The 69,748-nt window shown below is 38.4% G+C and overlaps 7 protein-coding genes, 1 long non-coding RNA gene and 1 pseudogene across 8 annotated transcripts; 7 read left to right on the top strand and 2 right to left on the bottom strand.

Moving 5' to 3' along the window:
* The first annotated feature begins 23,665 nt into the window (after positions 1 to 23,665).
* On the top strand, positions 23,666 to 26,200 carry LOC122048574 (zinc finger MYM-type protein 1-like). The gene is made up of 2 exons (XM_042610126.1): positions 23,666 to 25,369; positions 25,577 to 26,200. Exons 1-2 carry the CDS (start codon positions 23,666 to 23,668, stop codon positions 26,198 to 26,200), a joined length of 2,328 nt encoding a protein of 775 aa, XP_042466060.1.
* A 624-nt stretch (positions 26,201 to 26,824) lies between these two features.
* On the top strand, positions 26,825 to 28,404 carry LOC122046817 (monooxygenase 2-like). The gene is made up of 2 exons (XM_042607712.1): positions 26,825 to 27,076; positions 27,152 to 28,404. The coding sequence occupies exons 1-2, from the start codon at positions 26,856 to 26,858 to the stop codon at positions 28,128 to 28,130; spliced, it is 1,200 nt and encodes a 399-aa protein (XP_042463646.1). The 5' UTR covers positions 26,825 to 26,855; the 3' UTR covers positions 28,131 to 28,404.
* Positions 28,405 to 31,805: 3,401 nt separating this feature from the next.
* LOC122046816 (peroxidase 64-like) lies at positions 31,806 to 33,593 on the bottom strand. Its single transcript, XM_042607711.1, has 4 exons — positions 33,353 to 33,593; positions 33,086 to 33,274; positions 32,851 to 33,013; positions 31,806 to 32,272 (listed from the first exon to the last, which is right to left on the bottom strand). The coding sequence occupies exons 1-4, from the start codon at positions 33,548 to 33,550 to the stop codon at positions 31,875 to 31,877; spliced, it is 948 nt and encodes a 315-aa protein (XP_042463645.1). The 5' UTR covers positions 33,551 to 33,593; the 3' UTR covers positions 31,806 to 31,874.
* A 5,646-nt stretch (positions 33,594 to 39,239) lies between these two features.
* LOC122046815 lies at positions 39,240 to 43,275 on the bottom strand. The gene is made up of 3 exons (XR_006130388.1): positions 43,052 to 43,275; positions 42,379 to 42,943; positions 39,240 to 39,697 (listed from the first exon to the last, which is right to left on the bottom strand). It is a non-coding gene; the product is annotated as an uncharacterized LOC122046815 (long non-coding RNA).
* A 102-nt stretch (positions 43,276 to 43,377) lies between these two features.
* Positions 43,378 to 48,851, top strand: LOC122046814 (synaptotagmin-2-like). The gene is made up of 13 exons (XM_042607710.1): positions 43,378 to 43,699; positions 43,853 to 43,985; positions 45,049 to 45,147; positions 45,254 to 45,304; positions 45,402 to 45,525; positions 46,014 to 46,132; positions 46,274 to 46,375; positions 46,481 to 46,555; positions 47,113 to 47,189; positions 47,266 to 47,512; positions 47,601 to 47,939; positions 48,043 to 48,171; positions 48,528 to 48,851. Exons 2-13 carry the CDS (start codon positions 43,875 to 43,877, stop codon positions 48,654 to 48,656), a joined length of 1,602 nt encoding a protein of 533 aa, XP_042463644.1. The 5' UTR covers positions 43,378 to 43,699; positions 43,853 to 43,874; the 3' UTR covers positions 48,657 to 48,851.
* Positions 48,852 to 49,637: 786 nt separating this feature from the next.
* LOC122049427 (GATA transcription factor 16-like) lies at positions 49,638 to 50,676 on the top strand. The gene is made up of 3 exons (XM_042610810.1): positions 49,638 to 50,008; positions 50,134 to 50,241; positions 50,315 to 50,676. Exons 1-3 carry the CDS (start codon positions 49,973 to 49,975, stop codon positions 50,558 to 50,560), a joined length of 390 nt encoding a protein of 129 aa, XP_042466744.1. The 5' UTR covers positions 49,638 to 49,972; the 3' UTR covers positions 50,561 to 50,676.
* A 1,611-nt stretch (positions 50,677 to 52,287) lies between these two features.
* Positions 52,288 to 52,430, top strand: LOC122049775 (annotated as a pseudogene).
* Positions 52,431 to 54,642: 2,212 nt separating this feature from the next.
* LOC122046813 (60S ribosomal protein L19-3-like) lies at positions 54,643 to 58,024 on the top strand. The gene is made up of 5 exons (XM_042607709.1): positions 54,643 to 54,865; positions 56,833 to 56,955; positions 57,023 to 57,336; positions 57,661 to 57,707; positions 57,789 to 58,024. Exons 1-5 carry the CDS (start codon positions 54,754 to 54,756, stop codon positions 57,811 to 57,813), a joined length of 621 nt encoding a protein of 206 aa, XP_042463643.1. The 5' UTR covers positions 54,643 to 54,753; the 3' UTR covers positions 57,814 to 58,024.
* A 6,845-nt stretch (positions 58,025 to 64,869) lies between these two features.
* Positions 64,870 to 66,696, top strand: LOC122049426. The gene is made up of 7 exons (XM_042610809.1): positions 64,870 to 64,972; positions 65,080 to 65,133; positions 65,209 to 65,277; positions 65,377 to 65,436; positions 65,533 to 65,592; positions 65,698 to 65,925; positions 66,085 to 66,696. Exons 1-7 carry the CDS (start codon positions 64,937 to 64,939, stop codon positions 66,460 to 66,462), a joined length of 885 nt encoding a protein of 294 aa, XP_042466743.1. The 5' UTR covers positions 64,870 to 64,936; the 3' UTR covers positions 66,463 to 66,696.
* Positions 66,697 to 69,748: the final 3,052 nt, after the last annotated feature.

The raw sequence follows: 69,748 nt of genomic DNA, 5'->3' as shown, positions 1-69,748 counted from the left end.
TGTGAGGTCGGACCGTCACATTATGCTGTGCTAACTTACTCCCTGACCATCACTAAAGTCTAAGTGCGCGGAAAGCTGCACTAATTAAAACTTTGCTAATTGCTACCACAAATCTGGAACTAATACTCAAATCACTATTTTTATCATCAATCATATGCTAAGGGGTATATTCTAGGATGTACCTGTCATATCTTACATCCCTTATGGTCAAGGAACTGAACTACAAGGTTTCTTGGTTGAAACCCAGCTTCCCAATCGATTGGGATCAAACTCAATCGATTGAAAGCTATTGGATCGATCCACTGGTCGATTCAACTCGCTACTGTGCACGGGGTAAATTCTGGATCGATCGGCTGATCGATCCAGGCTTGCCAATCGATCCAGTGATCGATTCCAAAGCTCTCTGTTCGCGAGGGCTAATTTCCCGATTGATCGATCCATTAACTCTCTGTTCGCGACGGCACACTCCCGGATCGATTAGCTGATCGATCCAGAAGCTTACTGTTCGCGACAATAGCTCCGATCGATCGACTGATCGATTGAACTTAGTCCGATCGATCGGCTGGTCGATTCAGAAGCTTACTGTTCACGGAACAAGCTGCCCAATCGATTAGCTGATCGATTGAGGAGCCTCCAATCGATCGGCTGATCGATTGAGGTTTCTGATTTCATATTAGAAGTCTGATTTCAGCACTGTTTCGTGCTCAAATCACATATATCAACTCTATAAGCAAAAACAAAGCTACTAGACCTATCATTACCCATGGCTAGCTAACTAAGATCATGTCAATCAGTAATCTAAGCATAACTATCGCAATTCAAGACACTTAATTAACTAAAAGTGCAGAAAAGTAACACTACAAGAAATACTAAGTTCTTAAGTTGCTAGTTTCTCCAAAGATCTTTATTCCAAGTTCCTATCCACACACATCTTCATTGCATTGTCCTCCAGCCTCCGCTAATCCATCTTTCCTTTACCTTTATCTACAGTATAAGGAAAAGAAGTATCTGTAAGCCTGGGAGCTTAGTAAGAAACAATCTACCTCACAAAACATGCATACGATGCAATTTATGTTTTTAAAACATGCTATTTGAAATATATATTGAACGTGTTAGAGCATGGCATGGCATACTATCATACAGAACATAGAAATCAAAAGCTGATCATGGCAATATCTTCTAGTGTCAACAAGATAGAACTAAACTGATACAATAGCTAACTAAACTAATGCTAAGCTGATACAAATTCTGAACTGTAATCACATAACTAAACTGTGAAGCTTTAAAAAACTATTTATCATAAATAGATGAAAATACTAAACATGTTGTTGATGAGCCCGGCAACTGTACTTGCTATGCGCGCATCCCTAACTAGACCTGAGGTAGCTAGTCCCAAATCTAGTAGGGTTTACTAGGTTATCTAAACCTAGGGACGACTATGGGAGCCCAACCTAAGGACAACTGAAGTCCAGTACAGTGCCACTGATAAAAGTAAAATACTGTTTTATAACTGAATTATCTTATCTTGCTATTTCTAGGTTATCTAAACCTAGAGCTAGGTTATCTGAACCTAGAGCTAGGTTATCTGAACCTAGAGGCGACTGTGGGAGCCCACCCATTGGACCGTAGTCCCATATAAGTTGTAGCAAGGATAAGTATGCTATAAAATGCTCCTATTGCATTTATCTAAGCTATTAAAAATGCCTATGTTGCATTTAACTGAGCTAAACATTTTATCAAACATGTGGTGTGCACTAATTCACACCCTATGTGCTGAAAATCTGTATACAACTAAACTAAGGTATAAAATCGTGAAAAGAGCTACTTATACTGCAGGTGAGGAGTTTCTTACATCCTGCGCTAGATTTCCTTACGATCTGATCGCTCGGTTTTCCGGAAGGACGATCTTCTCGACGATCCTCCTACGTCTACGTGTTCTTCTCACGGAGGGGAGCATTCTCGTACCGGAGTTATCGCCGGAAGGTGCTCTTATAGCCCTCGGGACGGAACCCTAGCCCCTTTGGCTTGGTGCGCCGAGAGAAGAAGAGAAGGGAGAGGGGCAGCGTGTAAGGGTTTAAGGAGAGAAAGTTGCGTTAAAAATAATTCCCCACTTAATGATTTTCCTATTTATATTAAGTGGTTTATTCGGCCAACCAAACCTTAAATATAACTGTTTCCCTCTTCTTTCAGCACACCCCTGCTGGGGCCTCCTGGTTACTAGAGTTGTCTATAAGACATAGGGTCTCATAGGTCTCGGGTTCAATTCCCGCTTAGGCTATTTTACGTTTCTATTTAGTTTTGCTACTTCCGCTACTTTAAAAATTCCACAAAAATATCCTAAAATTCCAGAAAAATATTAGAATATTTCTAAAATTACTTTGAGAATTTTCGGGCGTTATAATCCCCCATACCTTATAAAAAGTTCGTCCTCAAACTTAGAATAACTCTGGGTACTTCTGTCTTATACTAGCTTCTGTCTCCCAAGTTGCCTCTTCTGCTGTGTGACTTTGCCAAATGACTTTTACTAATGGTACTTCCTTGTTCCGCAATTTCTTAACTGCTCGGTCTATTATCTGAATATGCCGACTGTCATAGCTGAGGTCTTCGCGGACTTGTACTGACTGGGGCTCAATCACCTGGGTGGCATCTGGGATATGCTTCTTCAGCATAGAGACATGAAATACGTTGTGGATAGCTGACATCTCCTGGGGTAGCTCTAGCTCATATGCTACCTTGCCAACTCTTCTGATGATAAGGTATGGTCCCACATACCTGGGGCTTAATTTGCCCTTCTTCCCAAAACGCATCACTCCCTTCATGGGAGCTACTCTGAGGAACACTGAATCCCCAACTGAAAACTCTAAGGGTCGACACCGCGTATTAGCATAGCTTTTCTGGCGGCTCTGAGCTGTCTCTATCCTCTGGCGGATCTGCTGTATAGCTGCTGTGGTATCTGCTACCAGATCTTTCTGAAGTTCCAGCTCTTTCTGTTCACCACTCTCATACCAGCAGATTGGAGATCTACACCTCCGCCCATAGAGAGCCTCGTAAGGTGCCATACCGATAGTGGCCTGATAGCTATTGTTGTATGCAAATTCTGCTAAACACAGATATTTGCACCAACTTCCTTTGAAATCTAGGACACATGCTCGGAGCATATCTTCGAGTACCTGATTCACTCGCTCTGTCTGACCATCTGTCTGAGGATGGAAGGCTGTGCTAAACTTTAACCTAGTGCCCAATGCTGACTGTACACACTCCCAGAAGTGTGATGTGAACCTACTGTCTCTGTCTGATATAATGGTCCGTGGGACTCCATGCAGTCTAACGATCTCCTTGAGGTACAACTGAGCTAGCTGCTCCATGGAGTAGGATATCCTGATAGCTAAGAAGTGGGCTGATTTAGTCAATCTGTCGACTATTACCCAAATCGCATAGAGACCATTCGTGGTTCTGGGTAGTCCCACTATGAAATCCATAGAAATATCCTCCCACTTCCACTCTGGAATCTGGATAGGCTGCAGAACTCCTCCTGGTCTCTAGTGTTCTGCCTTGACCCTCTGGCAGGTCAGACAGGTACTAACATATCTAGCGATGTCTCTTTTCATCCCAGGCCACCAAAAATGTCTCTTTAGGTCTTGGTACATCTTGGTTGAACTCTGATGCAATGCATAGGGAGTCCTGTGAGCCTCGTCTAAAATCTTTCTCTTTAATTCCTCCTGATCTGGAACGCATAGTCTGTCACCAAAATACAGTACCCCACTATTTGATACTCTGAACTCACTTCCTGAGTTTGCTAACCCTTGCTTGATTTTCTGAATTTCAGGGTCTTGATCCTGAGCTGTCTGGATGTCACCAAGTAAGGTAGAGGCTAATGTCATAGCAGAGAGTTGTCCAACTATAAGTTCAAGTCTGAAATCTGAAATCTCCTTTCGTAGGGGCAGTGACATGGCTGATAGGGATAATAAGGTAGCACTGGACTTCCTGCTAAGTACATCTGCCACCTTATTGGCTTTCCCTGGATGGTAGAGGATATCTATATCGTAGTCTTTGACCAGCTCGAGCCATCTGCGCTATCGCATATTCAGATCCTTCTGAGTAAAGAAGTACTTCAGACTCTGATGATCTGTATACACTCTGCACTGAGCTCCATACAAGTAATGTCTCCAAATTTTGAGGGCGAAAACAACTGCTGCAAGCTCAAGGTCATGAGTGGGGTAGTTCCTCTCATAGTCCTTGAGTTGTCTGGAGGCGTAGGCGATCACCTTGCCATTTTGCATCAGTACTGCTCTTAGTCCCAACTTAGAGGCATCACTATAAATATCAAAGCTGTTTGTGTTTTCTGGTAGAGCTAGAATGGGTGCACTGGTCAATCTTCTTTTTAGCTCGCTGAAGTTGTTCTCACAGTCCTCTGTCCACTGAAATTTTCTGTTCTTTCTGGTAAGAGCTGTCAGTGGGGAGGCTATCCTGGAGAAATCCTCTACGAATTTTTTGTAATAACCTGCTAGTCCCAAAAAAGCTTCTGATTTCACTGGCATTCTTAGGTCTTTTCCAGTTGCTCATAGCCTCTATTTTACTGGGGTCTACCATAATACCATCCTTGGAGATGATGTGACCCAGGAAGGCTACCTGATCGAGCCAAAATTCACATTTCGTAAACTTGGCGTATAGCTGGTTTTGCTGAAGGATCTGCAGTACTATTTTCAGGTGCTCTGCATGTTCTTCCTGAGTTTTAGAATAGATAAGAATGTCGTCGATGAACACGATAACAAACTTATCTAAGTATTCTCTGAATACTCTGTTCATGAGGTCCATGAAAGTAGCTGGAGCATTCGTCACGCCAAAGGGCATGACTACGAACTCATAATGTCAGTATCTGGTCCTGAAGGTTGTCTTGGGTATATCACCTTCTTTAACTTTCACCTGGTGATATCTCGATCTGAGATCTATTTTAGAGAACACTGCGGCTCCCTTTACCTGATCAAACAAGTCATCTATCCTGGGAAGAGGATACCTGTTCTTAATCGTGACTTGGTTCAGTGCTCTGTAATCTATGCACAGGCGCATGCTCCCGTCCTTCTTCTTCACGAACAATACAGGTGCTCCCCATGGTGAGTGACTAGAGCGTATAAAGCCCTTGTCGAGCAGCTCCTGTAGTTGCTCCTGAAGTTCCTTCAGTTCTGCTGGAGCCATGCGGTAGGGTGCTTTGGAGATGGGATTTGTACCGGGGATAAGTTCTATTTCAAATTCAATCTCCCTGTCTGGTGCTAGACCTGGTAACTCGTCAGGGAAGACTACTGGGTAGTCATATACAACTCGGACCTCCTCTAGCTTTCGGTCCTTATCCTGACTGGTACTGACTGCATACACTAGGAATCTCGTACATCTCGAATCCAGTAGTTTCTACGCCTTCAGAGTTGAGAGAAACTTCTTGGCTCTTCTCTTTGGTTCTCCGATGTACCCAACCTGCACTCCTGCTTCAGGTTGGAATACAACTCTCTATTTACGGCACTCTATGGAGGCGTCGTACTTCATCAGAAAGTCCATTCCCAAGATGACGTCGTAGTCGGCCATATCTAATACTATCAGATCACCAAAAAGCTCTCTGTATGCTATAATGACCGGTACTGCTCGGAGCTAGTGCGTGGATGCCATTATTTCTCCTGAAGGTAGTGTCGTCAAAAACTGACCACTGAATACCTCTGGAGATATTGCTAACTTTTCGGCGAATATCCTGGATATATAAGAATGGGTTGCCCCAGTATCGAATAAGACAGTTGCACTTTGCTGTAAAATACTAATCTGACCTGTAACAACTGTCGAGGTATTCGCTACGTCTTCTCTGGTGAGTGAGTAGATCCTTGCGTTCGTCATGGCTGAGGGGGCTTCTAGTCTGCCTTGACTGATGTGTGGACCATCTATAGCAGCCTGCATCTGATGTAACTGGGTTGGTTTGTCTCCGTACTGAATTAGCTGTAGTGGAGGAAGACTGGTCTTGTTCGGGCATTGCTTAGCCATATGCCCTTCTTGGCCACATTCAAAGCATCCTCGCATGCCCTTGCAACAAACTCCTGGGTGGAATTTTCCACAAGTAGCACACTTGGGATAACTAGGTTGTTTACTAGCTGGTCCGCCTTTTGGGTAACTCCCTGGTTTGCGTTTGTGGCTGGAGTTCCCTTTCCAGTTAGAGCTGTGGCCCTGGTGTTTCTGAGTACTTGAGCCTCCTTGGCCCTTAAACTCTGAAACGGCTTGCTTCTACTGTTTGATGCTGTTCTGATAATGCTCGGTGGTCAGAGCACTACTTACTAGTTCTTCAGTAGTTTGCGGCCTATGAACGTCGCTGGCCACATTCATTGCTATTTCCGGCCTTAACATTTTAAGCATCAACCGGACCCGTTCCCTCTCAGTGCTGACTAATTCGGGGCATAGACGAGCCAACCTGTTGAATTTCTTCACGGTCTCCTCAACTGAAAGGTTGCCCTCACGAAATTCAGTGAACTCGTTATAGTGGCGGTTTGTGACTCGCATGTGAAAGAACTCTTCAAAGAATTCTCTCTCGAAGTCGGCCCACGTCATCTGGTTCACTGGGCACTTCGCTTTAATTCTCTCCCACCACATACGTGCATCTCCTGTCAGGTAGAAGGAGGCGCACTTCACCTTTTCATACTCCGGCCAGTCCAGAAGCTCCAGCGTACTTTCCAGTGTTTTGAACCAGGCTTGGGCATCCCATGGTTCGCTAGTGCCTGAGAAATTCTCTGGCTTGATTTTCTGCCACTGGATCAGATAAGCTTCTCTCTTTGCCCCTGCTGCTGGGGCTACTGGTGCTGCAGGTTGGACTGGTGGAACCTCTATCACTACTGGGGTTGCTAGGTTAGGCTCTGGAGTGACAGTGGGAGTGTTCTGCTGATTGGCCCTTAGGGTGGCTATCTCCTGTTGTTGTTCAGCTAGTTGTTTCTGTAACTGGGCCACTACTGCTGCAAGGTCTAGGGGAGGCACTGAGCTGCCTGCCTCATGCTAGGACTCAGTAGCGGGTGTCTTTCTAGCTGGCCGTCCTCGTACCATTTTCTAGAGATATAGAGGACATACATAACTAATACGATCATGTTTATATAATTACTACTATCAGGTTAGATGCTATCATATATAATCATGCTACTGTTATCCATAAACATGAAAGCAAGAACATAATACAGTGAGAGGTATTCTTACTTGGAAGCTGCAGGTTCAATGCTGATGTGTGTGTGAAGGAAGTATGGAACTTGCTCTGATACCACTCTGTAACGACCCGCCTCCTACTAACTAGGCTGCGAGGCCGGACCGTCACATTATGCTGTGCTAACTTACGCCCTGACCATCACTAAAGTCTAGGTGCGGAAAGCTGCACTAATTAAAACTTTGCTAATTACTACCACAAATCTGGAACTAATACTCAAATCACTATTTTTATCATCAATCATATGCTAAGGGGTATATTCTAGGATGTACCTGTCATATCTTACATCCCTTATGGTCAAGGAACTGAACTACAAGATTTCTTGGTCGAAACTCAGCTTCCCAATCGATTGGGATCGAACTCAATCGATTAAAAGCTATTGAATCGTTCCACTGGTCGATTCAACTCGCTACTGTGCACGGGGTAAATTCTGGATCGATCGGCTGATCGATCCAGGCTTGCCAATCGATCTAGTGATCGATTCCAAAGCTCTCTGTTTGCGAGGGCTAATTCCCCGATCGATCGATCGATCGATCGATCCATTAACTCTCTGTTCGTGACGGCACACTCTCGGATCGATTGGCTGATCGATCCAGAAGCTTACTGTTCGTGACAATAGCTCTGATCGATCGACTGATCGATTGAACTTAGTCCGATCGATCGGCTGGTCGATTCAGAAGCTTGCTGTTCGCGGAACAAGCTGCCCAATCGATTAGCTGATCGATTGAGGAGCCTCCAATCGATCGGCTGATCGATTGAGGTTTCTGATTTCATATCAGAAGTCTGATTTCAGCACTGTTTCGTGCTCAAATCACATATATCAACTCTATAAGCAAAAACAAAGCTACTAGACCTATCATTACCCATGGCTAGCTAACTAAGATCATGTCAATCAGTAATCTAAGCATAACTATCGCAATTCAAGACACTTAATTAACTAAAAGTGCAGAAAAGTAACACTACAAGAAATACTAAGTTCTTAAGTTGCTAGTTTCTCCAAAGATCTTTATTCCAAGTTCCTATCCATACACATCTTCATTGCATTGTCCTCCAGCCTCCGCTAATCCATCTTTCCTTTACCTTTATCTGCAGTATAAGGAAAAGAAGTGTCTGTAAGCTTGGGAGCTTAGTAAGAAACTATCTACCTCACAAAACATGCATACGATGCAAATTTATGTTTTAAAAACATGTTATTTGAAATATATATTGAACGTGTTAGAGCATAGCATGGCATACTATCATACAGAACATAGAAATCAAAAGCTGATCATGGCAATATCTTCTAGTGTCAACAAGATAGAACTAAACTGATACAATAGCTAACTAAACTAATGCTAAGACGATACAAATTCTGAACTGTAATCACATAACTAAATTGTGAAGCTTTAAAAAAACTATTTATCATAAATAGATGAAAATACTAAACATGCTGCTGATGGGCTCGGCAACTGTACTTGCTATGCGCACATCCCTAACTAGACCTGAGGTAGCTAGTCCCAAATCTAGTAGGGTTTACTAGGTTATCTAAACCTAGGGACGACTATGGGAGCTCAACCCAAGGACAACTGAAGTTCAGTACAGTGTCACTGATAAAAGTAAAATACTGTTTTATAACTGAATTATCTTATCTTGCTATTTCTAGGTTATCTGAACCTAGAGTTAGGTTATCTGAACCTAGAGCTAGGTTATCTGAACCTAGAGGCGACTGTGGGAGCCCACCCATTGGACCGTAGTCCCATATAAGTTGTAGCAAGGCTAAGTATGCTATAAAATGCTCCTATTGCATTTATCTAAGCTATTAAAAATGTCTATGTTGCATTTAACTGAGCTAAACATTTTATCAAACATGTGGTGTGCACTAATTCACACCCTATGTGCTGAAAATCTGTATACAACTAAACTAAGGTATAGAATCATGAAAAGAGCTACTTATATTGCAGGTGAGGGGTTTCTTACATCCTACGCTAGATTTCCTTACGATCTGATCGCTAGGTTTTCTGGAAGGACGATCTTCTCGACGATCCTCCTACGTCTACGTGTTCTTCTCACGGAGGGGAGCGTCCTCGTACCAGAGTTGTCGCCGGAAGGTGCTCCTATAGCCCTCGGGACAGAACCCTAGCCCCTTTGTCTTGGTGCACCGAGAGAAGAAGAGAAGGGAGAGGGGCGGCGTGTAAGGGTTTGAGGAGAGAAAGTTGCGTTAAAAATAATTCCCCACTTAATGATTTTCCTATTTATATTAAGTGGTTTATTCGGCCAACCAAACCTTAAATATAACTGTTTCCCTCTTCTTTCAGCACACCCCTGCTGGGGCCTCCTGGTTACTAGAGTTGTCTATAAGACATAGGGTCTCATAGGTCTCGGGTTCAATTCCCGCTTAGGCTATTTTATGTTTCTATTTATTTTTGCTACTTCCGCTATTTTAAAAATTCCACAAAAATATTCTAAAATTCCAGAAAAATATTAGAATATTTCTAAAATTACTTTGAGAATTTTCGGGCGTTACAGTGCTAGACATTCGGTCAGCTCGTCGGCCTATATGGACTTCATGCCAACTATCCGGTCAGCCCGTCTACCTAGTTGGGCTTCGTGCTAGACATTCGGTCAACCCGTCGACCTGTCTGGACTTCGTGCCAACTATCTGGTCAGCCCGTTGACCTAGCTGGGTTTCTCCTGCACACTTGGTCAAAGTGTTAGATCATAATGAAACTAACTTAACCTACTTTATCATTCATCAAAACTTGAGTTAGACCGTTAGTGCTAACCGCACCAACACCTATGTAAATTTTCAAAATAGAAATGAATTTGGTCATGCGTTGAGGCACGACCATGCCTCTAAAAATCAAAAAAGTGCAAGTCGTCATCGTTGCCCTGCAATCACTACCGTTGCCCCACAGTCGTCACCTACTCCTGCTCACCACCTGCTAGTCTCAGAGGGTAATTTTGGAAAATAAATATTTATAACCCCAGAATCATGGAAAACCTAAGATTTTAACTAAGATTTTCTGATTCCGGGTTATATTCTCTGATTGCTGACGTGGCGGGAATATTGCATTACCGGGAATCATTGATTACTTAAACCAAACAAAGTTATCATTGATAGCCTACCAAAGTTATCAGTGATAACCCCTAACCAAACACACTCTTAATGTAGGACTAAACTCCTGCACTCATTGTGGCCCATTTTCCATTTATATTTACAATAAATTTTCTATATTCATTTGTGTATGTCATATTTTAAATTTATGCATCAAAGATGGATTAAAAAATTTTAAAAATTAAATTAAACTAATTAAAATTATTATTTATTATTTATGACCACATCCTAGTATAATGAAACAATTAAATATATTTTATAAAATTAATGGAATGATACTTAAAAAAGTTTATATGATGTGTCAACAAGTCAGAATTCAACATATAAATTATTATAAAATTTAATTTATTTCAATATAAAGAGTTATTAAGTACATTTTTATATAAAATACTAATAATACTAATGTATTTATTTTATCACCAATAGAATAAATGTAGTGGCATTTGTAGAATTTTAAAATTATTTGATAATGCCTTGCACTCTCAAGAACTATCTGATGCTTATTAGCTACTTCTCATTTAGTTATAATGAATTCTATAAGATAATCCCATGATTTACCTCTCTTCACATAATCTGAGTATAGACTGTAAGAAACGCATAGAATGAGCTTAATCATCTTTTACTATAATAATAAATTTTTATAACTAATGTGATGCAGAAATCTTACCATGATGACGTGGTGGCCCCCCCAAAAAAAAACGAGGTCCCTCCGCTAAGTTATCATGAAGCTTCAAAAAGAATATAAAATAGATTAATGATAAGAAATGAAGTAAAAGTAGATGATAGCCTCCCCTAGAGTCCTCGTCCATCTTACCTTATATAGGGAGAGAAGCCCAAGGGGCACACCTCATGAAGAGGACAAACCTCACTAAAGTGCACCATGGTAACCACTGTGTCCCTTTTCGCATTATGGTGTCTGTCAAATCTCTTCGCATGTCGGGAGATCGGACTAGTGGCAAGCTGGGAGGTAAGAGAACTTGGTAAGTCTGTAAGGCAGGAGGTTGGGAGGTTAAATTGCTTGACAAGTCAACAAGTCAGAAGATCGGGCTAGCTACTCATCAAATCGACAAGCTGAGAGGTTGGATTGCTCGACAAGTCAATAAACCAGGAGGTCAGAAGGTTGGACTGCTTGGCAGGTCAACTGGCCGAGAGGTCAGCATATCGAGAGGTTGACATATTGGTTGGTAACTATCGTGTCCCTTCACATGCTAGAGGTCGAACCAGCGACAAATCAAGAGGTTGAACTGCTCGACAGGTCGGCAAGTCAAGAGGTCAGTCTACTTGGTAGGTCGATAAGCTGGGAGATCAGGAGGACGGACTACTCCACAGGTCGAGAGGTCAAATTGCTCAGCAAGTCAGAAGTGTTGGTGCGGGAAGCATCCGACGATCGAACCTGAGTTTTGATAATGGCAAAGGATTCAAAGTTAAGGTTATTCGTTATCTAATATGGTTGAATGAGTTTACAGGAAAAGTCCTAAGGTATCTTAGGCAAAAGTCCTAGCTGCGGTTAGGCAGGTGGAAAACCCTAGGGGTGGTAACCCTAGGTCCTAGGGGGTGGTAACCCTAGGCGGAAAGACTTGGTAAGTCGAGGTCTTTGGGCAAAAGTCCTAGAGTCGGGGACTCTAGGTGAAAAGTCCTGGTGTCACGAACCAGGTAAAAGTTTGGGTGGGTCATGGAGTGGGCGTCCAGCGGAAAGACCTGAATACTCAGGCGCTGAGCAAAAGTCCAACCGATCTGGAGGACCGGACTAACAACAGGTATACTCTCCTGAGTGGAGTAGGTGAGGGCGCGTTCCCCGCTAAGGTAACAATAGGCATTGGTTCGACCTAGGGTTTTCGGTTGGAAATCCGAAGTTAGAACCGGACAGATCGGTGGTTGTCAAACATCTTTTTATATTCATTATTATGTGCTAACTTTGTGTTGCAAGATATTTTTGGGACTAACATATCTTGTAGGGACAAAGGAACAAACTTTGCCTCAGATGAACAATACCTGAGGCGCCCTCCATGGAGCTTGGAGGCGCCTCGGGTGCAAGGCAGAAGGAGTGCGCGCAGCGAAGTTGGAGGCGACCTCAAGGAGTGCTGAGGCGCCTCGGAGGGCATTGGAGGTGCCCTCAAGGGAGTTGGAGGTGCCTTCAAGAGGATAGGCTACGAAGGAGTCAAAGCTCATCCTCGCTGTGAATTTGCCGGTGATGGAGGTGCCCTCAAGGGTCTTGGAGGCTCCCTCAATGACCTTTATTAGGAGGTCTCGACCAGCAACTGTCAACAACAAGTTCTAAGCGATCATACAACTGTTTGCTGCTAACGAGACGTTCTGGCTGAGCCATAACACGACCCCGACGACCCAAAGCTATGAATTTCAAATTTCTGTTGTCGGTATAATTGTTTAGTGCTTTTAAATTGTAATACCTGATTGTACTATTTTCCAAAATTATAGTTGTTGCCCAAAGTAAACGTCCAATGAGCATGAGCCTTGGAGTAGGAGTCGCCCTAGGCTCCTAACCAAGTAAATCTTAGCGTGTTCTTTGTGTTTGTCTTTATTTCCATTCCGCTGCATTTACTCGATCATTTCGAATATGAAAAGTGAAAGCCACGAGCGCTATTCACCCCCCCCCCCTCTATCGTGTCTCGATCCAACAGGAAGGTCGGGATGTTAGACTGCTTAGCAGGCAGATAAGAAGTGAGGTCAGACTGCTTGGCAGGTTGGTAGGCCACAAGGTCGGATTTCTCAGTAGGTCGGTAGGTTGGTAGATGGAAGGTTAGACTACTTGGCAAGTATGGAGGTCGAGAGATCAGCATATCGAGAAGTAGGACCAGCTCAGGTTGGCAGGTTAGACCAACTAGGATTGACTCGGGAACTTAGGATGGGGTCACGTAGCTGTAGGATCATTACGCACGTGAGAGGAGGTGAATCATATGGTTTTAAAAACTTGTCTTTTTCTTTTCAAATCAAAGTAACTACACAGCAAAAAAGATGAAAAGAAAGAAAGAAAGAAGAAAACATGAACATAAGCGATTTTATTTGGTTCAGAGTCTTCCCCCAACTCCTACTCCAAGACTCAGGTCCCTCAGAATTATCGATGGGTAAATCCACTAAATCGTCTTCCAAAACCGCCGGAAGTGTGATCAAATATAAAGAACAAAATAGGAAAGTGTAACAATCCTACACTTTCCTTTTGCAAATATGTAGAGTAAGTATAAATTATAAACTAGTTACCAACACTTACAGTTGTAGAGTCTAAATGGGCTCGTGTGTCAGTATCGGTCTGCCAGCATCGGTCGGATGTCCGAGGATCAGTTGCGCAATGGTAGAGATAAGTCAAAGTAGAAGAAGAGTCGTTGAAGCTCGTAATTGAATTGTGTTGAAGTTGTTAGTTGAAGGCTGCTTTTATAGCCCCATTCGGGCACCTGGATCCCTCCCGGGTAGTGTGCTGACATGGCATGCTCTCATTGAAATTTTATCCGAGAAGTTTATCCATATCCGAGGGCTTGGACCACTTCCGAGCACCTAGACTGCTGAATTGGGTCAACTAACTAACACGTGACAACACGACTTCAAGATGACATTTAGCTGGTATGGGCACCTAGAGCAACTCTGGGCGCTTAGACCGTCAGGGTGCCTAGCCAGGCACCCACCCTAGGTGCTCCCTCGCCGGCATTGACCCTGGCTCCTGGAGTAACTCTAGGTGCCTAGACGTCTGGGTGCCTAAACAAGCTCCAAGTGCCCAGAGCCCTTTTTTAGCCTGTTTGCAGTTTTGGTTCCCTACAAAACACGTTAGTCCAAACAACAAATATTATCATATAAAACAAAATTAGCACATTAAAAATATGATCAATTTATGACTTAGGTCCTCTCTGTCCAAGATTAGGATTTAGTCAAGGTCTCAGTTTAGGAATCCAAAATGGACCTAAACTGGACATGCGCCTAAAGTCCCTAATTGGGACTCGTCCTAATTGAACACTCTCTTCCAATTACTTATCTTACTTATCATGTAGAATCTCTTGACTTTACTTCAGTCCACCAAGTCTCCCAACTAGTTGTCAAGTCTGTAGACTCATGGCTAGCTATCAGGTCCCGTGGATCCAACCTGACTTCTAACAAGATATCGAGTCACTCCTTAACCTATCTAGACTTCTACACCATCTATCAAGTCCTCTAGATCTAGCTGGATTTTAGCCTGGTATCAGACCTATCAAGTTCTGCACACTTTGTAGAAAGGTTGGATCATACAACACCTAATTTTAATCCATTTGTCATTCATCAAAACTTAGGTTTGACCATTGGTGTCAACTGCAACAATAGTAGGTGCATCCTGCAGACCTAGAACCAACTAGATACCAACCATATCATAAGTCCCCTCTCCAAGTCAAGTTGAGGAGAGGTATATTAACGATAGAATTCACACATATTATTAATGATTGCATATGATATATATAAATACCATTACAATTGAAAATAGAAAAATACATAAATTAGGAAAATAATAAGTATTTCCTAATAATAATTATTCTCTAATAACTAGGAAACAAATAACTATTTTCTAATAATAATTATTCCCTAATAACTAGGAAATAAATAACTATTTACTTATAATAATTATTTCCTAATACGCCCTCTTAAGATAGTGTCTCAGAAATGACATTAATCTTGCTGCAAATAGCAAACAACCGAGATCGAGAAAGTAACTTTGTAAGTGCATCAGCCAACTGATCCTCAATAGAAATATGAGTAACTCGTAGTTCGGAGGTCTGCACCAGATCATGAACAAAGTGATAGTCAATAGCCAGATGCTTCATCCAAGAGTGAAAAATAGGATTAGCTGAAAGATATGTGGCACCCAAATTATCAGTAAAAAATACAGCAGGCGTGATAACTGGAAAAAGCAGATCTGTCAAAAGTGACTTAATCCATTGGATCTCAGTTGTTGCAGAGGCAATGACACGATATTCAGCCTCAGTCGAAGAGCGTGCAACCATGCGTTGTTTGGTAGATTTCTAAGAAACCAGATTAGCACATAAAAAAATAATAAATGCACCCGTAGAACACCGATCATCTAGATCTCCTGCCCAGTCTGCATCAGAGAAACCATGAAGAGTAAAAGGTGTATCCGTAAGAAGACGAATGCTAAGATCCCTAGTATCATTGAGATATCAAAGTAGACACTTCACAACACCCCAATGCATCTCTGAAGGAGCATGCATAAACTGTGAAAGATTGTTGACCATAAAGGGAATATCAGGACGAGTCATACGGAGATGTTGTAAGCCTCCAATCACTTATAAAACTTAGTCATATCAAAAGATGAAAACCCATCATGCAAAGTAAGACGAGAGCCAGCAGCAATAGGAGTGGAGACCGGCTTTGAATCAAGCATGTTGTGTTTGGAGAGAAGATCAATGACACACTTTTGCTGAGACAAGAGAAGACCATTTGAGGTTGGGTGAACTTCAATACCGCAGAAGAGGGAAAGAGCCTCAAGATCCTTAATGGCAAATTTTGCATGAAGTTTACATACTATGACGTCAACAGAAGAAGCATCACTCCCTGTAATGATTAGATCATCAACATATATAAGGAAATAGATAACAGTATCATCCCGAGAATAAACAAATAAGGAGGTATCAGCTCGGGATGGGATAATGACAAGAGAGACCAAGAAAGAGCGAAGCTCCAAATGCCAAGCGTGAGGAGCCTGCTTCAGGCCATAAAGCACATTATGCAAATGACACACATGATCCGGAAACTCAGCACTGCACATACCCGAAGGTTGCACCATATAAACCTCCTCTGTAAGATGACCATTAAGAAACGTATTGTTTACATCAAGTTGGTGAAGACACCATCTCCGATTCACAGCCAAACTAAGAACAATGCATATTGTTACTAGATTAATAACAGGGTTGAATGTATCATGAAAGTCAATACCGGACGCTGATGAAAATCCTTGGCAACAAGGCGAGCCTTATACCGATCAATTGAGCCATCAGAATTACGCTTAATGTGAAACACCCACATATTACCCACAAGATTTTGATCTGGCGAAGGTGGGACAAGAGTCCAAGTCTGATTACGAAGAAGAGCATCATACTCTTCATGTATGGCCTATACCTAATTCGGATCTTTGAGCACCTGCATGACAGAGGAGGTTCACAAGGTTGTGGAAGACTAGTATGAAAAAGATACTTTGGATTGGGTTTGTAGATGGCATTTTTGGAGCGAGTTTGCATGGGATGTTGGTTTAGAGAAGTGAGAGAGGGAGAAAGAGTCAGTGGGCTAGAGGGTCGGTTGTCATCAGGCAGCGTGGACGACCCAACAACAAGAGGTGATGATGGCGGAGATGATGGCGGCGATGATGACAGCGGTGAAGAAGTCACTTGCGGACGGCTACGGTTAGTGGCAGGTTGCGACATCGGTGCTGGAGGGCCTACGAAAGAACTGGTGCAGCAGAGAGCTCAGAGTCAGTGTCTATTACTTTGGAATCCAAGGAGGAGGTGATGATAAATGGAAAAATATGCTCCACAAACTTAACATGACGAGATACAAAGACTCTTTTGAGAGCTACATCATAGCATAGGAAGACACTCTGGCTGAGAGAATAGCCAAGGAAGACACAAGAGGTTGACTTGGGATCAAGCTTGTAATGAGAGTAGGGGCGCAACCACGGAAATCATAGACGCTCGAAAACTCAAAGCTTAGAAAGATCAAGAACGGTGGTGAACAATTTTTCAAAAGAGGACATATGGGAGAGATCGACCTTGGGCATGCGGTTAATCAAATAGACTGCCACAGCAAAGGCATAAGGCCAGAAAGTGAGTGTAATAGATGCTTTGTGCAACAAAGTGAGACCAGTTTCGACTATATAGCGATGACGACGTTCAAAGTATCCATTGTGTTCAGGAGTGTGTGTAGGAGTGGTAAAATGACTAATTCCATGAGTAATAAAAAAGGAGTGAAGGGCTAAGAATTCACCTCCATTATCAGTTAATAGTATTTTGATAGTCATCGAGAACTGATTTTCAACAAGAGTTTTGAATGCAATAAAGGTAGAGTATACATCTGATTTATTGCGTAAAGGATAAAGCCATATATGCTTTGTAAAATGATCAACAAAGATAGCATAATATTTGAGTCCATCAAATGATGATATAGGAGATGTCCAAATATCAGAAAAGATATTATCCAAAGGAGCACGAGACGAAATACTAGATTTATGAAAGGGTGATTTATGACTCTTATTAATATTGCACGAAGTGCATGGAAAATTAGACAAAGTATTCGCAGGAAACGAAAGACCCAAGGATAAAAAAACGTTGCAAAACATCTAATGACGGATTACCTAAACGACTATGCATAAGGAAATAGATGACGAGACAGACATAGAAAAGGCGGAAGGCGATGATAGCGTAGACATAAATTTTGGCCAGTAATAGACACCATCTCTATGGACCCCGCTGACCAGTGTCGCACCCGTACGACGATCCAACACCTAAAAATAGTAATCAAAGAAAAGAAATATAACAAGATTAGTAGCACAAAGTGCTGCGATGGAAATCAAATTTTTTGACATAGATGGTACAAATAAAATATTGAAGAAAACTAAAGGAAAAGATGGAGTAGAGAAAGAGAAAGAACCAGTGTGTGTAATAGGTAGTCTAGAACCATCACCAATGACCACGCTATCATTCCCAAAGTAAGGCTTATGCAACGAGAGAGTAGCGAGATCAGTGGTGACATGATGAGAGGCGCCAGAGTCAACAACCCATTCTCGAGAATCAGATGAAGGTGTATAATGAACGGCAGTGTGCACAAACTGCGCACTATACATGGGACGCAGAGCACGCGGAGGAGCCGGCGGAAGTAGAGCAAGCATCGAGGCAGTCATATGATCGCATTGGCGAGTAGAGTGACCTTGGACACCACAAATCTGACAATGCCCAAGATAATGATTGGGACTGGACACAGCTGGATGTGCAGGAGGACGCATAGATAGCCCAGGAGTATACATGTGTGGTTGATGGGATATAGGTGGAACCTGCTAGCGACCACCACGATAGTTTGAATACCGATTATTAGAATTCCCTGTTAGAGCCACAAGAGCAGTCATTGGCATCAAAGATGGAGATGGTGTTGAGACTTTTAATTGGACTTCATTGCTGAGGAGCTACTCGAATAGCTCATCAAAGATAATAGGGACGTCACGAACTTGCAAAGCATGTGAGATATTGTAGTAATCTTGGCTAAGACCATTCAGGACATGAATAGAGAGCTTATCAAAGTCAACTTTGACATTCATAAGCTCAAGAGTGTTAATATCTCTTTTGATGTCCTGCATATAATCAGTGATAGACCTGTTACCCTGTTGAGGGCTGGCAAGATTTTGACAATGAGTCATAATCTTGCCACATGAGGGAATGGCGTAGGTTCTCTCCAACGTCTGCCATACATCTCTAGATGAAGTTGATAAAGAAATAAATTGCACAAGAGTAGGAGACATCAAACCTATAATAGCGTTGAGGAGAAGTTGATCCTGGCGGAGCCAGAGAATATGATCAGGATTTGCCTGAGGGAGCGTGGCATCTGTAGGCGTTATCTGCATAGGGGGGCAGGGACATGAGCCATCAATAAAAACCCAGTAAGTCATATCCAAATAGAAGAGATGTGAACTGCAAGCGCCAGGTAGAATAATTGGAGGTGGTGAGTTTCAACGGTGCCTGAGCATTGACGTTGAGAACCACAAGAGAGGCAGGAGAATCAGGAGTATTTGTGAGAGATAGATGGCGGGTAATGTCGTCGGCGGTAGCCATTGTAGAAGGCGGCTGGAGCCGACGGTTGATGTTGTCGACGACAGCCATTGTAGAAGGCAGCTGGTAGGTATTGTGGAGAAAAGAAAGAAAGAAAGAGAAGAAAAAAAGGATTGTTGTTAAGCTTAGAGCTCTGATACCATATTAACGATAGAATTCACACATATTATTAATCATAGTATATGGTATATCTAAATACCATTACAAGTGAAAATAAGAAAATACATAAATTAGGAAAATAATAAGTATTTCCTAATAATAATTATTCTCTAATAACTAGGAAAAAATAACTATTTTCTAATAATAATTTTTTCCTAATAACTAGGAAATAAATAACTATTTACTTATAATAATTATTTCTTAATAAGGTAGTCATGCGAGACTTGATTAAAGTGTTCAAGTAAGTAGGATGTCCAAGTGGGCTTGAGAAACTAGGTTGATATGGCGAAGAGTTGCAGGGAAAAGATACAAAACATATTTGAAACTTAAACGAATGCAAACGAACATGATGTGCCCAATGAGGGTTGAACGAGAACTTGATCCACAACTAAGTCCTAGTCGGGAGAGTAAGTAGTGATTTGGCTCTTAGAGAGAAGAGAAAGAATGTTGGTGGTCGACTCTGTCGAGGAAAATATTGGTCGACTCTGTCCTTGATAGAGGATATGTCGATGAACGCTTCTGCCCTTGATAGAAGGAAATAATGGTTGACTCTATCTTTGACAGAGGATATGTTGATGGGCGCCTCTATCCCTAACAAAGGAAAATGTCGATAGATGCCTTTATTCCCGATAGAGGGAATAATGGGCAACTCTGTCCTTGACAAAGGATAAGTCGATTGATACCTTTGCCCTTAACAGAAGGAAATGTCGATGGACGCCTCTATCCCTAACAAAGGGAAATATAGGTTGACTCTATCGCTGACAAAGGATAAGCTGACGAATGCCTCTGCCCCTAATAGAAGGAAATGTTGATGGATGCCTCTATCCCTGATAGAGGGAAATAATGATTGACTCTATTCATGACAGAGGATAAGTCAATGAACGGCTCTATCCCTAATAGAGGGAAGTGTTGATGGATGACTTTGTCCTTGATAGAGGAAAATAATGACTAGCTTTGTCCTGATAGAGGAAAATTTTGAAAGTACCTGAGAATTTCTAGAGGCATTTCAAAGAGACAATGGATGACTATTCGCAACAAAGAGGAAGTTTTGTTATCGCCGATGACCATGGCAAATATTGGCAAAATAAGTAATACCGAGGAACATATCGATAAAAAATATAGAAGGGATCTATAGATTTTTGAGACAATAGTAGGTTAAAGTTTATTTTTAAAAAAAACCTAACATGATAACAATTAGTAGATTTGCACGGATAATACTACATTTGAACGGCCTGAGAAATCATAGGAATAGTCGCTATTGGTTTTTTCTTCCGCCCTCACATCTTCGACCTCAATATCTTTCACTCATGTTCTCACAAACGACTCTAAAATGATGTGGTACTAACAATCTCACTGTGATGACATGATGACATAAATCTATCTCGCGACATTGTCAACTCTCCAAAGTATAACATGCATCAAAGGGCTCAATTGGAGTTTCCCCAATAAAATCTCTCCAATGTCTAAGTCATCATGAAGCATCAAAAATAATCTAAAGCAAAGAAATAATAAGAATTAAAGTAAAAGTAGATGATAGCCTCCCGCCCTCCTTCTGACCTTATATTGGAAGAGAAACCCAAGGGACGCATCTCATGGAGAGGGCACACCTAACTAAAGGGCACCATGGTAAATACCATGTCCCTTCATGCATTATGGTAATTATTATGTCCCTTCCCATGCTGGGAGGTCGGACTAGTGGCAAGTTGGGAGGTTGAACTATTGAGTAGATAGGTCGAACCAGTGGCAAGTCGGGAGGTTAAACTACTCAGTAGATCAAAGTCGAGAGGTCAAACTACTCAAAAGTTTGGTAAGCCAAGAGGTCGAGAGGTTTGACTGCTAGACAGGTCGAGAGGTCGGATTGCTCCTTAGATCAGCAGGTTGGGAGGTTGGACTGCTCAGGAGGTCACTGCTCGACAAGTTTACAAGCCGAGAGGTCGGGAGGTCGGGCTGCTCGGTAGGACGGGAGGTCAAGAGTTCAAGAGGTCAACATATTGAGAAATCGTACCAGCTCAAGTCGATAGGTCAAACTAGCTCCAACTGACTCAGCAACTCAGAGCATCCACAATGGGAGCTCCCAAGGTGAACTTGGCATACGGGAGGGAGCTCCCTCCCATCCTTTTCAGCAAAGAGCGGCCCCCTAAACAGGGAGTCACTCATTGCTCTTTTTTTATTAAAATGTTTTTAATTGAAATGGAGAGATGTGTGGTGTGGTGTGAGAGTTTTTAATTATTTATAAGGTAAAATATAATAAAAAAAAGTATGGGATTCATAAAAAAGTTGTTGGGAGATTTTTTTTTTTATATAGTGAAGAGATATGTAAATTTTTACTGATGTAACAGTCATGTGATATTGAGGGAGCATTTGGAGAGTTCCCACTACTATGGATACCTCGAGATGGAGCCATATAGGTGTATCTTGTTGAGTTGGAGCCAACTCGATATTGATTATATCAATAACATAACTTTAATTTTAAAATAATATATTATAGGTAAATTTTTAGCTTCTTGTGTCAGTAATGAAGGTAAAATAGGAAAAATATTTTTATTATAATTCTTATATTTATTTAGTTAATTTGTTTTAAATCTTAAATTTACATGAGATATTTTTATATGAAATGTTAATATGTATTATGATATTTTAATTTTATTTAAAATTTATTATTCTCCTAATTCAGTTAATATTATATAAAATATTTAAAATAATTTATATGATATTTATAAAGATTATAATTAAAAATATAGATTAGAAGTTAATGGCTTTGAAACATAAAATATTAATAATAGTAATAATTTGAAACTCATAAAAATATAATTTTTATTAAAATAATGAATGAAAAGTCGATGAGAATCCTCGAGCTCCAGAGCTTATCTTATGACTTTTTTATTTTAGTGAAATAGATAATAAGACAGATTGTGATATTCTACGATAAGGAGACTCAAAATTATCTCATCTTCTTCATTACAATTAAAGAAATTCGAATCCATCTAGTGTCAATCATTGCAGTAGAAAAGACATTCAGTTCCAAAATAATATATCGAATGAAAGATGAAATATTTTCAGGGCCGCTCCTTGCATGAGGCTATAGAGTCAATGGACTCAGGCCTCATATTTTTTAGGGTCCATTTTTTTAGAGTTTGTGTTAATGAAAATTAATAACTTAATAGGCCCATATTCTACAATCCACTTAACTTATTTACCTAATACCTATATGTTTTATTTTTAAAAAATCGTGTCTTTTCCTCTGCCGAAACCTTTGAGTTCTGCAAAAAAAGCTTGCCGAGTTGCCGAAACCTTTTCCTCTGCCGAACTTTTCTGCAACTGCAAAAAAAACTTGCCTAGTTGCCGAAACCTTTTCCTCTGCCAAAACCTTTGAGTTCTGCAAAAAGCCGAGTTGCCGAAACCCTTTAGTTCTGCAAAAAAGCTTGCCGAGTTGCAGAAACCCTTTAGTTCTGCAAAAAAAAGCTCGTAAATTCTCTCTTTGCCATTCGTACTTCCAATTTTGAGAATTTTCAACTGCTACACACGGTGAGTGCTCCTCCATCTCTCCACGTTAATTAATGTGCAAAAAATTATTTTGATGATTTATTTATTAGGTTGTCAAGTGTACAAAGTTTTTGCTTTGTGTGCCCCACTGCCCTAACATACTGCATACCAAAGATCTATATGGTTGAAATTTCAACAAGATTGGTTTTTAGAACGACGCAAATATATGCTAGCTGCTTAGATTTAAGTGATGACAATTTTCATGTTGGATTAGGTTATTAGGTATTTAGGTTGCCACTTGCCAGATTGGGTTTTTTTAATGTAGTTTAATTTTCCTTTTAACTTGAAGGATTGATTATTGGTCTTTGAAGTAAAATAGTAAATATTCATCTATTTCTTATTGATTTTTCATTAATTTGATGGTTGGTCGTTGGTTTGTATGGATCCTTGTCAGATGAAGACAATTCTTCTCTGTTCGTTTTTCCTTGAATTGCTTTTAATTTATTTAATTGCTACTTTGGAGTGTTTGAGCTTTTCATCATAAATTCAGAATTAGTGTAGAGAACTTCATTAAAATTGTAAAACCTACTGTCTACACTCTATAGGTTAGTATATATAATATATGAAATCTTTCTTTGTACCTCTTGCTTAAATTATGATGCTGAAATTAATTTGTAGATTTTAGAATTGAGAAATTTTATAGTGAATTAATATTCTGAAATTAATTTTTAGATTTAGGAATTGGATAACCACCAACTTAGTATTGTGTAGAATATATGAATTGTAATTTTGTGTTATAGGAAATTTGTGTATTTATATCAATATGAATATATATGTCTTAACTTAACTAAACTTGAGCATTTATCTGTAACTTGAAATTATATTTTCTTTGTTTGTTAAGAAAATTCATATACCATGCCTCCCAAGTACATGTCTGGATATCAAAAGAAGAAAAGAAAGCTGAGAATAGAATCATTAATTCAAAGTCAAGCTGGAGATATCAATAAGTACTTTACTCCCAATCTTGTAGAGAGTAAAAATGTGGCTGAAAATTTGTTGAATAACGAAGAGGATATGGGATTAAATGATGATGATAAAGTGCTTGAACCTGTCAATATGGATGAAATGGTTAACAATAATAATGAAGAGATTCTTGAATCTCTCATTGTAGATGAATCTGATTTTTTTGAGAAAGATGATGAGCAAGTTCAACATGAAACTTTAAGTCAAGAGACTTGTTTTGATGATCCAGGAAAGTGGGATAATATTGATAAAAAAATTAGAGACTTTTTAGTGGAGAGAGGTCCAAAAAGAGATGCTTGTACGTTGTTTCCAAAAGATAGTACCAACAGACATTTTAATGTATTGCATTATAAAAGAATTTTGTCAAACGGGGAGGAAAATGATAGAAGATGGCTATTATATTCAATTTCTTTGGACAAAATTTTTTGCTTTTGTTGTAAACTGTTCAAAAAGCAAAAGCATAAGATTGGTACTCAGTTAGCTAATGAAGGATACAACGACTGGCATAATTTGAGTCATTGTCTTACATCCCATGAAGCGAGTAAGGAACATATGGAGTGTATGACTGATTGGCTTGAATTAGAAAGAAGGTTGCAAAAGAATCAGACAATTGATGCAAGAGCACAAGTACAATTGAACAAAGAAAAAGAACACTGGAAACATGTGTTACATAGGATAATTGCTATTGTGCAAAGACTAGCAAAAAATAACTTGGCCTTTAGAGGAAGTTGTGAGAAGCTTTATGTTGAAAACAATGGTCTCTTTCTGCAAATGGTTGAAATGATTGCTGAGTTTGATCCAATAATGAATGAGCACCTTCGGCGTATTAAAGACCATGAAACTTATACTACATATCTTGGTAGCAGAATTCAAAATGAATTGATAGAAATGTTGGCAGGTGAGGTAAGAAAGAAATTACTTGCAAAAGTCAAAAAGGCAAAATACTTTTCAGTTATCTTAGATTGTACTCCAGATATTAGTCATAAGGAGCAAATGTCTCTTGTCATACGGTGTTTGGATGAGTCAGAAAATTCAATAAAAGTGAAAGAATATTGGATAGAATTTTTAGAGGTGGATGACACTTCTGGGCTTGGACTTTTTACACATCTTAAGGATGCTTTAATCCATCTTGAGCTTGATATTGATGATATACGAGGTCAAGGATATGACAACGGATCTAACATGAAAGGAAAACACAAAGGTGTACAAAGAAGGTTGCTTGAAATAAATCCCAGAGCCTTTTATACTCCTTGTGGTTGTCATAGCCTTAATTTGGCATTATGTGATATGGTGAACTGTTGTCCTCAAGCTATGTCATTTTTTGGAGTAATACAACGCATTTATACATTATTCTCCTCTTCTACGAAGAGATGGAGAAATTTTAAAGATCATGTAAAGGGTTTGACAGTTAAGCCATTGTCACAAACACGCTGGGAAAGTCATGTTGAGAGCGTGAAACCTATAAAAGAACAAACTGCCCAAATTAGAGATGCTTTACTTGACTTAACAAATGATACTGAAGATCCCAAAACAAAAAGTGAAGCAGAGTCCTTGGCATTATATGAACTTGAGAAGTTTGAATTCTTACTTGGTGTGGTAATTTGGTATAAGTTGTTATTCGCAATTAACACTGTGAGTAAATTTCTTCAATCCGAAAATATGTATTGATGCTGCTATCAAACTCTTGCAAGGAGTTATTATATTTCTTGAAGAGTATAGAGAATCTGGTTTTGATAAGGCAATGGTTGAAGCTAAAGAAATGGCAAGTGAAATGGGCATTGAAGCAGTATTTCGAAAAAAAAGCGAGTTGTTAGTAGAAAAAAACAATTTGAAGAAAGTAGTAGTACAGAAATAGCATTGTCAGCAGAGGAGTCCTTCAGAGTTAACTACTTTCTCTTTATAGTTGATCAAGCTCATTCATCTATTGAGTCTCGATTTGCACAATTTAAAAAATATCAAGAAATATTTGGTTTTCTATTCAATGTGGAGAGGTTACAATGTTCTGATGATGAAAGCTTGTTGAGGTCTTGCAAGAATCTTGAAAGTTCTCTTGCACATAATGGTTATTCTGACGTTAATGGAGATGATTTGTTTTCAGAGTTAACATTTTTAAAGTGCTCTTTACCAGAGGAATCGAAATCAGCTATTGATGTATTAGATTATTTGAAAAAGATGGATGGTTGTTTTCCAAATGCTCATGTTGCTTACAAAATCTTGCTGACAATACCAGTTACAGTAGCAAGTGCAGAAAGAAGTTTCTCAAAGTTGAAGCTTATCAAAACTTTTCTTCGATCGACCATGTCACAAGAAAGATTGAATGGGCTAGCTATGTTATCAATTGAAAAAGAAATTATTGAACAACTTGATTATACAGACTTGATTAATATTTTTGCCGCCAAAACTGTAAGGCGGGTTGTCTTTAATTGACAGTTTCAATATGTTTGTCATTATTACTTAGTTATGATTGAAATATTTAGACTATTGTACATGGTATTGTATTGTATTGTATTATATATTATCTTTAAATTTGTTGATTTAATTAAAAAAAATCACTATAAAATAGCATGATTAATATAGGGGCCTGTTTTCTAAGTTAGACTCAGACCAAAAAACTAGTAGGATCGACCCTGAATATTTTATCTACCAACTCTTTAGAGGTTCAAGTATTATTTGATAATTTGAACACCAACTGAAAAAGAATACAAATGATGAGGCAAAAGAATTTGATAGTGAAAGAATAAAGATTTCGGAAATGGAAGATGGAAGTGACTTTCTAAATTTATAAGGGTAAAAGATCATGAAATATAAATCGTAATTGAAGATAATAGTGAATCATAATCGTCTTTAAATATTAGAATAAGGGTTGATATTTTTAGAATGGTCAAACAGATAGTTTGGTCCACTTTAAACACTGATGGGATCTAGGAAGATTCATCTGGTTTCATAGTAGCTAATTTTGCCCGGCAAGATAAGATTTACTTGGTTCACAATTGCTATATAGAACCTCTAGCCGTCATTGCTGACCTCATCAATCTCACTCCCACTCTCTATAACACTTCTCCACTCAATCTCCGGCTAGACTATGGACGACACTGAGGAGATCGTCATCATCGGCGCTGGCCTCGCAGGCCTCGCCGCCGCCGTCGGGCTTCACCGGAAGGGGCTCCGCAGCCTCGTCCTCGAGTCCTCCGACACTCTGCGGGCCGCCGGCTTCGTCCTCAACGTATGGACAAACGCCTGGCGAGCTCTAGATTCCCTCGGCGTCGGTGACTCCCTCCGCCGCCGCCACCTCCGCCTGCAAACGTAACTCGTACCCCAACCAAACTACGATCTCCAATCTCAAAATTCCGACTTGACCTGTTAAATTAATCTTTGCAGAGCGGTTGTTTCCTCTGCTTCCTCTGCTTCGCTCGTCACGAAACTACCGGCCAAGGAACATGAATTGCGCTGCGTGAGGAGGAACCTCCTCGTGGAAGCTCTCGCCGGGGAGCTTCCCCACGGCACCATAAGGTACTCATCCAAGGTCGTCTCCATAGAAGATTCCGGCGAGTTGAAGCTCCTCCATTTGGCCAACGGATCCACGCTCAAGGCTAAGGTGGTCATCGGCTGCGACGGCATCAACTCGATCGTCTCCAAATGGCTGGGCCTAAAGCCACCGACTTTCTCCGGCCGGCACTCCGCCCGTGGCTTCACCGTCCTCCCCGACGGCCACGGAATGAAGCCGGAGTTCACGCAGTACAACGGAGAAGGATTCAGAGCAGGGGTGGTGCCCTACGACGAGAAGAGCGTCTACTGGTTCTTCACTTGGGCTTCCAACGGAGAGAAAGAGACGATCCACGACGCCATGATGGTGAAAGAGTTTGTGCTCGGAAAGGTGAAAACCTCTGAAATACCAGAACAAGTCGTCGAAATCATAGAAAAGAGCGAGCTGAGCAGTGTGGCATCCGCCCCATTAAGATACAGATCGCCATTAAACTTGCTGAGCGGAAACATCTGCAAGGGAAACACCTGCGTGGCAGGCGATGCGTTCCACCCCATGACTCCTGACCTCGGGCAAGGAGGCTGCTCGGCCTTGGAAGATGGAGTCGTGCTGGCCAGGTGCTTGGCGGAAGCTCTCTGTGGAGGTGGAGTAGGAAATGGTGAGGAGGAGCAAAATCGTAGGGTTGAGGTAGCGCTGAAGGAGTACGAGAAGGCTCGGAAATGGAGAGCCTTCACACTTGTTGTTGGTTCATTTGCGTTGGGATTTGTTCAAGAAAGCGGCAACTGGTTTTTGCGTCTGGTGAGGGAGAGAATTTTGGCGGGTTTCATGGCTGAGAGTCGGTTCATCGCAGCAAATTTCGATTGCGGCAAATTGTAAGATCAGTGTGCCTTGTGCTGTTATATACTGAGGGATTCACGAGCATTCGATTCGGAGTACGAGCGTCTATAGTAATGGATGGCCTCTAGAAGACAATTGTCTTCGGATTTGTCCTGTGGGCAAATCTGAGAAGAATCATCGGATTTGTCCTGTGGGCAAATCTGAGAAGAATCATCCACTTTCAGTAAGGGTCTGTAAGGATTTAGACAGTCCTTTTGGGGCGGTGCGATGATTAAAATATGGAATGTTGTCACATAAAGTTTTGGGGTCGAAATTCGACGTGACCGAGCATAACCTCCCCCATGTCTTGGTCATTTGCACTAATGGCTAGTAGTCATCCGTGATTTACCTCCTCCGTGTTGACCTAGGAACAAGTTGGCGGGGGCGAACAAATTTTTTTTTTTTTTTTTTTGTCACATGTAAGGATTTAGACATCTTGATTAAAAAAAAAAAAAAATCAAATTTGATGTTATCTAGACTTCTAATTCTGTTAGATAAAATTGACTATTTTTGTTGTACATTGAGATTGGTTGAGAGGTTTAAAAATAATTTAAGATCCTTATATTTGATAAATATTTAATCTACTTATAATGAATCTAAAACTTGAAAAAGATTTTCCCTTCCTATTTTTTGATGTAATGATTCGTATAATTATTTATTTGACTACTGAAGAACAACTTATTGAGCCAAGTCAAGCCAGTTCACTATCATTGGATGATCAAATTGAAAGGTAATATATGTTGGTACAATATCCCTCAGGTCAAGGTTGACCTGGTCAACCAACTCTCTGTGAGAGTTGGCTTCTAAGCCTGATCGGTCTGGGGACCGATCAGGCCCTAGGCTGATCGGTCCCCAGACCGATCAACCAACTCTCTGTGAGAGTTGGCTTCGAAGCCTGATCGGTCTGGGGACCGATCAACCTAGGGCCTGATCGGTCCACAGACCGATCAGGTTGGAGCCTGATCGGTCCAGGCTTAGATTCTCTTCTACCAGAGTTGATTTTTTTTGTGTATTCTCGCTGACGTGGCAAGTACCGCAGCAAAACCGCAGATAAGGCACCGCAGCATAATATTTCTCTATATATATGAGAATATATATATATATATATATATATATATATATATATATATATATATATATATATAATATTATCATTATTAAATCAAGGGTAATATGGTAAAATATCACGTTAGGTTATATACTAAAACCTCCAAACAAATAAGATTTTACTGTATTACCTAAATTGAACCAAACAACCAATGGTTATGTTTCATTCCCTATAACCTTGGTTATGTGATTACTTGGTAATCACATAACTAAGGTTATGTGTCATAACTTGAACCAAACGCGCCCTTAGGGTAATATTGTACTTTGGCTCCTTCTTCAAATCTACACATCTTATTTTATGAACTTCAAAGGTTGAAAATAATTCTTCTAAGGTACTTACCTCTAGATTGTTATAGATACAATAAACATCTACTAAGGACACCCATTCAAAATTCCTAGGAAAGATATTAAGCGCGTACCTTAGCGAATCTTGATTGGTTACCTTTTTTCCGAGATTCGTGAGTTCGGTGATGAGTTCCTTTATTCTAGAGTGAAGGTGTGCAACGATTTCGCCTTCTTCTAATTTGAGGTTGTTGATCTGGTTCTGGAGCAAATCCCGTCTCGCGAGTTTTGCCTCCAAGGTCCCTTCGTGTAGTTCCAGGAATTTCTCCCAGAGCTCCTTGGCTGACTCATAGACTTCGATCTGGTTGACTTCTTGACGTGGTAAGATGCTAAGCAGATGAAACTCTGTTTTTCCATTTGCCACAAAGTTTGCTTGCTCCTTTTTCGTCCATTGGTATTATTTTTTGCCTTCTGGTGCTATAAAACCAAATTTCATGATTAATAGTAAATCAAAATATGTCTTAAAGAATACCTCCATCTTTTTCTTCCAGCTCGTGAATTCCCCCTCGAACTTAGTTGGATAGATGCTCGGTCTGACCATTTCTTGTGCTTCATTCGACGGTTAATCCTCCTGAAGCTGTTAGGCTCTGATACCACTTATTGGTCCCTTGGCAGCCGGTTAGAGGGGGTGAATAGCCCTGCAAAAATAAAACACCTTTCTCATCCTTTACAGCTTGATTAAACTAACACTTGTATTAAAAAACTGATTAAAAAGAAGATGCACAAAAGGGTTACTTGATTTGTAATCAGGGGATTGTTAATCCAAAGAAATTGAAAGCTCACTAAAAATCTCTTTTGGGCGGAGAAGCCTCTTGCAACAGTCAAAACTCACAACTACAAAGATAAAGTCAAATGGAATCAATTATAAGTGTTGTTCTGAGCTACTGAGGCCAGGACTGTATTTATAGCCTTGGTCGGAGCGCCTAGAAGGGTTCCAGGCGTCTATAGGGGAATAATATTTTATCCCCTTTGTAACGAAATGCGCTACATCGCGTTTAGATGAATTCCTTGGTCTGAGCGCCCGAAAGGGTTCCAGGCGCCCGAACTGGTCCAGACTAAAAAAGTCAAATTTTTGTTGACTTTCGATCCCGGTCTTCGACTCTGGTTCTGCTCGCATTGGTCCAAGCTAAGTCTTCCGCTCAGGTTTCACTTGCTTGGGTGATTTCGGTCATCCTGAATAAGGCTCACCTGAACCCATTTTTCGACCTTCCCGAGCAACCTTCCACTCTAGCTTCTCGTCCCTCGGAAACGTCGTGTTTCTTCTTCTCGCCCGCCAGTGTACTTTTTCGCAGCGCCTCGTCCTTAAGATGCATCAAGCCCGTCAGCTCTCTCTCGTGTCGTCCTTCTCGCTAGCTGCGCCTTTCGCTCGACTTTCTATGCTCCTAAATTCCTGTACACTTAAACACAGACTTGGTTGATCACATCAAAATTACTTGGGATACTAACAATTTCAAACAAGTCAAGGGTGACCGAATGCTTGGCGGAAATCATTGGGGAGTGAACCCTAGTCGGGGGGAAAAGTCTTAGAGGAGAGGAGTAACATCGATTGATCGAATACTTGAGGGGAGGCTCGAAGAATGTCAATAGTAACCAGATGCTTAAGGGGAGGCTGAGAGCATATCAAGGTTGACCAGATATTTGGGGAGAGGCCTAAACCATGAGAATTATGGTGGTCCTTCGTTTGAGAGTAGGATTGCTAGAAATACAATCAAAATCCCATATTGAAAATACATGAAAAAAATCATAGGTTTATAAGATGAAAGATATCTCCATTAATATGAGGTATTTCAGGTAGAGTTCAAAAATAAATCCATAAGTATTTAAGTTCATAATGGATAATATCATATCATTATTATGAGAATATATAAATTCTCTTAGTTCTAATAAAAACCTATTAAACCGTACGTTGCGTCGTCCCTGTCAAAGTTGTTAGAAAATCTCAACATTTTATATCATCTAGGTATTGATGCAAAAGAGAAGCATTATTTATGTTAGAATATATAAATATTTATGTATTTGTTTTCAAGGACTATTGAAATAAATACACTTTTTTAATTGATAATATATAAATATTATTTATGTTTGATCAATCAAATAATATATTTGATTTGATTGATCTAATTATGAGATTTCTTGGGTATTTGGGTGTGTGATTTAGGTTGACGAGGCTAATTAAAGATACTAGTTAAGTTAATCAGGTTTGTTAGGCTGAGTTGATTAGTCAACTTAAACTCAAATGAGCAAGGCAATTTGATAATTAACAATAATTATTATGAAACCACCAAAGTTACTCAATTAATTAACCACTCTGCAGTCCTTCCTCACTTCCTCTCCTCCCTGTAAGTTTCCCATCCTGACCATGGACTTCACAAACGCCTTGAAGAAGTCTTCCTGCGAGCTCGCAAAGTGGGACACGAAGCCTTGGGTTTTAGGGTGCGTGAGAAGGGCCTCGTCGGAGGAGAACAAGCCCCGGCCTCGGAGGAGCAGCTCGTAGTAGGCGTTGTCAAACACGGCGGGGGTGACGGTGTCCATGGCCGACCCTGCGTTCCTCACCTTGTTGTGGACGGGGCAGATCCGCCGGAGCCGCGCCGCGAAGCTGGGGTCCAGCGTGGGGTCCACGTCGGTGGTCGCGTTGAAGTTGTGGATCCTGTTCTGGAAGGAGGAGCAGTGGGCGAAGCCCAAGGTGTGCCCTCCTTCATCAAGGCAAAAACAAGTTAATTATTTTTAATCAAATTAAGAAGTTATTTTTTAATTTTGGAAGTGAATTTTTCATGAACTCTCGTTGCACATGACACGGTCCCATCTCTCACCATTGCAAAAGAAGTTTTTGCTCACAGCAGGAAAGATACAGATAAAACAGTACAAATTAAAGTGCAGGTTAAAACGTTAAGGAGAAGGGAATAAGAAGAGGCTGATGGAAAGAGACAAATAAGACAGCCAGAAAGAGGGCAGTTTGAGGGCTACATAATGCAGTGGCTTAAGGCAAGAAAGTGTACGGAAATTAACAATAAAAGGAAGGGTGGTGGATCACTGAAACAAAGCTCACCAAAATTCTTCCTTACTTTTTGTTTTTAAAAAGAAAGAATATTCTTGGGCACATGTTTACTCGTCAAAATAATATTTCTTTTAAAAAATAATAATAATTGATCATATTTCTTATTCTAAAAATTATTAGCGAGTGCTGATTGACGATCGAGTGAGTTAAGTCTATGCAGCAGTTTAATCCCTAGACTTAATTATAACTGAAGCAGAGTCTGAAAGTGACTGTTACCTGAGAGAACTACCAAGTCCTTGGTGGACAGTCGTCTCTGCGAGAAGCTCTGCTTCAGCTGCGTGAGGTTGAAGGTCGGAGCCGGCAGTTGATTCGTCTCGTTGGCTCTGGAAACCCTCCCATCTCTTCTACCCTGCGGAACCTCCCACGCCGGCCCTCCCGACTGCGGCAGTACTCCAAATTATCAGACCAGAATCATCAATGCAAGCTCCCAAGCCAAAACCACCACACTTACCAGTGCGACCGAGTCCCTAGCAGCCAAAGCCAAAATATCGGCACAGGAAACCACGCCCGGGCACAGCTTCTCCACTGCCCTCTTGGCGTGGTCGATGACGTAGAAAGCATGGAGCGAGATGTTCGGAGGCCCGTCCTTCTCTGCTTTCTCGCCCCCCTTCGAGTTCAGCAACACGGAAGCATCGCAGCCCTGCAACGACAACTACAGTACTCAATCCGACGACACCGCCGATCGATGAAGCCGGAAAAATAGAAGAGGTACATATACCCTAATGAAACAATCATGGAAATGCATGCGAAGCAGAGCCGCGGGAACTGTGTTGTCATTCGCTATGGCCTTCTTCACGGCCGCAGTTACTGCTCGTTCGGCATCCGGGCAGGTCTTGGCGTAGTAGTCCACGCTCAACGCATTGCCCAAATGAAGAAGAGAGAAGACCAGAAGAGAAGCAGTGATCATGGAAGCCATTGCTGCTGCTTTCACTTGATGGGCAAGGCGAAGGTGGAACAGAGCACATATATATACAATGCACTGAAAACTTTTTTTTTTTTTTTTAGGGTATTGGTAAGGAAGGACAATGAGTGGAGTTGTGTTTTTGAAGCTATGTATCAAGTTAGGTTTCCCCCTCACATGTGCTCTAGGTACACTTGTCTCTTCCTATGAATTTCAAGATCAATTCAGTGAAATAGGTGGATCATGGCGGGCAAGAATGGAGAAGGAAATGGTAGGGTTCCATGGGACCAAGGATTAATTGTGACTCACTAACAAACTCTTAACACCAATTGTCACACTTTGGGTTGCGGGTGAGGAGTGGCGACTAACCACTGGGGACTGTTTGGGGTACAAACTAATTAATCCTTTGTTGAAATTAAAGCTCGAATAACTAAACTCGAATTTAAGTCATTTCGAATTATAGTTCTATTATGCTCGAATCAAAGTTCAAACAATATTTCGAGTTCAAGCTCGAAGTTTATTTTGAACTGGGCTCAAGCCAAAAATATTTATATTTTGGAGCTTCTAATCAAATTTGAATATCACACATATTTTTTAAACTCAAATTCAAATATTAATATTTTCATACTATTCGGGTTCATTTGGGGATGGTCTTTCTCCATGTATGTCAAGATTCTTCATTGATTTATTTGTGTTAAATGGAAACCCTAGGGCACACAAGGAACCTATCACTATGAGTTGTTAAGGATTAAAAAAAAAGTAGGAAAAAAAGGTATAAAGTTTTTTCTTTGTATGGGTGCAAATGGTATGAGTATTCATCGATATTTAACCATGTTTAGTTGTGTCAAAAGAAAAGACAAAGACGGTACTAACATTCTAGCTCGAATAGGTTAGAGGACGGTGGCAGGAAGTTAATAGAGGAAAAGAACATTCTAGAAAACGAATATGTAAATTGATAATTGTAAACATAGGATGGATATAAAGGTCTGATGCACAAACCTTCTATTAATATATAATTTTGGAAAAAAAAAAATCGGATTATATTGAGATTTTTTTTGTACGCGACCTCATGTTTATACAAGAGATTATTTTCACGATTCAAATTTATAATTTCAAAATCGCACAATACTAATTAATTTTATCTTTACGGTGACACTGTCCTTTTAAAATAGGACATGATGTAAACATTTTAAAAAGGTCAGATGAGTGGTTTAATAAATTATCGATCAGTTAATTTTGAGGATACATGACAGAGACTTCACATGTTACATCCCAGTTAAAGATCGACTCAAGTTAAACGACGATTCTCTTTTTCTTTTGACGCATGCACGTAGGTGAAAGAAAATTCACGATTCGTCAAAGCTAGATGGACATGTACCTCAAAGGCAAGGAAAGGAAGAGAGTTAAGGGTAAGTTGAGGTTATTAGGGTTTAAGATTTAGGGTAAGTAGAGGTTATTATTAGAGAATTGTTGGTGGTTGGAGCTGAACTATCATATAAGGCGATGATGTGATGCAATAACATGGAGGTCTAAAGTGGGAGTAGGAAGCTATGCATTGCGTATCTTGTCCTTACCCGAGTGGGAATCAATCAATTAATCCATGATATATTATATATTAATTTGTTGGCACCTTAATGTAGGTCAATTCGTCAATATGAGTCTTCAAATTTCAAACTGCTATAACTTTTGATTTGGAATTCGAAATCAGACTGTCTATCGTCACACGTGCAAAATTCAAAAATCTACATTTGTTACTGGTGTAATTATAACCGTCAATTTTCAACCCAAAATTTTGACATTTAAACCCTTTTTAGGGTCTTTTTACTATTTTTGATAATTTTTATTTTTTGGATATTTAAGGTAATTTTCATATTTATGGTATTTTTTATAGAGAATTTATTTTGATCCACATCTTGATTTGAGTTAAGATAGTTAAATTAATTACTTTTCTTTTTAGATAAAAATATATTTAATTTTTTTTACAAGATTGAAATTAAGATCTGTTAATTATAATTATTATAATTTCTTTCCTTATTTGAGTCTTAAGTTGCGATCTATATAATAGTCATATTTAGGTATTAGGGATGAACTCTGTAAGTTTTAATAAAAGATTTCTTTCTTGGAGGTTCTTTTTCTTATTTTTTTTCTTAATTTTACTTTTTCGCATCAACCCAAAAGATAATCACTATCCTACTTGACGTCACACCTAATAAATAGTGTCAACCAGTTAATTCTTCGAATCAAGTAATTTTGAGATGGTCTATTTATCCCTATGAAAGTTTTTTTTTTAAGTAGTCATCAAAGTAAATCGATCGAGAGGTGTTCATGTCCGCTTTCTTAAACCTTCTATTGATGGGAGGAATAATATAATCTTATATAATTGGTCGTAGTTTCCATCGTAATTTGTAGGATCCGTATTTAAAAGTCGAACTAGCTAGTGCTCATCGAAGTCTCGGGGACAATAAATAATGTGTTAATGCAATATATAGATATAAAGTAACATGTATTTATTATCCATCATCAGAATCTTTGCATATATACTCTTTGACATGTGGGGATTGAGATGCAGACAAAACTAATAATAATAATAATAATAATTGTAGGTAGCAGTGACTAATTTATATTCATACTATGTGACGAATACCATCCAACCAATTATACATATTTATCTTCGAATGAGCCAAAGTGAATACTAAGAGAAGAGTCGAAGAGCTTCAACTTGTTAGGTGTGCCACTTTTGCATTTCATATTATTCTTCTTCCCTCTTTATTTGTCAATGTCCATGTTTTATGTTTTCCTATTCAACTGTTGTGACATGAAAGAAATTTTAAAACTTTGTTTTATGTTTCAGCGGTGTTGATTGTGGTTTCCATTTAAGAAATCGGGAAAAGAAAAGTTTTAATGGTAGATTAGGAGTAAATATGGGAGCAAAAATATGTCAATTAAATTGGGGGAAAGTCTTGTGGGTTTGAGGAAGTAAATCATGGGTTCAGATTTTTTTTTCTTCTTGATTCTTAAATCGATAGTAATTATTGTTTCATGAATTTATGCAAATAGTCATCATTCTAAAAGCTTGGCTTTGTCACTATGTCTCTTCCTATAAGTTAGCACAATATTAAATTAGTGAGTTCTAGCTCTAAATCTGCACAATACTAAATTAGTGAGTTCTAACTTTAAATCCTTCGTTGTATGTAATTGTAAAAGTTTATGTTAATTATTATTTTTTATGTTGATAAATCTTTCAATAGTAAGATTTTTTTTTATTACCCTTGAAAATTAAAGAATTCTTAGATTTATTATGACATAGAGGTAATTCAAATCGATTGACACGACAAACTAATTTTATTGGCCTATATTTTTTGATGAAATTTGACAATTCCCTAAAATTTCAAAGGTGAACATGAAATTTGACATAAATAGAGACAACCCCGCGTTGAAAACTTCGAACCGTTTCATCATTAACAAGTCCTCTTTAGGAAATTCTAATTTTTTTAATTAAAAACTTTGTTTAATCCATAAACAAAAAAGGGGGCAAAAAGAGAGACAAAGGTCTCTTTCTTCTCCCAATTCACTCTTTTTTCCTTTCTATTTTGGTTATTAAATTTGGATATCCATGTTAAACCCTTTCTCTTTCTTCTCCATCTTCTCTCTTGATTCCCTTTCTCATCTTCTCACCTATGTTAAGGCTATATTTTGAGTGGGGGTGTACTTTCCCATTTATTAGGATGGTTAATAAAAAATTTCATAAGAACAAATTAGTCACTTTCAAAATTAATTGGTCGGAAGAATTAGATACCTAAATTACTTTAAAAAAAAAAGTGAAGATCGCACTTGAATCATGAAAAGAAATTAAAATTTTATGTGTTTAGAGGAAAACAGAGAGAATGATTTAAGTAATTCTTGATTAATTTTCTACCCATAGTTTTTTAGTTTTATGAGCTCTTTACTTAGCTCCATTTTTTGAACTCTTTACTTCGAGCTTAATTTTTTGGGTTCTCTTAAACAAGCTCAATAAGTCGCATGTGCAGTCCATTTCTTGGACTTCTTTAGACAAAATTATTATAATGCGGTTATCAACTACTAGTGGGATGGATCATCATTTCTGACCACTAATAATTGGACAATTGACAATTAATAATGATAATTAAAATTAATGGTCATCAAGTCGAGATTAATAACATGTAGAAATCAGCGTCGGAGCCAAGAATTATAATTTGCTCAAGCTAAAAAAATAATTAAAAATAACAAAAAAAAACTCAGAGTAAAAGCAGAATTTGATTTGTAAATTTAAGACCGACGTAGTGAACAATTGCATTAAAAAAAATTAAAATGAAAACCCGGGCTAAAGCCGAACCAATGAACAATTCCTAAATTTTTTAGAGATCGTGGGAACAAAAGGGTTAACTATGCAATATGTTAATAAATATCATACATATACTTTTCCCTTCATCTATCTGTATGTTTGTTTTATCTGTTCTTGTTGATTAATAGTAGGTCAGATTGGACGTCGGACCGGCCGGTCGATGAGAAATCGGAGGAAAAAGCTGGTCGAAAAGGGAAGAATCATTCGTTCATTCATTCAGTTGAAGTGGCATGTCATTCTCTCTTTCCATGTTCTTCAATTTCTCTTTGCTTATTTAAGAAGACAAGCCGTCACTTTGCAATCCACAAATTTTAATAATTTATTAATCATTTTTCTTCTGCCTTTAACGCAGGATGATTAAAACTCATAATCCGAACTCAATTCCTAATAATATGAACTAAGGATACTAGATTTTCAGTAGTCTATTAAATTCAACTCTAATCAACTGCTCAAACTTCTAAACAAAATTGTTTTACTCACTCAACACTTACATTCAGTAGTTGTAGCAAAGTGGATTATACTCATTTCAAATATCTTTCATAATTCGTCTTCAGATTACATGAATAGAAGTAAATTATAGAATCAATTTATAGTTAATCGTCAAATGATTAAAAGATGGGAAAAAAAAATTTCCTTGAAGACATGCGTCCGTCAAAAATTAACGTTTGATTTTATTATAATAAAATTATCACCCTCTAATTAATTGGACACCCATAAAAACAACACTTGCATTGAGTTGATGGATCTTAAGTATCCCACATTATTTATAACAATGTTGCTCAAAGATAAAAACTCCAAAATTATATTTACTTTTGAATAAACATTTATAGGAGTATTATTTTGATGAACATTGATTCAAGTTAGAAGATTAAAAAGTTGATAAGACGACTTTACTATATGATTAAGTTTATGATTTATAATTTCTTGATGAACCAATAAAAGATATCAATTTTTTTTTTAGAAAATTATTTTAAAATAAATAAAACTTTTATTTTTAAAAAACTATAGACATTAAAAGTTTAAGATATATATATATATATATAATATGTATTTATGGACTAATCGGAAGGAATTAATTTAGCTATATAAAGTTGTTTATTTCAATTTTAGTTAATGTAGATCAACTCTAATTTAACTTGGCCAAACCAAATCCAATAAAATTTAATCAATTTTAATTGACAAATGAAAATAATTTGAGAGTTTGTTCGAATCAACAACTCAAACCTAAATTCAACCTAGTCACATTTAATTCAATCACATAATTAAATTGGATTTGGGTCAAAATTAAAACTAATAATCAAGATAATTCAAATGATATGGTTGATTGGAAAAAAGAATTTTACAACAACCGAAAAAACAATCTATTAGATTTGACCTATTAAAGCGTATAGATGTACATAAAAAAAATACACGATTCTATCTCACATTCATGTCATAGAGATTAATGAAGACTTACCTTCTCAAGTATGACTGGTTGAAAGATTTGAAAGGCTAAATTGATGGATAGTTTTGGAATGAGATATGAGGACTGAGATAGAGTAAGTAGAAATAGTGAAAGAATCAAGCGAACTAGACAAATTGAGTGGATAAGGAGACTCAAGATGCAAGACCCACATCATTTTTTTTTTACCGATTTAGTTGCATCGATGGCTGCATCCAATAAGTCAGCTTCAGCAAGGAATGGCTCTCTCTACACATTCAAAAATCTGATGGCCAGATGCCCAAGTGCCCTTCGTCGCTATTGTATGCATACTCATCCCGCCAATGGCTTTCCTTGACTGAGCTCGCCAAGTTTTGCTCTACAAGAGGGACAAAGGATTGTTGTGATCTAGTCTTGGGAATGAGCAAAGTGATTATGAATTCCATCTATAAATTAGTTGATCTATACTAAGGCAGTAAGTAAGAAATTATACAGTCAATGCATAAATGAACACCAAAGAAACTTTATAAATGCTTGCATAAAATGGTAGGCCATAAATAAATAAATGTTTGTGCACAGAAGATTCTTAGGATGTTGCTTTCGTAAGTATCGCTCGCTCGAAGTTGGACAGGCCTTTTGTGTCAATGTGTTGATAGTCATGGCACTACTAGTTGTATTCTTAAGATAGAAGACCGGAATCATCCACATGACAGAACTTAGTCTTTGCCTTAGGACTGTGGCCATCCTTCAATTTACCCCTGGTACACAACTTTGATTTCTACATTTTACTTTATTGTTTTGTTGATAGACAAAAATTTGATCAAGTTTCTGTACAATATGAATGTTGATTCCAACATTCTATTAATAAAAAAAACTCTAATCAAATTCTGTTAATCATATGCATATTCTGTCATCCTGCACTTCAAAATTATATCCTAGTATTGTATGCTATTCCGTAAGTTTGCATCTCTAACAAATTGTTTAACTTCGGTCATGACAACATTTTTAATACTTATAATATTTTTTTTACTTAAGATTAATATTAAAAAACATGGTTACAGATTATTCCCTTTCTTTCAAACTCGGGGAAAAAAATTATGAACTTAGTTTCAATAAAATAGCAGTCCGATGCACAAAGCTCCTATCAATGCGGGGTCCCGAAGAATGATTTATTGTATGCAGTGTTATCCTGCTTTGCAAGAGGTTATTTCCGAGACTCGAACCGTGACCTCTAATAATCCTATCTGAAAGCGGGGGAGTGGAGGAGATAGCGCGCTGGCTAAGGGGTGTTGAGGTGGCTTGGATGTCGACCGTGTGAAGGCTCTGAACCGGAGGAATGTGGTTGACCGGGCCTAGAGCTAGGAGCTGCGGACCTGCGCACACCACAGACAGAGCCAACGGGAATGTTAGAGCGAGAACTAGGGAGGGTGTCTTTGCCGCAAGCACTCCAACGCTTAAGTCAGAACAATAGCCGAGCGAAATGGAGAAGACGATGAAACAACAGTATAAATGCACGAATGTGTGATGTGTATGCATTCATGAGTCAACATGACCAATTAAGAGGACCTCCTTTTTATATTGTCTCTCATAACCTCCATATTAATGAGGTGGCAGAGAATGTCTGGTGTTAGAGTATGTCGGGTGGTGAAGTATGTACGACAACCTTCCTATAGGCGAAGGAAGGCTCCATTGCATGCATATGTCAGAGTAATGGCATATTTCCCGATAGGTTGTTATGATTGTCTAACAATGTTGTCTCCTAGAGAGAGTTTGACCGGCTCTGAGCCGACCGGTTGTATACTAGGAGTCATGCTCATGTGAGGAACTGGGCCCCGGATGTCCGATCGGTGCTAGGGCCGAGCGGATGTAAGATGAAGGTCATGCCCATGAGTGGGAAGTTGAGCCCTGGAGGTCCGACCGGCTCCAAGCGAATGTAAGTTGAGAGCCTTGCCTTTGGGGAAGTGGGGAGCTTGGCTCCGTAAGTCCAACCGACTCTAGGGCGAGCAGATGTAAGTTGAGAGCTTTACATTTAGAGAAGTTGGGAGCTGAGCCCCTAAGGTCTGACCGACTTTTGAGCCGACCGAGTTTATGTTGGGGATTCGGCATCCGCTCAGACAATATGTCCAGTTGGAGCGGTTCATCTTGCACTCGACCGCTATACTTGAATATAGAGTTCGGTCCATCCGAGCGATGTGCCTAGCATGTATGATCGACCCTTTGGTTCAATCAGCCATAGCACTCAACGGTGACACTGGACTTATTTCGACATGACATCGATACAACCCGATAGTTGATTCCTTCTTGACTTTGACTGCCACATCAACCGACTTTCTTTACGTCAAACCTAACTTCGGGGTCCCACCTTACTCGTTGTATCATTTAAGCTACACGGCAACAACTTTACCATTGTATCAGATTAAACACATATATGCTCAGCTCATTAATGTTCATAAACAACGTTCGCGAACAATGTTTGTAAACCATATTTATCAATAAAACTCTTATCAATATGCTAAATAAATAAAGAAAGTTTCAAAATAAACACACAAGTTTGTATTATGAAGCTCAATAACCAACCAAACGAACTTAAAATATAAAAGTTTCAAACAATCAAACAAGCTTAAATTGAGAGCTACATATCATCTAAACCAATCAAGCTCAAGCTCATAAAAAAGAAATCAAGCCAAGCTTCAACAATTATTTCTAACAGCTTGGTTCGTTTTAGACTTAGCTTGGGTCGGCTCGGCTACCTTATCAAACAAGTTTAGATACCACAAAGCTTGGCTCGACTTGATTGGTTTACCGTTCTACTCATTTTGCCAAAAAGATTTAAAGTTTGGATACTTAAGATGATACCTCTTTCTACACCTTTTGATCTCTCTTTAGCTTTAAGTAAACAAACTGTTGAACATGTTAACCAAAAAAGATATTCATAAATTATAGGATCCTTCTTTTCCTATCTAGTAGGACTAGATTTGATATATTCCTAAATTTCAGTTCTCATTCAGCAAAAATTAATCAGGAGTTAACAGTTGTACGAGAAGAGCCAGCAAATCAAACCTTCAAGCTGAGTGGTATTAGATGAGCAATGTGCAAGTCTTGTAGCTACATTTCCACAGCCCATTAGTCCTCGGAAACAGAATTTGAACTCCTCCTGGATGGCATTTTTCCACCATTGCCTCCAGCATTCTTGGATTGCGTCGCTGGATGGACACAGTAACTTTTATCATGGCAGGCAATGGAAAACGCATGAATCTAGATCCTGAGTGCCTTTCACTGACGTCTGTTAAGGGAAAGAAAGACCCAATTTCTCCTCAATCTTCCTTTTCAAACCCACAAGCGAACACTTGGGGCTCGCAATCTCGCTCTCCGCCGCAGCTTGGCCCTGAAGCCTCCTCATCAGCGGCTGGAACCTCCTTCTCCAGTGAAGCTGCGTGGACTTTCTTTTTCTCTTGATACTTGCTCACAGCCTCTCGATCTCCGCCAGGCCTTTCCTTTGTCGAAGAACTCTTCCCCGTAGATTCAGCGGTCTCCAATGCTGGGCCCAGAGTACTTTGATGTATTGATGTTGGTGGCCTTCATTCAAGATGCCATAGAAGAAACTGTCGGAAGAACAAGTACGGATCTGAAGAAAGAACTCAAAAATTAGGGATCCATGGGAGAAGAAGAACTCATTTGAAGAAGTACATCAAAAACTAGGGATTCACGGATGACGCGATTAACGCCAACAAACCTTCGAAGCAATAATCGCGTAAAATCAAGAGGAGCCCCCGCCCTCCAGAGATCACAAAATCACCATGAACGAGCAATCAATCTCGAAAAGAGAATCCATGGCGGATGCTGGAATTGGATGAAGCGCCCGATTGATGATCTAGAAATGCGAAAAAAAAAACGTTTTGGGAAAAGAGAGAAATTGTTGGTGTGAAATGAAATTCTCCCTATTCAAAATTCCAAACTTCGTCATTATATAGGAGAATTGAGATGGACCCCGCATGAACAACTAATTAGAGACCAGGTATACAATTGAGTAAGAAACTAATATATTCCCTGAGGGAGGCCTCGTTGAGTCTGGAAAGAGCGAGCGTAGTCTTCCTATGAACGGCGAACTTATTCCCTTTTCCTTCGCTTGGAGGAAGGCCAGCTTCTTGATGGCGCGGGGCAGAACAGTGGACGACAAGAAAGAGCATTCGATCCCAACTTTCCTTCCCTGGCACAAGCATTGCATTATTCCTCCACCAAATCCCCCAACTAGCAAGGAACAAAAGGTGCGGGGGAAAGAGGGAAAGGGCGAATAGGGATTAGCCTCTTTCTTTCTTTTTATCCTTCATTTGATCGATATCATTAACAAGATCGCTGGCGTTGCTTGGAAGGATCTTTACTGGTATTGATATTTTAGTTTAACATTTCCTCCGTTTTTTTTTTTTGTTTTTGACTCTGTGGTTTGATAATTATAGCAATGCGTTTACCCCCGCGATTTTAATGCCTTCTTAATTTTTTTTTTTTTCTTATTGATGTTGCGGTTCTTGATGCGAAGGGGTTGGAGTTTAGAGCGGAAGATGGGGTTCGTCGATGTGGTGTTGGGGCTGTGCGGGTTCGGCCTGGGGTTGTGGGCGGGAATTGTCATTGGATATTGCTTCTTCATCTACTTCCAGCACTCTAATGTCAAGGTACGCGCTGCTTGTTCTACCTATTTTTTTCATGTTTTCCAGCTGCAAACTCTCAGTTTAATTGTTCTTTTACAGTTGGAAAAAAAAATAATTTTTTATGTTGATTTAATGCACATCGGAAAGATATTGGTTTGTAAATCCATATAAGAACATTTTCAAGGTGAAGAATTTGGAATGTGGAAAGACTGAATTTTGATTTAAGTTGCTGTTGTCCTGTTGATTGTGAATTGCTTCTCTCACTACCTTGGAAAAGCCTAGCACCTGTATATGTTGACTGCTGATTTTTTCATCAACAAGTGCATATATGTAGACAAACTCAACGCCAAGCTCCAATTCATTGGGATTAAAAAACATCCATTTAACTCAGCGTTAGGTGATATCCCAAAAGTACTTATAATTTATACATTAGGTATTTGTAGGATCTTTATGTTATGGTGCTCCCTTAGTTTAGAATTGGACAAAAATGGTACTCTACCCAAGGTTCAAAATTTCGAGTCATGTCCAAGTTTTGAACTTTGATCGGAACAAGATATATGATGCCAGTGGAGAATTATAGGGGAAAGAGGATAAGATGAAAGGAAAAAAAAACACACACGCAAAACTAGATATCTAACTTTGGACTGTGTTCCATCTTGAATGGTATAACTTTGACATTGTATTTTATGAGTAAAAATTATAAAATAACAAATATTATTTTAATTCATCTTGACACATTTTATAACATCTCAAATGGTGTGAGATGTGAGTATGACATAATAGTCATCTGTATGATTGACACGACACAAGACAGATTATAGTATCGAGTTTCGGTATGTTGGGTCACCTAGTGTAAAACATAGTTCTTGATTTTGTTCAATCAATAAAACTCATTTCTATTAATCAAGTTGGTTTTCGTAGTTTCTTTTTGTCATTGAACAAATATTAGCCCAGCAAAACACAAATTTTTTTTCCATGTTTGTTTTGTTGCTTCAATTTGGTTTCTCTAGGTTTGATTATTAAAATATAGTCCATTGGAAAACTTACACCAAATGGCAATGCTTACTCTCTTTTGTGTCTTGATCAGGAGCCTAAAATTCGTCCACTTGTTGAACATGATACGCAATCATTGGAGCGTATATTTCCTGAAATCCCCCTCTGGGTGAAGAATCCAGACTATGATCGTGTACATTGACTATCCCTATTTTGCCCACATATTCAATCAATGGATTTATTGATCTTAATAACATAGTCTAATTTTTTCTCTCTCATCTCTTATTTGATGTTTGAAGATTGATTGGTTAAATAAGTTTCTTGAGTTGATGTGGCCTCATCTGGAAAAGGTAATGTATTGGTTCTTTAAATTGTAGTATTGGATCATAGGTGTAGCTAGCATTGATCTTCTTTGCTTCGGTATTGACATTTAAAATTCTATGATAGGCTATCTGCAGAACTGCAGAACAAGTAGCCCGGCCTATAATTGCTGAAAATATTGTTAAGTATAAAATCAGTTCAGTCGAGCTTGAAGCTTTCACACTTGGGTCTCAACCACCTACTTTTCATGGTAAGTGTTTGTTTTATTTTGGTGCATGTTTGTCACTAACTTTCACGTTTACTAAATTGAAGTGATTTTTGTCTTTTTTGGATAAAGTTCATGCCATCTGTTCTTCTACAAAATAATTGGATGGATAAATTAAAGGGCATTGGAGTTCCAAGGAAATTGACATTTCAATCCTTTTCTTAATGTCGACTTGGAGCGTACTCATTACTAAAATCGTACATTGTTTTCAATCATTTGTTATTCTATTCATTCATTTGCAAGAGTAAGATGAACTAGTGTTTTTTCAATTTTATTCTATTTATGGACTCATTGTTTTTTCTATTTATTCAATCTGATAATGCATCTCTGACATTGAACTTCCAGGGTTTATCTACTCTATCATTATTAGGAATAAAGATGAATTAGCATTTTCCAGTTTTATTCTGTTTCTATGCATTCATTGCTTTTCTATTTTTCATTCTGACAATATAGCTTTGGCAATGAACTTCCAGGAATGAAAGTTTACACTACAGAAGAGAAAGAGCTCATCATAGAGCCATCACTAAAATGGGCAGGGAACACCAACGTGTTGGTTGTTGTTAAAGCTTATGGATTAAAGTTGACTGTCCAGGTCATTTGTGTGCTTTACACTTGATATCGACTAATTCCATTATGGCTAATGTGTTTCACATCGTATGCGGAGAAATAGTATGAAACCAAAGCAGCATGGCTATTCGTCTTGCTAACCTTTTTGGCAGTTTCAACTTTTCAGATGGTTGATTTGCAATTTTTTGCTACTCCGCGTATTACCTTAAAACCATTGGTTCCCAGCTTTCCATGTTTTGCAAAAATCCTTGTTACCCTCATAGAAAAGGTGTGCAAAAAAGACAAATTGATTTTTTTTATGCCTATTGTTCACTACTCAAGACATTCATAAGGTGGAAGAGATTCAATATCCTCAGTTACTACTACTTTTCAGCCATATATCGACTTCGGGCTGAAACTTATGGGAGCTGATCTTATGGCAATTCCAGGTCTTTACAGATTTGTCCAGGTAGTTCATGATTTTCTCCTGACATTCATTTTTTGGTATACTCAAGTCTGGCCATATTATGCCTAGTAACTGACCCTTGATATTGTTTTTAAAAAAAAAATTCTTTGATAATCTCACTTTGATGTTCAGTCTTAATGAAGTTTAGTTATTTTTCAGTTTGGCATTTTTCTTGGTACCTAACTGATTCTGGGACTCGAGACATAATGACAAAGTAACTAACAGATGGTTCGACACTTGCTAATTGCCTAGTATCAAACATCTAGTGAACGCAGGAGTTTTTCTTATTTGTTGACCATATGAAAAGTTTCATTGATCACATGGCTATTCTTTCCTTCTGATTCATCGTTTTAGCCTTGCTATACAAGCATAAACTCCCAAGAGACCACATGGATTCTGAAAGCTTCCATTTTTGTTTGAAATAACTTAGTCTTTTTTAATTGTCATGATCCGACGATAAAGTGAGAATTGACTATGTTATTACTTGAAGAGTATCTTCTTCAATACTTAACCTTATATGCTTAATTATTTCTCTGATTATACATCTCTAATAACTGCAGGAGACCATCAAAAAACAAATTGCAAATATGTGTTTGTGGCCCCGAACACTCGAAGTGCCAGTTCTAGATATTACAAAGTAATTCAACACAAATGTGTAACCGAAAAATTAGTAGATATGTTTCTCTAAATAAAGCACTAATTTTATATTGCAGAGCCTTAAAAAAGCCTGTTGGGATTCTCCATGTGAAGATCCTCAGAGCATATAAACTGAGAAAGAAAGATTTAATAGGCAAATCAGATCCATATGTCAAACTCAAGCTGTCTGATGACAAGCTTCCCTCAAAAAAGACTTCAGTGAAGCATAACAATCTTAACCCAGAGTGGAATGAGGAATTCAAGTTCGTTATCAAAGATCCTGAAAATCAACATGTGGAGCTTAATGTCTTTGATTGGGAACAGGCATGCAATTTTTTCAGATTCATTTGTTTGTGCTCATATTTTGCATTCTGTCTCTCCCCTATGCTGGTTAAATGCATGATTTATGTAGGTAGGCAAACACAACAAAATGGGCATGAATATTATTCGGTTGAAAGATTCAACCCCGAACGAGTCAAAAACTTTGACACTTGACTTGCTCAAGAATCTTGAAGCGGAGAGTGACAAATCGTACGGGCAGCTTATTGTGGAACTGCTGTACAAGCCTTTCAAGGAAGACGAGATACCGCAAGATGTTGGTGATAAAGAAGCTCAAAAACCTCATGATGATACTCCATCAGCTGGTGGCTTGTTTGTAGTTATTGTTCATGAAGCTCAAGATCTCGAGGGCAAGCACCACACAAACCCTTATGCGCAGATCACTTTCAGAGGAGAGAAGAAGAAAACTAGAGTATACTTTTATCTAGATATCAAATACTAGCTTCTTTTGCCATCTTTCTAAATATTTATTATCTAACAATGAGATAACATTTTTTTAAAAAATTATGGTCCAGTATATCAAGAAAAGTAGAGATCCACGTTGGGAAGAGGAGTTTCAGTTTGTATGCGAGGAGCCTCCGACTAATGATAAAATGCATGTGGAAGTATTCAGTAGGCCTCCAAGCATTAGCATCCATCCTAAGGTACAGATTGATGTCTTTATTTCTTGCAAGATATTGTTTACTGATAAACAAAAATTAATTATGGATAAGATCATTATCATCGTGATATGCTAGTTCAGTGGTTGGTTTAGTTTTAAGCCGTTAGCATCAGCTATATAATCGTTAGTATGATCAAACGCATATATAAATCAATGTGAGGTTCAAATCATAATGAGTAATAACACTACCTACATGACACTTTGTTGATTGTCTTTTCCCTTCACACAATCTCAATCTGATTTCAGATAGTTGGATTTTCTATTACCATTCTAATTTTTTTGACTCATTGGCTGTTTTCTTGCGGCACGGTCTGATACATATGTTGAATGTCGTTTCAGGAAAGTTTGGGGTACGTCACCATTAATCTTGCAGATGTTGTGAATAATAAGAGAACCAACGAAAGGTATCATCTTATCGACTCAAAAAATGGCCGAATCCAAATAGAACTGCAGTGGAGGACTTCCTAGAATCCCCTTGAAGAATTAGTCCTGGCTTGGCATCAAGAACCCCAAAACTTGAGGGAGGAGGTAAGTTATTATCCATTAGATATGAAATTGTGATTTGTTTAACACAGCCCAGAAAGGAAGAAAAAAATGTTGTCTGCAGCAACTATAATACTAGTTGATACCTGTAAACATTTTAAAGGAAAACTATTTTCTCAGAGTTTCTGTTTAAAAAAAAAAGGGTATTGATGTGTGTTTGTGTGAGAAAATTATGTGATAGTCGATCAAATACTAATTGGCCACTAGTCCAATAGCCTTCCCTAAGCAGGAGAGAAAGAAAGGATCGATGTTGTTTGCTTGGGATGAGAGTTTGGAGGTTAGGAGAAGAGGATGTATATTATTTAAAAGATTTTTTGCCTTATTTGTTTGCATTATATCTTATGCCTAGTCGAGTAACCGACATAGATCTATTTGGGAGCTTACTATTAGTGATTTTTTTTTAATGTTGTTTATCATATTTATATTTAAATAAATATTATATTTATAGTCTGATTTAATCTTCTTCTTTTTTAATTAATGTGCATATTTATTTAATTTTATATTACTTAATTAGAATATTTATTGATTATTTAAGTTTATATTTGTACTAGTTGCAATTTCAACCTTTAATATTCTCATTTCTTTCTAATCTACTCAAATTGGTCACATTATGAAAATAAAATAAATAGGGTATTTGCGATGTAAAAACACTTGTGAGATAATTAATAGAATTGAAATAGTGATTAGTTAATTAAATCCAAACTTTTATTTTGGGAAAAAAAAATATATATGCTCGCGGGTATTCTGTGACCGTTGGATCTCAAACGGGCGTCATACGATCTCAACAAATTAAAGGATAATTTAGTCATTTCACCATCTCTCTATGTCGAAAAGTCGAATCCTCCGCTAGGGTTGTAAAAGATTCCGCCGTCATCCCTCCTGCTTCCCGCCATGCTGACCAATCAACTGTGATTCATCGGACAGCAAACTCCAATATCTCATGCCTGGCGGGTCTTGGCTTCCACTGCGGTCCCAATTTTCCTCCAGTAAGGAAATCCACGTCTGATTCTAAACAGACAGCGGATCCGACTCCGCATTTGTTCCTCGGTTTAGTTTTCAATTATGAGCTCGCGCCGCAACCCTTATCAAAACCCGCATCCATCCCGCCATCTCTTTGGATCGTCACTCCCACAGATATAATTTATTCAAAAAAGATTGAATAAATACAGTGAGGAGTGAGGAGGAGATCGACGTCTGCTGTTGTTGCAGCTGCTTGCGGCGGAGGGTTGTGCTCCGGCGTGATGGATCAGCGCATGGTGGATTCAGATCGTAGAGCTGTAAGTAAAACTTTCCAGATTCCGCTGCTTCTTTGCTTTCTTCACACCGATCTCGATCGGAATCGGAATCGGAATCGCAATCGCAATCGTAGCGCTGATTCGTTGTTAAATTGTTCGATCTGCAGTCTCCGGAATGCAGAAATCCAAGTAGCAGCGATTACGAGGTCAAGAGCTGTGGGGCATGCCGAACCACCGAGACGCCCCTTTGGCGATCGGGCCCTGACGGCCCCAAGGTAACTCATTTTCCCCAATTTGGTTCTTTTCAGGCATAAAAGCTTTGATCTTTGGCGTCAATCGATTTTTCAGACGCTCTGCAACGCGTGTGGGATCCGATACCGGAAGAACAAAACAGAACCGGGAATGAAGGCGAAGAAGGAGAAGAAAGAATTGTTCCTGGAGGTTCAGATGCCGGGATTGGGGCTGAGAAAGAAGCGATCTGTTATCCAGAAGCATTGGAGGAGGTGGTGGCGGAGGAGCATGATTGGGGAAGAGGAGCAGGCTGCTGTCCTCCTCATGGCTCTCTCCTATGGCTTGATTTATGACTCGAGTTGAGTGCTTCTTCAATATCTTTCATCCCTATGATCTACTTGACTACTTTCTCCAATCCTGTAGATTCATCCATGCAAGATCCAGCTCCATTTCAATAAAAAAGATAGCAATTTCCTCATTGCAAAACGAGTAAATGGCCAAATGCTGCAATTGATTTTTGATCCATGGTTCCATGAATGAAGTTGTTAATGCCATTGGCTTTAAATGTCTCGTACAATTGAATTGGTTAGTTTAACTCGATGAGTGCCAAATTCCTACTTCGATTGTGAAAATTCCTACTTCGATGAGTTGACTGATTCAACTCCTTGATCTTGTTTTCAAATTTCTTTGGTAATCATTGACATGTAAAAATGGCCATTAAACACTTTCATAACATTATTGGTGGCACTATTTGAAGAGCAAGGATGTGTTTTCCTTCTTCCAATAGGTCAATTGCCATTACTTTTGTGCCCTAGTAGTAGTTTGATTGTCTCTCAGTTGAGCAAATAATAGTTACTAAAGCTTAAGAGCAAATGGCTTGTTAGTGGTGATAGATTCTTGTTTTGTCAAAAGAGTCTTGTCTTGATTGATGCATGAGGTAGCTTATTCAACTGTGAAATTTGTAGGTATCTGTCCCAGAGCTTAAAAAAAACTTTAGTCTGATCAAGCTACTTGTCTTGTGCTTTCTCTGGTCGAGTGTCCAGACTTGTCATTTTATGAACAGGGCATCATTTTGAAGTCCTCATGGAATATTCACTTTTTCGTTTTAAAAAAATATTTTTTTTGTTTGGGGTGGTAAATGACTTTCTTTTTAGTTTCTCAATTGGATAAATTCAAAATGTAATTTATAAATTACTGTAACGGGCTTCCTTATGTAAAAAATTATTTTAATTTAATATTATATTTGTCTTAGTAAAAAAAACTTAGAAAAGTATATTTTTTAATATTGTTGACCTAAAATATTTATAGAAACTTTTTTGATCATAGTATTGTCAATTTTAAGATACGGGACTAAAGAAAATTATATTTTTTTTATATAAAACAATCAGAGAAAATTAATGATGAGAAAAATTCATAATAATACGATGTAATTGAGTCTCGAATTCTAGATCACTGATTGTTTCGCTTGTGGAATTACTAATAAATCTTGGAATTATTTTTTGTGTAAATAGAAAAAAGGACATTAACTTAAATATATTTTAGATTTCACCAAAATTAGTTAGTAAAGGGGGAAGATTTTTAATAAAATAGTAAGATAGTAAGATTGTTTAAAATCGTTATAATTCAATTCACTTTACAATTCAACACGTCTAAGATTATTATTATTTTTAAAAAATATATTTCAAAAATATAATTTTATAAAAATAAAATCAATGGTCGGAATCTACAAATCAATTTCATGTTTACCTATATTATATCTTTTAATTAATTTATATATTTAATAATAGCTTTTACTATATAAGTATATATCTTATCCTACTATTTATTAATAATATGTCCTCTTTATTAACTAACCTGGGTGAAATCCAAAATAAAATTAAGTTAATATTTTTTTCTATTCACACAAAAAATAATTTTAAAATTTATTAGTAATTTCTATAAACACATCAATCATCTAGTTCGAAATTATTGAAATTTTTTCATTAATTAATTAGAAATTTAGGGTTCTCTTTAATCTCACATCTTAGAATTTGTAACATTACCAGTAGAGAAGTTTCTATAAATATCTTAGGCCGACGATATTAGAAAGTATACTTTTCTCAACTTTTTAGCTAAGATCAAGTATGATATTAAATTAATTTTTATAAGAGGGAGTATGTTATAGTAGCTTGATGTTAGAATTCTTGGGTGTGACTCTATCATTGCACTATTACATGGGTCTAATGTCACTCTATTATTATACTATTGTATGGGTATAACACACCCTTACCAATTTATGGATCACCTTTTAACTAAGCTTGAGTATATATTTGTTCTTATCAGTTTAATATCTTTATAATTTTAATAGGGCAATCCTCAATTTTTTATAAGTACCCTCAAAGATGTGGAAAATTAGAAAGATATTAGAGTCTTGTCACACTAAAAAAATAAAAGTTGGGACAATCTTTAAAAATTAAAACTATTTTTTATTGGTCAATTCTTCTTCCTTCGGATCTCTTCCCGCATCTCCACACCTGATATAAGGGATCTGCCTCACGTAATACGTATACATGATCACTAGTATATAGAGAGAGAAGGAATATGTTGGACGCCCCTAGTGTGCATCCATGTTGGGAGTGTGAGTGCACGGCGCTCTCATATCACTTTAGGACACCTTATGTGTACTCTAGCGCTCAACGTAGACATGTTATTATTCAAATTAAATAATTTTTATCAAACAAATCATTATTGTTTTTTTATAAATTCAATATTAAATAAATAAAATAAAATTATTAGTAATTAAGAGTTAAATAAGATTTATAAATTTAATTAATTAAAGATAGAATAATCGGTTGTGAATTAGCTTTAATAGGAAGTTAAAATAGCCTCACATAAAAAAACATAAATAGATTAAAAAGATTAATTTAAATAGATAGATAGAATAATTAATTCAAAATAAATATGTTAAAAAATTAATTTAAATAAAAAAATTAGAACTACATCATTAATATTACTTAAATATTATAAATAAAAAAAATCATCGAATCCCAATTTGAATCAATGGTTAATTGGGCCTCTAAATTATAACCGACTCAACTATGACCGGATCAATTATAATTTACGTTCGACTAACTAGATCAATAGATAATCAGTCCATTGACCAAGTTACAGGCTCAAGCCAACCTAGCCTAGAATATTCATCCAATTTAAGATTGGAATGCTAATTCTTTTATTATTATTTTTTTCTCTGAGGGTTTTAAGCTTATTCCTCCCCACTAGCTCTCTCCCTCTGGTAGTTCAGGATACCTAAAATCCCTCTTATGTTTACTTATAATTTTAATGATTTTTAAATGTACACCTTTTTATTTGCTTCTATTTATGAAATTGACATGTTCGTTTTACATATATGAGAGTTATATTGACCAAAAATAGGAATGAATTATACCAAATAATAACTATTATAAAATATTTGATAATAATATAAATGTTTATATTATATTCATTAATTTTATTTTTCTTATCAAACTATGCATTCCTATAGTTATCTATTTTATTTAGTTATATTACGAGGATTATTATTTATATAATTTGTAAATTTATTTAAAAATAAGTTTAATTTTTAAATAGAAGGATATGCCAATTTATAAATTTTATGAATATCTTTATTATTGTTATTATTATCTTTGTGCCAAATTATTACAATAAGTTATATAGTTTCCTTAATAAAAGATGATTAAAATAAATATCTCATTGAAAAACCAAGTGAACTGACTCATTAAAAGGGGTGTTTCAAGAATAAAAAAAAATTGCTAGATAGAGTTACTCGAATTAATATAAATTTTAAATTAAAAATATTATTGGATATGAATTTACTAATGCAATAAGTTTTTTTTAATCATAAAGTTGAATTTAATAAAAAGATGAAAGGATATGTGAAATCTCTAATTTCATAATGTTGCAAGCTTGTGGTGTTTAAGGTGAAAGTTAGTATCATTCTAAATTGGATTGAAACAAAGCATAACACCTTTTGCGACTTGCATAGCACTCCATGACTTCTCTCCTCCCTCGCTTATTGTTTTATGAAAAATATGTATAATGAAAAAGTGTAAGATCATAAAAAGAATTATTAAGAGATTTGTTAATAGTAGAGAGATGGATAATTTTTTTTACTTTTATGTGATAAATCCAATAGCTCCCATGGTTCGAGATGCTCTTGCATATCTTAAATATTTTATTTTTTTCACATGTCTTAAATATACAAAATTTCAGAAGATTTTTTACCTTATGGTTTGTGTTAAAAAGCTTTATTTGTTTGTTTAATTATTTATAAATATTTCGCTTGTCCATGAAATGATTAGCGGGCCGAATCGTGTTCAATACTCAGCCTATGCCCAACTTAATCACCTTTTGGTCCTCTTAGGCCCATTTACTGAGTATGTGTTATAACATTTAGGGTTTCAACCCTAGATTGACACAGGGAGAGAGAGAGCTATAAATAGCCCTTCTACCTCCGCCGCCGCTTTCTCTGCGTCGTTCTTCTTGGCCGTGCAGGAGGAAGAGCAAGGGGTGAGTGAGAAATGGTGTCGCTCAAGCTCCAGAAGCGGCTCGCTGCGAGCGTCCTCAAGTGCGGAAGGGGGAAAGTCTGGCTCGATCCCAATGAGGTCAACGAGGTCTCCATGGCCAATTCCCGTAAGTACCTCAACTCCTCAGATTTTTTGGTCTCAGATCCGTCTTCTTACCATTGGAGAGGAAGGCGCAGAGATTTCACGTGTGTACGGACTCATTTAGTTGTCTTACTTTTGGAACTTAGAGATAATGCCTGATTTCTTACTTTGATTCAGTGTCCTGCGTCAATAATGCGACAAATTGTTCATGTATGATTTGAATCAGTTATTGATTTATAGCGTATTGCTTTTTAATGACGAAATCCACCTTTTCCTTAAAAAATTTGGCCTTTCAAATCATGAGTATCTGATATGACTATGAAGATTCTAATGTTTCTCTTAGTTGTTGTCGTGTGACCTTTGATATATTTTGAGATATATGATCAGGAAATTCGTGTCTCTATTTGTTCTTCTCGGTAGTTGCTCCTTGTTACAATTGAGGTAATTGGAGAGGAATGGATGGGAGAAGAATTGAGGGGAATGATTTGATTTCACTTCAGAAGATCCAAGTAAAGGTTCCCTGCACAATTCAATGGAGGTCAATGAAGTAGCACATTAGCTTTTTTATTGCATAGTGATCCATCCGGTTGATTATAGGGAATACAAGTACTCCCTTATTCAACCTCTTTGATTCCGTGTAATACTAGAAGTTCCTGCTTTTCTCATTCTCTCATTCTTTCACCTATACATTGTTAGTTAATGCTATAGCTACATGAGCACCATGCAACATCAATGAATTTGCCTCGTAACACTAACAATTGATCTCAAGAGGGATTTAATTGTATCACTGGCTGGCGTTGTCCAAAAAATTGATCTCTTGTCCTTTATTCAGCTTCATTAAACTCATGAGGCGACTAATTACTTGTGTGGGTTTATGAACCAATACTTACACCAAGTCATAAACGTCGTATACCATTTTATCTAGTTAATATAGAGTTGTATACTTGTATTCCAAGCCATAGCCTCGTGCTACGGGAACTCTAAACAATTTTATGAGTCAACTCAGTTCCACTCCTTGTGTGCAGTATACCCAACTTAAGTTTTGTTTCTGGTTAAAACATCAGTCGTGCATTCCATTTATTTAGCAATCCTAAACTACCCACCTTTTTCCACTGTGCCCTTTCCTTTTCTAGAATCTTCATCTTTCAGCCTATTGCCATATTGCTCTCTTCTCTTCATTTGTTGCTACCTTGTTGTATCACCTTTGTCAGCTGCCTACTTCTAAGTTTTTGCTTGTTCTGATTTGCATTTCCAAATTCCAGATACCAAATGCACGCTGAAAATACAGCTCACCTTACTGTGAGCATGTTGCATCCATCTTACTTTCCACTATGCTTGAATGTGAATCATTGATTCCTTGTCTCTTAGTAGTGTAACCTACTGGCTGCTAGAGTTTTATTTATTCGCCGCATATATTCTTTAAGCTAGCAGTATAACATAATCACATTAACTTGTTTCCAACAGAACCAATTTTGCACTTTATCTGTGAGAAATATAATAAAATATAATTCTATAGATTATTATGATTGTATTGCTTGCTTTTGCAGTCCATTTGTGAAGATTAAGTCTGACAACCTTGCTTTTACCCATAACAGACATTTAATTTTTTTTTCATTCTATACTTTCTTTTACATCAACATCTCATCCTTTTTTTTTTTATTTTTTGTTTAAATTTGCATATCCCATGTATGTATCGGTTACACTAGATTAGTTATTGCAAAACAAATAAGGGCATGATAGAGAAACTGTATCAGGAGAAAAAACCATTTGGAATGCGTAATTATTTACATCATCATCATCAAGGCATGGTTGTCCCAACTATTTTGGTCAGCCATTTTTAGATTTAGAAACTTTACAACGCCAGTTGTCAAGGTCTAAGACAGCCCTCAACCTGGCAGTTTTTGAGTTTGTTTGCAGAGCGGTATAGTTATGTTATTTATGGATGGAATATACACTGTATGGCTGCTCTAAGTTCAAAATTTTCAACTGCAGGCCAAAATATTAGGAAACTTGTGAAAGATGGTTTTATCATCAGGAAGCCAACTAAAATTCACTCACGTTCTCGTGCAAGGAGGGCTTTAGAAGCAAAAAGAAAAGGACGACACTCTGGATATGGTAATTATTTATATTCTAAACAATCTGTGCTTATCTTTATTTATTTATTTATTTTTCCATATTACAGGTAAGCGTAGGGGTACAAGGGAAGCAAGGCTCCCCACAAAGGTGCTCTGGATGCGAAGGATGCGAGTTCTGAGGCGTTTGTTGAAAAAGTACCGTGAATCCAAGAAGATTGACAAGCACATGTACCATGATATGTACATGAAAGTTAAGGGTAATGTATTTAAGAACAAGCGAGTCCTCATGGAAACCATCCACAAGTCTAAAGCTGAAAAGGCCAGAGAGAAGACTTTGGCAGACCAGTTCGAAGCTAAACGTGCAAAGAGCAAGGCCAGCAGAGAAAGGAAGATTGCTAGGAGGGAGGAACGCCTTGCTCAGGTACAATACTTTTGCTTCTTATTCCTCTTTGATTACACTTGGACATGCAGCTTGTAGTTGATGATAGTTGCTCTAGTCTGTTACCTGGCTTCTTGTTATTTGTTTTCAATGGTTTGTCAAGATGTCTCCTTGTAGAAAAAATTGTTATCCGGATGAGAGACTATTCTATTACTGATAGGCATTTGGTTGATTTCAACCCAGTGGAGTTTTGTTAGTTGAGACTTGTAACATTTCTAGTCTAATAGTTTAGGCGGATCATATAACCTATCTCACTTAGTGGACTTGTAACATCTCCTCATTGTGTGTTGGTCTTGTGAAAAACAGGGACCTGTGGAAAGAGCCCCTGCCGCCGCACCTGCTGCCCAAACAGAGTAAGTAAACTCACCTTCGAATTTGTCTAAGACCTACACATTTTTTGTTCATAGTCTGATGGTAGGTTGTTTTTCATGCAGAGCTCCCAAAAAGGCTAAAAAGTAGAGTATCTGTCGCTGGATAGGTCAGAGGGGATGCTGTTGCCGTAGTTTCTACAATTTGTTTTGCAAACAGTAACATGTTGGGAAAATAACTGTTAGAACCTCTTGTATTACCTTTTTTTGTTTGCTCCAAATTACATATTATGGACCTGAAACCTAAGTGTTAACTTTCTAATCGTGGTATTGAATTTTGTGTATGAGTTTCTTGTGCTTAATGTTTTCCTTTCCAACTGCAAACTGCATTCAAAATGTCTTTAAGAGGATTATGGAGAGGATGCTGCGGATGCTGCTTTGATATCTTTATTAACTAAGCCAAGCATTTCATTTGAAGATGTTATCTGCATGACATTTGTTCATATTCCTAACATTTGATGGATAATTTGAAATAGAAAAAAATATTTCATTTCATAATTAAAATTATTTGCAACTATCAATTAATTTTTATTATGCAGAGATAATAGTGCAATCTATTTTTTTAATATCAATTCTCTTATTTATGCATTCTGTTATAACATTTTTTTGTATGATAATTTAATTTTAAGTGGATGTGATAATTATATTGAAGGGTAGCATCAATAATAATTATAAGCTTATTATTGGTCTTGTGTGATACTTATCATATACGAGAAACAACTAAAAAGTAATTAATAAATAAAGAAATGTGAATTTTAATATAAAAATAATATATTTAGCATGCTAAAAGGACAATTTTTAGTGTGAGACTCAGAGGAATCAATATAAAAGTGAATAAATGCAAATAATAATTGTTTGAGTAAATTAATTTATTATTTAAATTATTTTAAGAGAATTTCAATTTGTATATTTCTAATTGAGTGTTTTCGATAAATTGGCCATGAGATGATGAAATTTACCTGAACTAGATCATGACAATTAACATCAGTTATATTTAAATTGATTAATTTTTTTTTGTCTACAATTAAATTACATTATCATATAAGAACATATGTATTAATATAAGGATTTAATGGGCAATTGACCTAAAAATATTATATTATTAAATCTTTCACTATAAGTGCTTCTTAATTGACTATGATGGTTGGTAAAAGTTTTTTATGAGACTGAATCAATCAACCTAGGATTAATCGGCAGTGTGCGATTGAGACATACTGCCCACGTGGAAGCATCCGATCAACACTGCCACGTGGGCAGTGTGTCTCAATCATGCACGACGTAGCATATAGGATGGTGAGTGGTATATTGCCACCCTATATATATATCCGGAGGATAGTGAGTGCCGCGTGGATAAGAGAAGATGATGACTTAGTTGTGGTAGTGATTCTAGCAAAGGAAAAACTAAATCAACCCTCGACTTCTGGGGCACACCCCAACTTCTAGGTTGCACCCCGACTCCTTGGGTGCCCCAACTCCTGGACCTCACCTCGACTCCTCGGCATCTCGAGTCCTTGGTCTCTCGTCTCCTTAGCGATTCGACCCAGAATGCATAACTATTTTAGGAAAAAAAATAATCATCAAGTAAATCTCATATTATTTCAGGAAAAGAATAATCATCGTGCAAATATCAAATTATTTCGGGAAAAAATAGCGGCATGAATAAGTCTTGGATTATTTAAGGAATTAAATAATAATAACATGAAGATTGGAACCGAGGGAAAAAAGTCTATCATCTCCCTATAAAAGGTAGTCATTTTCCGGCATCCAACGTACATGCACACATACATATAAACCATAATATTGCTCTTCTCCTCCATCTTCATCTGCTAACTTGAGCGCCAATTTGATCCTGTCGGAAAGCTGAGAATACGAACCTGCCAGAAGGACGTGGCTGGAAGGTTAACCGCATTCCCATGACCCGGTGGCGACCTATCTTCTGCGTTGACCAAGTCGCCTGAAGTCCTCTGGTCAACAATCCCTGTAGTCATCAACCGGGTTGCCCCGGTCTCTGGTACCTCGGTGCTCGAGGCAATCCCACAAATATATGAGCAGTTGAATGATAACGACACAATGAAATAAGTATGAGATGAGTACAATGACGTACCCTGGCCCCAGGGGGCGCTCTCGGATGGATGGATGAGCTGGTTGTGGCGCTGATCAGGTCGTCGCGGCCGTGAAGACTGGATAGACGTCCGCCAGATGAGTAACTGGCTCCTGTGTCTCAAAGCCGGGCGCGCTATGGATCCGTATGGTAATGCGCGGCCTAACTATAACGCCGACTCGCAGGTCGGAATGGGGGCACGAAGGCCGGAATGCAATAGCGGTGCGCAGGCCGAATACTCCATCGGCTCGCCAAAGTAGACAAATAATGTGAAACCTGAGCATGCGGACAACGCCTGCCCAGAGGGTGATGGTGGTGGTCGCCGGGGGCGGCGCCCGCTGGGGTCAGCGCTGGCCGCTGGGGACGGCGGAGATGGCCGCCGGAGGTGGCGCTGGCCGCTGGAGGTGAGAGGGAGAAAACCCTCCTTTGGCTGGCGGCAGAAACAAGCTCGAAGCCCTCTCTTCCTGTTGGCAACGATGAGGTGCAAGCCGGAGGGAAGGAGGGAGAGAAGAGGCGCGGCCGGCAGCCGAGGAGCCCCGCGTCAGGGGGCTAGCGGCGGTGAAACCAGCGCACCCCTCATCCTCCCCGTGTTGGTGAACAGTGCACCCTTTTACAACAAAACCTACTCACGCCCAAAAGACCAAACTGTCCTTCCTCTTCCTCCTTATTCCTTCTCTGCCCCCAAGTACTATCCGCATCAATTACATTTCTTCCTTACTTATATTCTTCCTCTAAATTATTACACTCCTCTTCTATCCCCAAATATCATATCTTCTCCCTCCTTCAATTAGTACATTAAAAATGCTGAAAAGAAAGTTTTAATGGATAATCGGAAGAAAAACACTCATACCCTCAATCGGATCAATCTCACAATTAAGGATGTAAAAATAAACCCAATCCGTCGGCCTGATTTTAGTTGAGCCAAAAAATATCAGGTTCAGTTAGTGGTTTTCGGGTTGCATTAGGATTAGGTCGGATTCAAGTTGACCCGGGTTGACCTAAATTTATGATTTAGTTGATTTTTTTTTTGTTAAATCAAATTTTATTTTAAAATTTAAGATATTTATATGTATATCAATATCAAGGTTAATATGATAATAATAATGAAGTATTGAAATAAAAATAACAAAAATATAGTAAAAACAACAAAAAAAAAGGTTATCTTTATTTAGGTTATTCGGGTTCAGGTTTGGATTTAAGATTTTCGGGTTTTATTCAAGTCATGTCCGGGTTAGGATATTTTAATAAAATCCTCGCTTCAACCTAACCCGAACCCACCCGACCCATCCAAATTGACACCCTTACTCACAATAAACAAAGTGGTGTATGAGAAAATCTGCAAAGCAACAATACCAAAATAAGCTTGGGAAATTCTACAAAAAAAAAACTTATAAAGGTCACGAACAAGTGAAGAATGTGCAACTTCAAATTTTGATATCAAAATTTGAAAAATTGGAGAAGAAAAAAAAATAATGTTACTGAGTATTTCACAAAAGTTGATTCTTTAGTCAATCAAATAACTTCGAATGGTGAAGCTTTAGATGATCTCAGAATTATACAAAAGGTACTTCATTTTATTACTAAAAAAATATTTTTGTCTTGTTACTATTATTGAACCGACAAGAGATTTGAAAAACATGATTTTGGAGGATCTACAAAGCATTCTCAAAGTCCAAGATGTAATAATTAATTTATTATTTTCCTCATCACAACAATCTGATCAAGCTCTTAAATCCCAAGTTTCTATTAGAGGTCATAGTTCATCCTACTGTGGTAGGGGCAAAAATTTCAGAGGATGCGGTGATTAAAGCTCTCGCGGAAGAGGAAGAAATAATCAACAATATCATCAAAATGACAGTAATGAAAAATCAAAGCTTCAAGTTTCAAAGAGGAAGAGGAGATGATGGTTATCAAAGAGGTCGAGAACGTGGTTATCTTGAATGTAGTTATTGTTAAAAAATAGGACATAAAGCTATAGATTGTTGGCACAAACAAATAGATGATAAGAAAAATAGTTATATCAACTAGAAAAAATTATGTTCCAGTTTATCTAAAATTGATCATGGTGAAGTGGTGATTGGTGATGCTAGTACTCACAAAATTAAAGCAATTAGTGAGATTTTTTAAAAACTAAATTTGAAAATATTGAAAAAATATCTGAAATTTATTTTGTTCCTTATTTAAAAAGGAACTTGCTTAGTGTTAGTTATCTTATGAAGAAAGGGTGTGATTTGCATATGCATCATAATGCTTGCACTATATCTAAAGGCAATCAGGTTATTGCAAAGATTGGTGTGACCTCCAACAACTTATTTCCTCTCAAATTTGAAACTACAATTTTAACTTAATTTGCTTGTATTGATAAAATAAGATTTCAAAGTTGTAGCATGACAAGTTTGGACACTTGAATTATGGAAGTTTAAAATTGTTATCAACAAAAGAGATGGTTAGAGGATTGCCAAAGATCGACCAAGTTGAAGTTTGTGAAGCATGACAACTTGGAAAGCAACATAGAAATTCATTCCCACAACAAGCAACTTGGAAAGCAAAAAGGTCATTGGAGCTTGTCCATTCCGACCTCTGTGGAAGTATGTCAATAGAATCACTTGGTGGGAGTAGGTTCTTTATTACTTTCATTGATGATTTCACAAGGAAGGTATGAATTAAATTTCTCAAAGAAAAGTCACAAGCATTTCAAGTTTTTGAGGATTTTAAAGTTGAAGTTGAGAATTATACTAGACTTCGTATCAAAACTTTAAGAACTTATCGTGATGACGAGTATATTTCAAATGAAGCTAAGAAATATTTTAGAGAACATGATATAAAGCATGAGTTGATAACTCATTTTACACCACAACAAAATGGTGTACGTGAAAGAAAAAAATAGAACTATTGTTGAAAGTATGAGATACATGCTCAAAAGAAAAAATTTACTAAATGAATTTTGGACAAAAGTTGTTTCTTGTGCAGATTATCTTATTAATCGTTCTCCAACAAAAAAGTTTGACAGATTGCACACCACATGAGGCATGGTATGGAAGAAAGTCTGATATTTTACTTCTAAAGGTGTTTAAGAGCGTTGCTTATTCATTCCACAAGCAAATAGAAACAAGTTTGATGACAAGTATGAAAAATTCATTTTCATTGGATACAGTGAAAAAAATAAAGCCTACAACCTATATAATCCAATGACTAAAAAGGTAGTGATAAGTCATGATGTTCGTTTTGAGGAAAATACAAGTTTCAAAGATCCAAAACACAACGAAAATGAGATCCACATTCCTTCAATTAGTGAACAAGAATCAGAAGAAAATAATTCTTCTCAATTATCAAGAAATTCACCAAGTTTTTCAACAAATCATTCTCCAAGAAAAATGTGAAGTATGTAGAAACTCCTAGATTCAACCTAGCCTATTGAATATGCTGATTATGTATTTTTTTCCTTTCTTTGCGGGAGAAGAACTAATTTCCTTTGATGATACAAATAAGGAAAATATATGAAAAAAGCCATGAAAGAGGAGATAGCTGTCATTGAAAAAAATAGAACTTGGGAGCTCATCAATTTTCCTCCACATAAAAAATATATTGATGTTAAATGAGTATATAAGATAAAATTGAATGTAGATTGCTCCATCGACAAGCATAAAGTAAGACTTGTAGCAAACGGATACAAGTAAAAAAGAAGAAGATTTTACAAAAGGTATTTTTACTGCTGAGTCAAGACTTAATACTGGTTAATTAATTATCTCTTTTGCAGCTCAAACCAATTGGAAAATTTTTCAAAGTATGTCAAGTCAGTATTCCTAAATGGTGTGCTTCAAGAACAAGTCTATCTTGTACAATATAATCTGCTGGTTTTGTTAAAAAGGGTGAAGAAGATAAGGTCTACAAGTTGAAAAAGATTTTGTATAGGCTATAGCAATCATCAGGGCTTGGTATAGTTGTATCAATTGTTACTGAGAAGAAAGGTTTTTTAAAATGTCCATTAGAGAACATTCTGTGCACCAAATCCAATCCATATGGCAGCTTCATATTTGTAAATCTTTATGCTATGATTTTATTTTTACTGGTATGATTTGAAGGCGCTAGATGATTTTAAACTCTGAATTGAAACTCGAACTCAAGCCAAAGAGTAGCCACGTGGTATTTGCCTATTTGGTGAAGTGGTTTTGTTCTGAGCTGGCAAGAGATCGGCTTCAAGGCTCCTAATTGAATGATGTTTGGCCCATACACACACTGTCAAGGACCGTCAAGGAATTCAAGGAATGCTGCTACTTGGCTAAGAAAATGCATGACTGTCAAGGAATTCGTTTTCATAAGGTAATTAATTATGTTTCAGTTCGACCAGCAACTTTGTTCATTAAGTAAAGCATTTTTGCCAAACACAAGCAACGTAGAAATTTCAATGAAACAAATGACTGAAGCCTATTTCAAAGCATTATTTCCTAGATGTTGATGGAGATATCCAATTGATCGAAATCGAATCGAAACGAATATATAGTTAGTTCTCTTATTAACGTTCCACAAGTTTCAGTTATGGAAGAACCATCGGAAGCCAGGGATGGCCGCGTCGTTCGGGGCAGGGCCGCGCGACGCGGCCATCCATCCCTGCCGCGCGGCAGGGCCGCGTCGCGCGGGACAGGGCCACGCGACGCGGCCATCCGGCCAAATCGCCCTGGGCAGGGCCGCATCGCGCGGCAGAGATGGTCGGGAAGAGAGATTTGGGAAAAGATCTGGGAAAGATTGAGAGAGGAGTGTACCTTAGAACGGGATTAAGGCAGAGATCGAGAAGAAGGTGAGGGAAGAAGATGATTGAGCGGGCAGAAGTCTATTTGTAGTTTCTTAAACAAGATTATTTATCATTTTAACTTAATGTCTATAACGACATTTTGTCAAAGGAAGAAAAAAAAGGGTAAAAAAATAAAGGGGTGTTTTGCATAATGTTTAATTATTCATACGCATGCACTTTTTGATAAATCTCATATATAACGGGGGGTTTTTTAAATAAAATTCTCTATATATGCCTGGTAGTTCCTCCTCTCACTCATCATCTGACAGCGCGCTCTGCCTTCTGCTTTCTTCCAGCGAGAAGTGAGGTCGATCTAAAGAATCCATGGCAGATTTCGTTCTCCAAGCACCCTCCGAAACTGTAAGACAACACTAACACCTCGCTTTCGTCGATCCCCATTAATTTTTTCTTTTTTCCCCCTTTTCTTTCGAGATTACTGATCGTTCGCTCTTTGGAATTGTTAGCAGATGACTGAGAAAGTCATCATCGATGATCCTAATCCCCAATGTTCCTCGGATGCCGTAATGATCTTCTTTTTTTAATCATTCTTTTTGTTAATTCTTGACCATCTAATCAATACCGTTGGGCATTGCTAGTCGATCGAGAAGATTGAAGCCACAGATGTGACTGTCGCCTCCGATCCCGCCTCCGAGTCGCCTGAAACTGTAAGGCGCTGCCACCCATTTCGTTTGAGTAGTTCTTTATCTTTGTTTCTGGATGTTCTGATCATTCTTTGGTCTCGGCGTATGATCTCGATCGTGAAGAAGGAGATCTTCGATGATGCCGTAGGCACTGCAGATCCAGCCCCACAATCCTCAGATATGGTAAGGCGCCACCGCCTCAATTTTTTTCGATCTCCCTCTATGCTTCTTGTTGTAAAATACATGATCAATCTTTTGTTCTGGTGGCTAACCGTGAAGGCTGAGATCCCAGATGCGGCCACCGGCGGCGGTCCTGCTCCCCGGTCGTCCAACGAAACCGTAAGAACCCACCGACTCTTCTTCCATTAGGATGTCTTGCGTAGTTTTTTCTTCTTGATTATCTCTCATTCTTTGGTTCTGGTTGGTGGCTGATCGGGAAGACAGATTCGAGATGAGGCAATCGTCATTCAGCAGAGGGAGCTACACTACCTGGACTTCCTGCGTGTGGCATTGATCAAGGTGGTTACGCTGGTCGCGGCGGTCTACGGCTTCGTCAAAAACTGGGCCGGCCTGTTCAGGCCTATCATCGACCGTGGGGAGACGATGGTCATTCCACTATGCAAGAGCTACTCTCGAGTGCCCTTCGCCCTCCTCCGTTTTGCTGACCAGAAGGTTTCGCTCTTCTCCATGTTTCTTCTTCTTTATTTACTCTTCTCATTTTGAATCGAATCAAAATGGTTTTTCTAATGTCAATTCCTAACGCTAAATCTTGGATCGAAATATCTTGAATCATAAAAAGTACTAACAATTAATTTCTTCATCTTGTACCAGATAGATATCTTGACAGGGAAACTTAGCCACCTACTGCCAAGCTCGGTGAAGAGGGCGGGGTTGAGGGTTAATTCTCAGTTGCGCTTGGTGCGGCGCATCGGCCTCGTTGCGGCTACGATGAACCTCGCGAAGAAACTATACGCTGAGCACGAGACGACGGTGAAGGCGGCCTGGCGGTGGGCGATCGACTACATCCCTCTATTCTGGAGTTCAGTCCGTTTTTTTCTCTGCATCTTCATCTTCCTCTCAGGGAAGTATAATCGGGCGGTGATGTTCCTGACCGCCGCCGCCCCGCGGCTTCCTCTTGTCGATGTAGACCGCGTCAGGAGACTCTTGGACCGGAGGGAATCGACAGAGCGGATTAAGAATCGGCGATAATGATCTTTTTGATGGAAATTGTTGTTAGTTTCGGCTAAACAAATAACAACTCTTTACTTTTGTTTTTCTGAACAGACACGGCGCTCGACATTTTATATCAGTTGGAACACGATGTATTGAATTTTCTATCAAATCTTCTCGATAGAGTTTTTTTCTCTATATTCTTTCTAAATATCTTTATAGTTTGATTATTATTATTATTGTGATTTTTAGCTAATATGACAGGTTTCAGTGAAACCAGACGTGAGCACTAATAAATAAGTAGAGTTTAAACTTCTTGAGATGTGTGGCATGGCCGAGTTCAGCATCAGATGAAGTTTCATCTTGTTCTCTCTTGCTGGAGGTTTCACGTGAATTAAACACAATGTCGGGCGCTTGGGCTGTTGTCTGTTGATTAGCTTGTGAATGGAATGACGAGATGAAAAGTGTCTACATAGTCGAAAGGACCGGGGCTACGACCGCCTCCTCGATTTTTTATTTTTGTTTTTATTTTTATTTTATTTTGCATATGCATACTATAGCTCACCACCACATTACTTGCCGATCCATCCCCATTCGTGATTAGCTTGTGAATGGAATGACGAGATGAAAAGTGTCTACATAGTCGAAAGGACCGGGGCTACGACCGCCTCCTCGATTTTTTATTTTTGTTTTTATTTTTATTTTATTTTGCATATGATACTATAGCTCACCACCACATTACTTGCCGATCCATCCCCATTCGTGAAAATTGAAATTGACCACATAAAAAAAATAGCACGATTTTTATTCGAAATTGATCATATATTTAAAAAGTCATTAACTTAAATTATCTATTAGTACCATTTTTATGAGAAATAGCACGACTTAAAATGTTAAGTGATTATATTAATTTAAATCGGGATTGATTTGATTAAGTTATAATCAAACCAATTTTAAGATTTGAATGGGTCGATTGATTTAAAATGAATTAATGTATTTTTGAAAAACTCTAATGTAGTTTTGAAAAATATTCTATTTTTTACTTTTTTCACCCTATGTAAGTTGTAGCCCCTACCTTGCCATACGCCCTGCTATGTTTTCTCTCATCACTCTTTTATTTTTACCTTTCTCTTCTATTCTATTTATATTTTCTTCTTTTCTTCTGCATTGACAGTAAACTTGTAACTTTTTTATCTCCTCTTCTTAAACACAAGAGCTCTATTTTCTTAAACTCAACTGGCTACTGCCCTCTTCCAGCAACAAGAGCAACTCTCCACCCCCGCATCTTCTTCCTCTCCTCTTCTCAAGTACAAGAGATGCAACATGAGCTGCTACCCTCTTCTAGTAACAAGAGCAGTCCTCCACCCCGCATTTTCCTCCTCTTCTCATGTTTTCTAAGATTTTATTACCATCTCAAGAATAGCCCTATTTTATCTTACCTTGCTCTGTTTTTTTATCGAGCTCACCGAAACTAATTAAGGTTGTAAATGAAGAAGATTAAAACTCTCCTCTTTTGGTTTCTTCCTTCCTATTTTCTCTTCTCTATTTTTCTTAAAAGCAACGATCTTATTTTTTTGTTCCAACGAGTAATCCTTTATAAGCAACTTTTGTTTTTCCACTCTGTCCAACCACCACAACAACAAGAGGAATAAGTTAATTCTTTCTTCTTTCATGTTTCATTAATTGAAAGAGAGTTGCCAAATATATATATTATTTTATTTATTTGTTAGGATGATTATTTAGATCAGAATGAAGGTATCATATGAAGTGATCCCATTTGAAAGCGAGGAAGATGGCAAACTCGGGATGCGACTTAATGGTTGACGGGGCAAAGACTTTACGTGGCCCAACAACACAAAAGTCATTAGTGCTGGGCCAAGAAGGGGTTCCCGACATTGACCCTCCAACGCTCAAGTCAGTTTCCGACATAGTGGAGAATAGTAAGAATGTTGTAGCAAAAAGCATGCCCAATAACAAAGTTATGTATACCTCCGTCTGTAGATGGGAACTCTTTTATAGTATCACTGTAGTATTTGTACATGCCTTTCCAAGCGCATGCATGTTTTCTAAAGCGTGAAAAGACAAGTAAAAAAGTGTCCCTAACACCTTTCCGTAAATGAGCATGCAAATCTCTAATGTGACAGATGAAGAAGCTTCTAAAGTACGATTTGTTTGCTGGACATGCTCTGTTGTCAGTGGCACTACCCTCCAAAAGAGTACGAGGAGAGATGCAGGTGGGCCCCACTATCGGTTGACCGCTTTGACTGGTTGTCCCCATTTGGTATCGCCGTTTGGGGCAGCTGACTTATCTCCTTTTCCGCTTCCCTATTGTCTGGCCTACCTTTGTCCGACTAGCCATGCCACTCGGTCGGCAAGGACTGGCTTGTCGTGGATTGTCACTTACCTCCCAATTCTAGTTGCCACTACTTGAGGATGGTCGTTCGGCATCCTCTCCCGGCCGACCAAGGTTTCCACTCATCCAGTCTGGTCGGCTGCCTAGGGCCTTTGACCATTCTTGGCCTTGATCTCTATGTTAGCAGGCCTTTTCCCCCTTCATCCTTCTTTGGTGGGTTCTCTTTTTATCACTGCATCATGAAGAATACTAAATATTATAAGGAAACTAGATCACAATGGTTCATCATGAGGCGAGCAACACCGGAGTAGAGGGATCGGACCAAAAGTCAACCTTGTTGACTTTAGTGGTTCGGGCGCCCGGACCGTCTGAGCGCCCGGAGTTGAGCTTTGACCAAGATCACATTAAACGTGATCCGTTGCGAAGGGGATACAAGTTTATCCCCTCCTAGGCGCAGAAAACCCTTCCATGCGCTCCGACCAAGGCTATAAATACAACCTTGGTTCAGAAGCTAGAAAATAATCTCAAGCATTAGCATTCCAACACTTGTACACTTTCTTTTAGAGTCGAGCTTCTATTTCTTGTACGTCATTGCTGTAAGAGGCTTCTCCGCCTGAAGGAGATACTAGTGCGATACTTTCCTTGGATTAACAACCTCCCCAGTTGTAACCAAGTAAAAATACTTGTGCCTCTTCTTTTAGTTTCTTTATGTTTATTTAATCTATTTTATGCAAGTGTTTATTTAAAAGTTTGAGAAGGGTTGCTTTTTAATTTTACAGGGCTATTCAACCCCCCTTCTAGCCGGTCGCCGCGGTCCAACAAGTGGTATCAGAGCAAGGACGCATCAGAAGGACTAACCGCCGACTGAAGCAACGAGATGGCCGGAGTTAACATCTACCCACCAACTTTCGAGGGGGAGTTCACTTTTTGGAAGTGACGAATGCAGGTTTATTTTAAAACTGACTTTAATAT

Source organism: Zingiber officinale, chromosome 2B, assembly GCF_018446385.1.
Source record: "Zingiber officinale cultivar Zhangliang chromosome 2B, Zo_v1.1, whole genome shotgun sequence".
In the NCBI taxonomy this organism is placed as follows: domain Eukaryota; kingdom Viridiplantae; phylum Streptophyta; class Magnoliopsida; order Zingiberales; family Zingiberaceae; genus Zingiber; species Zingiber officinale.
This window is presented reverse-complemented; position numbering and strand designations above follow the sequence as displayed.

Excerpts from the sequence above, each read along its gene's own strand:
- LOC122046817 (XM_042607712.1), top strand. The coding sequence starts at position 26,856 with ATGGACGACACTGAGGAGATCGTCATCATCGGCGCTGGCCTCGCAGGC. Across the intron at positions 27,077-27,151 it reads CGCCACCTCCGCCTGCAAAC|AGCGGTTGTTTCCTCTGCTT; the intron begins GTAACTCGTACC and ends TAATCTTTGCAG.
- LOC122049427 (XM_042610810.1), top strand. The coding sequence starts at position 49,973 with ATGGATCAGCGCATGGTGGATTCAGATCGTAGAGCT. Across the intron at positions 50,009-50,133 it reads TGGATTCAGATCGTAGAGCT|TCTCCGGAATGCAGAAATCC; the intron begins GTAAGTAAAACT and ends TTCGATCTGCAG. Across the intron at positions 50,242-50,314 it reads CGGGCCCTGACGGCCCCAAG|ACGCTCTGCAACGCGTGTGG; the intron begins GTAACTCATTTT and ends TCGATTTTTCAG.
- LOC122046814 (XM_042607710.1), top strand. The coding sequence starts at position 43,875 with ATGGGGTTCGTCGATGTGGTGTTGGGGCTGTGCGGGTTCGGCCTGGGG. Across the intron at positions 46,133-46,273 it reads GATTAAAGTTGACTGTCCAG|ATGGTTGATTTGCAATTTTT; the intron begins GTCATTTGTGTG and ends TCAACTTTTCAG. Across the intron at positions 48,172-48,527 it reads GCATTAGCATCCATCCTAAG|GAAAGTTTGGGGTACGTCAC; the intron begins GTACAGATTGAT and ends ATGTCGTTTCAG.
- LOC122049426 (XM_042610809.1), top strand. The coding sequence starts at position 64,937 with ATGGCAGATTTCGTTCTCCAAGCACCCTCCGAAACT. Across the intron at positions 65,134-65,208 it reads CCCAATGTTCCTCGGATGCC|TCGATCGAGAAGATTGAAGC; the intron begins GTAATGATCTTC and ends GGGCATTGCTAG. Across the intron at positions 65,278-65,376 it reads CCTCCGAGTCGCCTGAAACT|AAGGAGATCTTCGATGATGC; the intron begins GTAAGGCGCTGC and ends TCGATCGTGAAG.
- LOC122048574 (XM_042610126.1), top strand. The coding sequence starts at position 23,666 with ATGCCTCCCAAGTACATGTCTGGATATCAAAAGAAGAAAAGAAAGCTG. Across the intron at positions 25,370-25,576 it reads TTGAATTCTTACTTGGTGTG|CGAGTTGTTAGTAGAAAAAA; the intron begins GTAATTTGGTAT and ends TCGAAAAAAAAG.
- LOC122046816 (XM_042607711.1), bottom strand. The coding sequence starts at position 33,550 with ATGGCTTCCATGATCACTGCTTCTCTTCTGGTCTTCTCTCTTCTTCAT. Across the intron at positions 33,275-33,352 it reads TCCATGATTGTTTCATTAGG|GGCTGCGATGCTTCCGTGTT; the intron begins GTATATGTACCT and ends TTGTCGTTGCAG. Across the intron at positions 33,014-33,085 it reads CTAGGGACTCGGTCGCACTG|TCGGGAGGGCCGGCGTGGGA; the intron begins GTAAGTGTGGTG and ends GTACTGCCGCAG.
- LOC122046813 (XM_042607709.1), top strand. The coding sequence starts at position 54,754 with ATGGTGTCGCTCAAGCTCCAGAAGCGGCTCGCTGCGAGCGTCCTCAAG. Across the intron at positions 57,337-57,660 it reads GGGAGGAACGCCTTGCTCAG|GGACCTGTGGAAAGAGCCCC; the intron begins GTACAATACTTT and ends TGTGAAAAACAG. Across the intron at positions 57,708-57,788 it reads GCACCTGCTGCCCAAACAGA|AGCTCCCAAAAAGGCTAAAA; the intron begins GTAAGTAAACTC and ends TTTTTCATGCAG.